The following is a 72,089-nucleotide window of genomic DNA, read 5'->3' as shown; positions in this document are numbered from 1 at the left end:
TTACTTCCCACCCTATTCCACTGTAAACTCACAACCTACTAAGGAACTAAGAGACGCAAACTTTTATGAAATTAAATGTAATAACTACTAGAAATTGTACACATATATTAAAAAACATAAACAATACTTATACAAAAAAATTACATGACATACATTTAAAATATATACTAAAATACATAACACTAATTAAAAAATCGATACTTTAAACATCTATATTTTTGCAAACCATATTAATGACGTCTATATTTTTTAATCAATATTATTTACCTTCAAATCAATATTCTTGACAATGATATTCTTGCACTCGATACTTCTATTCCACAATGTTTCCAACTCGATACTAATCTAGTGCGAATTTTTTCGACTCAATATTCTGTCTCATTACCCTCTGTTGGGCAGTTATGAAGTAAAGAATAAGAGACAAACACATAATCTAATCAGGCATGAACATTATGTGGTATACAGAAAAAGTATATTCTGGATCTGACGGCTTTTGCTAATTCCATATATGAACCAAAGCATGATTTTTACATAAAGCCCTCAGAGCACGGAGTACCTTAGGTTTCCTCCCGGTACAGACCCAGTCAGCTTCCGAGTTCGTCGGCCAATTAGCCGGTATATTCATGTTAAAGTCCCCACAGAGAACAACTGGGAAAGGCCAAGCTAAGAGTTCACCGGTCACTTGCTCAAACACTCCTGGTTCATCTAAAATGCTGCCATAAATTGAGCATATTGTAAATGTTTCCCTGGTACATACCAGGCATTCAGCTATGACCTATCAACCAAATTTATCGACTAACATACAAGTGAATTGTAGGCTAATCTTGCTCACCAAAATAGCCACCCTGTGTGTACGGGTGTTCTTTGTTGACCCCCAACCAGCCTATATCACACTGAATGCAGAAGATGGAATTGGGCATCTTCAATATGAGTCTCCTGGATACATACAATATAGGTGGTTAGGAATTGTAATCCTACCGCAGTATTCTCCCTTTCCTGATATTAATAGTGGCTATACTGATTCCTTGGTAAAAAAAATCGTAATGCTTCTAGGGCCATATATACTGCAAAAGAAAAGAGCTGTACAACAAAATCACTCCCACCAGCATGCATACCCTCTCACCCAACTAACCCCCTCACCCCTCCCATCCACCCCCAAATACCCACCCACCACCAATAACAAAGGCAACCGGGTTGAACCTGAGCCAGGTTGAATTGCGATTGCTTCATAATGCACCACAGCCAATTCACTGACATTCTGAACGTAATATCTCACGTTCCGGCTTAAGAATGAAGTTGTGCACTTTGAACAACATGAGTGAATAGTAAACTCTGTACATTTACAGGTGATTTGATCTGCTGCCGCTCGGTGCTAAGGTAACGCGATATGGCGTGATAGTTATAGCGTGTTAGTAACGTCTTAAAGACTTAGGGGCCCATTAGGATGGCGAGCAGACTTTGTCCGCCCGCCATCGTAATAGACCCCCATAGTGTGCAATTGTGGCAAAGTTTGACGCGCATGCGTGCAGTTAAAGAATGACGTAATACGGTGTGATGGTGGTGTCTTAAAGAGAACGAGTGAAGCAGTGTTAAAATGCTGAATACAAATAAAGATATATCTGGAAATATAAAAAACCCGGAAAAACTACAGAAATATCCCGATTTCATGCAATGATTAACCATATGGGGGCCGATTCTGATGGCCGGTCGGACAGCTGTCCGTAGCCTTACTGTGCGACCGACACGTACCCGGAGCCGGTCAGTCCTGTCGAGCAAGTACGATGTGTATAACTGCCAAAAACACGACCGACACGTAGGCTGTGAATCAAGTCCCATTCTCCGTCCGAGCCGTAACTCCTAAAGATGAACCGAGTCGCCCGGAAGCAGTATCCATAGCAGTTTCTGGCATGACAAGTACGATGCATACTTTCTACGCGCCGAACGGGTTGTCACGCATGGGACGTTACAGCATCCAGAAAACAAGCATATCAGCTACGATTCGCGCCACAAATCAATACACGGCTACGAGACGGACCAGCTTGCAGCGGGTACGAGACGGAGCAACAAGCAGCGTGAACGACACAAACACATCAAGAATCTCATCGCGCAGGTCATACCAGTACTCTACATCTATGACTGGATCAGGGACCGACGCCCACGGCGCAGACAGTAAGTCAGACACCTACAACACAAACAAAAGACACGTACCCGCAAAATGGCACACACACACAGGGGATCCACATCCTGGCCACTAACAACAGCCCACCATAGGGGTTGCATGGCCAGCACCACGAACACCCCCACCCATAGTGGATCTGTTGCCCATCACCCCTGCCACACCCACTCACAGGGGACCTGTTGCCCATCAACCCTGCCACCCCCAGCCATAGGGGACCTGTTGCCCAGCATCCCTGCCACCCCCAGCCATAGGGCTTATGTTGCCCATCACCTCTGCCACCCCCACTCACAGGGAACCTGTTGCCCATCACCCCTGCCACCCCCACCCATAGGGGACCTGTTGCCCAGCACCCCTGCCACCCCCACCCATAGTGCTTATGTTGCCCAGCACCCCTGCCACCCCCAGCCATAGGGGACCTGTTGCGCAGCACCCCTGCCACCCCCAGCCATAGGGCTCATGTTGCCCATCACCCCTGCCACCCCCACTCACAGGGGACATGTTGCCCATCACCCCTGCCACCCCCAGCCATAGGGGACCTGTTGCCCAGCACCCCTGCCACCCCCAGCCATAGGGCTTATGTTGCCCATCACCCCTGCCACCCCCACTCACAGGGGACCTATTGCCTATCACCCCTGCCACCCCCACCCATAGGGGACCTGTTGCCCAGCACCCCTGCCACCCCCAGCCATAGGGGACCTGCTGCCCAGCACCCCTGCCACCCCCAGCCATAGGATGGGTGATGCGCAACACATCCAACATTCTCCAACATCAGGTATGTCGGCAAAATACATCCCCCATAACATCATGATAACAGTGTGTAGTCTGTGACAAATGCCCACAACAGTGATTATGGCTATGAGCATACAATGTAAGTAACAGCACATGTGTGCCCAACACATGAGTGTGACATACACAAGGCAAGCATCACAATAGCACTGTGGCAATGTAAAAAAACACCCCCTCACTGTGTAGAACAGAAGTTAATTGGGGGCTCACAAAATGCAGAAGATGTGGAGCATTGTGGTGATGGGGACCTAACCCCCCTCATCACAGTGACCAAAAGGTAAGTGTCATCATGGTAAAAGCTGCAAATAACAAACAGCATGTATGATTCCTGCTCCCAACACATCAAACACTTCTGGGGCAAACTAGTGGTTGTGTCCCATACACACAGAGATGTGGTGAGGCTAACAGTGCTGTGAAAATATAACACTCTCGGCCATCTGCAGACAAGCACCACACATGGGGGTTGACAATGCATACAGCGTACAATGACACACCAGCAGAAGTGACCATCACCAAGCATGCACACATCTCGAAAATAGACACACCAATCAAAACAACATGTGTAGACTGTAGGTGTCAGCTCACAAACTCACATTCCATGCCAGCAATGGCACCCAACAACCAGGATGAATGTGCACAATGATGTGAAATGACTCACAGGGACAGCATGCAAAATCACAGAAACAGCATCCAGACAAAGGCCCACAACAGCAATACCAATGCACTGGTACACACAAACAGGCAACCTCACACTGCACATCGGACACAACATGTGTGTGTGTGTGTGTCACAGTATCCACAGGCAACTACACAACACATGAGGGTGGCTGAACCACAGTGACACAGATGTGGACACAGTGCCATACAAAAGTAAACCATCATTGGGACACCCTCAGTGGGCAATCAGGCGTTTGGAGATGAGAGTGAGCAAAACAGACACATGAGACACAAGCTGGAATGAACACCAACTAACACAGCAAGAGACTGACACACAACACCACTACCCCCAGGGACCAGACAGTGGGGTGACACAAGCACGCATGACACCTCCACTGTGATGACAAAGGCAGATGTTGTACAAACTGGGAAACCCAGACATGTGTCCTGTGCCACAAACGTACATCACACATACACAAGCACAAATCACTCAGCATGGCCTCTAATCCATGGACAAACGGGAGCTAGGGGACCATCCATGCAAACATTTACATCAGTCCACCCTCAACACCACACACCCTGAACGGCAACAATGTGTATCTGTGGAGCCCACATGGACAGGTTGTGGAAATTTAGCGTGCAAACTGAACATTATCTGCGCCATCTTGCCTCTCCCCAGCGCCACGCATAGCAAATGCACGGCCGCCGTTTTAGGCACCCCACTCTCTCTCCCCGCTCACTCTCGATCGCCAGCGCTTTCCCCCAGCGCTGCGAGCATCCCCCGCGCGCCGGCCACCCCCGCTCTCTCATACAGGCCATAAACCCTCTCCTTCTGCGCGACCCTGCTACAGAACCACTTCCGACCGACAACCCATACATGGTCATGCCTCTCCTTTGATAACCCCCTTCCTCTGCGCCCCATTGTCTGAACTGGTCCCAGGCCATCACCTAGCCCTGCGGATGCAGTTTATTGCCCCTACTGTAAGGGAAACACCCCACATCAGAGGGATTACAGTAGAATCAAAGCCCCTACCCCCTGAGACCCGGCCGGTTGCCCACACCCCCGGGAATTAGCGGAATTCCCTGCTGCGCGATAGCCATCTCCCACTGCGGGTAGGGTGGGAACCTCTACTGTAACCATGTGTGGGATCGGATCTGAGCCGGGGCTTCAGGGGATATTTCCCCGCACATCAAGGGAATCTCAAGAATGTACTATGTATAATAAAGCAATAAACCAGTGTATAAGAGACCAGGTCTCAGAGATGCAGTTAGAGCACCTCGTGACGATACCTTGCTGTCTGATCTGATGTGTTCTGCTCCGACGGAATAAAACTTTGTTTCCTGCCTTCCAGTCTCCGGCGCCTGCCTCTTTTATTGGTAAATTATCGAGTGGTATGAGAGGCGATTACCGCCGGGCAAATACTTGAAAGGTTATCGACTGAAACTGCCGCTACCATTTAACAATTGGCGTCCCAAACGTGGGGCCCATCAGCGACACATGGATCCAGTGGGAGAGGTCCCGACGACAGAGTGAACGACTGCAACGATCGGGAGAGCTCCTGCCCAATAGACCCTCGTCTGGCAGCCGATCATCCGAACTTCACTGGTTCCGAGCAGACCTCTCTCGAGTGATCTACGGTCCTGACTGGGAACCATCAGGAGTGCCGCGGCAAATACGGAGAGTAGAGGACGATCGGGCGCTGGAGGCGGAAGACGAGAAACTGTCCACGCGGTCCGGGTAAGGTCGTGAAATACGACAAAAGTGCGAAATAATTGATTGATTGTTTGAATACTAGTATTGCTCATTGATTGTTCTCTTTGAGATATTCGCTGTCTACAAACGGGGAGGAGTAGAAATACTCTCTCTCTCCCTTTGCAGATAGTGAAGGGTAGGTAACGCAGACTTTTGTCCCCGTTGAAACCCGTCGTGCCTATCTTTATCTCCCCATTGATTGATTGTCCGAACATTGATTGTTTTGAAGAATAGTGCTTTTTGAGATATTCTCTGTTTGCAAATAACGTAGAATAGGAATATTCTGTCTAGTCTTTGCAAATAGTGAAGGGTAGGTAACGCAGACTTTTGTCCCCGTTGAAACCCGTCGTGCCTATCTTTATCTCCCCATTGATTGATTGATTGATTGTCCGAACACTAGTTGTTCGATATTGGTTCTTTGGAGGTATTCTCTGCTTACAAATAACGAAGAATAGAGATATTCTGTCTAGTCTTTGCAAGCAGTGAAAAGATAGGTAGTGCTGACTTTTGTCCCCGTTGAAACCCGTCATGCCTATCTTCTCCCCACTGATTGGTAGTTGGTTCTGCCCGGACCGCTTATTAGAGGTGAACCACCCGGCTCCACTGGAAGGCACCCCTAATAAGGACATGTTCACTAAATATGGACTAGTCGCCGTAGTTTATAGCAAGCTGTGGCATAAATATACCAAGAAGGACCCCGAAAGTCAGTGGCCACTGATGGGATCCTTCGACGACCACAAGATAGAAGCGCTAGAAGTAGCTCTGCGTAGCAATAAGACGACGCCTACTATGCTTGACAGTATTGGCATGTAGCGCAAAGAAGCGACGCAACGGAAAAAGAGGGAAGAAGTAAAAGCAGAAAAGGAATTACGAAAGGCAGCTCACCTTGCCGCTAGAAAGTTAGAAGAAGACATAAAGGAGAGAAGGGAAACTAAACTAAGACAGGAGCCCGAAACCTCAGGCCAGTACGCTGTTAGGACCCCTTCTTTGCTCTACCCTGAGTTGTCCTCCAAGCAGCGAACGAATGACGAATTACTGTTAGGTCCCCCGATCATTTACATGCCCCCTCCGTATGCACCCTCCCAATCAGTAGTGCAACACCCACAACCCCCGAACACGAGCGAAAGCAGTACAGGGGCCTCGGCCCTCACGGCCTCCGCGCCGGCTGAGCCTCTTGTACTGAACCCAATGTCGACTACAACGCTAGATGACCATGAGATGGGAACGAAAGAGTCCACCAGAATGAATCGATTAACTAAGGATGAACGAGCAGGAATCGATAGGATAGTAGGGACGCTGGTGGAGCGAAAAGAAAGTGAGGAGTATATAACAGACGTGTATAGCTCGTATGCCGACAGCCGCAGACGACACTTCGTCGTACGGCTCTGTTATCACGCCCTGAATGCATATGAGGACAGATACCACGATAAAGGTCCCGAAGGCTTAGCGGCCCTATATAGGAAGGTAGACATTGGGGAAGAAGGAGAGGGCGATGTAACGAACCTCTTCACTCGTACACTCGAGGTCTACCGACACCTTAAAGAACATGGACAGACCACCAAAACAGAAACCCCCATAGCAACTAAGCCCCAGGGAGGAAGGGCCGATGCCATGATGCCCATTAAAGAGGCTGCCCCCTACTGGGTCCCCCCACGGGGTCAGGGAACACACGACGACATCAACCACCAAGATGCGAAGGGAAGGGTTGTATATAACTGGGTCTACCAGCCGTGGGCCCGGCAAGATATTTTGACTTTTAGAAAGACTCTACCCGACTTAAGAAAGAACCCGACTGCCTTCTACATGGAATTGGGTACAGCCTTAGGCTCAACGATAATGACGTTAGCAGATATCGACTTGTTCTTTGGGCTATGTCTGCCGGCTGATGTGTGGAAACAAATCCGGAAAGTTGACCACGCTGAGCCGTTCGGATATACCTGGGTACAACTCGATACCATAGATAAACAGCGAGAGCCAGGACAGAAACCCCCGAAAGCCATCTTAGAGCTCCCAGACAAGATTGTACAGAAGCTGAAGACTCTAATCCCAGAAAGAAAGGTAGACTGGTCGATAGTGACGGCTTGCCGCCAGAAACCCCAGGAAGATGTGTCTGAATACTTCTCCCGATTCGAGACTGTGTTTTCCGATTACAGTGGCCAAGACATGACCACCGCAACCGGACACCACCTCTTTGTCCAGAATTATGTAAAGGGTCTGTCACAGGAAGTTTCCCAGAAGCTACAGACCAGCGAGAGTAGTTGGGCAGCCTCCAAACCCGCAGCGATTCTCCAGATGGCCCAATACTACGAAAATCAGAAAAACGAGAACGATAGAGCGTCAGAGAAGAAGAAAAAGGAACTGAAGGAGAGAGTAATGATAGCACAGTTGCAAGGGGTGACCATAGGAAGGGAACCCCCGAAAGAGAATTACCAACCAACCGCCCCTAGAAAGCTACCCCCTAGAGACCATACACCTGCACCCTACAACGGACGGAGAGACTTGGATGGGAATCAATGCGCGTTCTGTAGAGGGTTCGGACACTGGAAATCCCAGTGCCCGGTCCTTCTGGAAATGAACAAGAATAGGGACCCCAGAGACACAACATATGACCCCAGAAACAGAGGACAGGGACGAGGGCACACGAACAACACCATCAACGACAGGCCAGGCAGACCAAACACCTTTGATCGCCCCCGCCAAAACCAGTGTCAGCAGTCCGACTATGAGAGCACTCATGACTTTGCATAGGACCGCCAGGGGCAAGGGAGGGATCCAGTCGAACTCCGTGTTGACCAGCAAGGTCCTTACGTCACCGCTAAGGTCTTGGGCACAAAATCTCCATTCCTGGTAGATACTGGGGCGACACGTAGTGCGTTATCTAAACGACTGATTCCTAGGGCACCCTTGTCTGGCTCACACGTAACCTCAATAGGCTTTGACGGAACGCCCTCCACTAACCCCTTATCAGCACCAATCTCCTTTGACTTAGAAGATAACACCACTGACACGACCTTTCTGCTCTCCTCCAACACCCCCGATGCTATTATGGGACTTGATTTGCTAAAGCATTTTCGAGCCACCATCAGATGCTCCCCAGACGGAGTTCGAGTCATCCTACACGATAACCCAGATCTGTCCAGACCCTGTCACACACGGCGTATGCTCTCTATAACCGATGCTGATATGTCCCTACTCGACACATTACCTTCACATCTATGGGCTAAAACCGACTCAGATGTAGGGCGCATGGTTATCGACCCGGTACACATAACCGTCCGACCGGACGCAGTGCTCCCAAAGCTTCCACAGTATCGGATATCACCCGAAGGCGAGAAGGCATTGGTGGAAATCATCGAGTCCCTGGTCGAGGCAGCAGTGGTAGAAGAAGTAGTCAGTAATGTTTGCAACAGCCCTATCCTACCCATTGTAAAGAAGCAAGGCGAGGGGGATGAGAAAGCCTACCGTTTCATTGTTGACTTGCGAGAGGTTAACAAAGTAGTCATACCCCAGTACCCCGTAGTCTCAGACATCACCACCATCCTCACCCTGATTCCATCCACTGCCACCATCTTTACTGTTATTGACCTCAAGAACGCATTCTTTTCCATCCCCATCCACCCAGACAGCCGCTACCTGTTCGGCTTCACTTTAAAAGCCCGTTCGTACAGATTCTGCAGGGCACCCCAAGGCTACACTGAGAGTCCCAGTATTTACAGCAAAGCCCTCAAGAGGCAACTAGATGCAGTCCAACTACCCGATGGAGTGGTGTTGATACAGTACGTCGATGACATTCTTTTAGCGGCCGACACCACTCCTCTTGCCGTCACAGCCACCATTCACCTCCTCCGCTTCCTTGCGGAGAACGGTCACAAGGTCTCCAGAAAGAAATTGCAATTCTGCCAGCCCCAGGTAACTTATCTAGGCCACCTACTATCCAAAGACGGGAGGAAACTTACCCCTGACCGAATTCAAACCATCCTAGAAACCCCTGTCCCCAAAACTCAGAAGCAAGTACGATCCCTGGTGGGCCTCACCTCCTTTTGTCGACAGTGGTTGCCAAACTTCAGTCTCACCATAAAGCCTCTGCTTTCCCTGCTGGCTAAGGATGTCCCCTTCCCCCTCCCCTGGACGCCCGAATGCCAATCCTCCTTCAAAGAATTACGAGACGCCCTCTGCTCGGCCCCAGTCCTAGGAACCCCAGACTACACTAAACCTTTCTCCCTCTACACCCACGAAAGGGAGGGATGTGCGTTGTCTGTCCTAACCCAGTCCATAGGCCCTAAGCAACGCCCTTGTGCCTACTTCTCTGCCACTCTCGACCCCGTAGCCAGAGCCTTGCCCGCCTGCCTTCGAGCAGTAGCCGCCGCTGCTGTCTCTATCCGACAAAGTGAGGGGATCGTGCTCTCGAACCCCCTCACAGTATTGGTACCCCATGCTGTTGATACCCTCCTGAACCAAACCAAGACTCAACACCTGACTAGCGCACGACTGACTGGGTATGAACTGACTCTGCTTGCACCCCATATCACATTGAAACAATGCACCACTCTGAATCCAGCTACTCTACTACCTCTCCCTGACGCTGACCCCAATGCATCCCCTATACATGACTGCGTGACCCTCACCGACGAACAAACCAAGAGTAGGGTTGACCTCCGGGATACTGCCTTCCCGGACCCTGACGGAGAACTGTGGGTGGATGGCTCATGCATCAAGCTCCCTGATGGCACCACCTCAGCTGCCTATGCAGTCACCACAGCTCGAACAGTTGTTGAGACAGCCCGCATCACACAGCGATCCGCACAGGCGGCTGAACTAATTGCCCTCACACGAGCCTGCATCCTGGCAGCAGGGACAACCGCAAACATTTACACAGACAGTCAGTACGCCTTTGGGGTAGTTCACCACTTCGGGCTCTTATGGAAAGAGAGGGGATTCTTGACTTCTCATGGCACACCCATCCTGCATGGAGATCTAGTCTCTGCCCTGACCGAAGCAGTCCTCCTCCCCACACGGATAGCTGTGATCAAATGCCAGGCACACAAGAAGGTGACAGACATTATAGGTCAGGGAAATGCACTAGCTGACATTACTGCCCGAACCACAGCCGAGAATAGGTCCACGACCCGCATGTACGTGACCAGGTCACAAACTGAGAAATGGAAGGATGCTAGGGAAACGATTAGGGATATCCAACTAGCCAGCACACCACACGAATTAACTGAATGGGCCCGGGTAGGATTGAAGGACGATGACGGTTGTTGGCAAACTAAAGACTCGAACAAATGGTTGCTACCCGACTCATACTTGATCCCCATGCTGACCATGGCACACTCCCCCGCACACATAGGGTCTGCCCCCATGATCGAACTCATCTCCAAAGTCTGGCACAACGACAGAATACCAGACTCAGCCAAACGTCTGGTCCAACAATGCCTAGTATGCCTCCAACACAACCCTGGGAAAGGAACTGCTGTACCCCGGGGAGGGTTTGGGGTCCCCAATCACCCCTTTGAAGTCCTACAAATGGACTATGTCCAGCTAGAAAGGTGCCAAGGTTTAAAGTATGTGCTTGTCGTTGTGTGTGCCTTCAGAAAGTGGGTGGAAGCCTACCCGACCCATGACAACACCGCTATGACTACTGCAAAAGTACTACTGAAGGAATTCTTCCCCCGATACGGCCTTTGTCGAATTTTGTGGAGCGACAATGGCCCCCACTTCGTAGCCGAAGTTATCTAACTCATCTTAAAAGGGTTGGGTGTAAAACAGAAGTTCCATGCGGTCTTCCATCCCCAATCTGCAGGCCTGGTTGAGCGACACAATGCCACATTGAAGCTTAAGATAGCAAAAATAGTCGCCACCACAGGACTAAGATGGCCAGACGCTCTCCCACTAGCATTGCTATCAATGCGTTCCACCCCCACCAAACACCACTTAACCCCCTACGAGGTCGTCTTTGGGCGGCCCATGAACCTTTGGACTGCACCAAAACCATCATCCATCCACGACGTCCCGGACGTCCTCATGTCTGACTATTTGTATAACCTAACTAAGACGTTGTCTGTTATCCATCAGCAGGTGCTGCACGCCATTCCCGATGTTTCCAGGGGCCCGGGACACGACATCCAACCCGGTGACTTCGTCTTAGTGCGTAACTTCCAGCGCACCAAGAGTCTGGAGCCCCGGTGGACGGGCCCCCTGCAAGTCCTGATCACCACCCGAACAGCTCTTCGAGTGGAGGGGAAACGCAATTGGCTGCATGCACACCACTGCAAGAAGGTATCACCGACCCTGACAACCACGGACAACATCACCGCCCAAGAGGAACTTCTGGACAAAGACCGACCATCCCTGAGCCGCTGCCCGGATACAGAGACACTTGAGTGTATTGAATATCCCGATCCCACTGTGCCATCCAAAGAAGGGTATAACTTGCGACGAAAGGAGAGAACTTCGGCTAAGCAGACCACAGGCTAAGTGGAAATCTCAGAACGGTAGCCTAGTCACCTCAAAGGCCACCAGGAGAGAAACTAAAACAAAGTCTGTGGTTCTGCCCGCTACCGAGTCTCTTGAAGGTGATGGAAGCGCCCGACATGAAGATGATGGAAGCAACCGGACGTCCGAAGATCCACTTCAAAAACCCAAAGACTGACCGAATGCACAGCTTTAAGACAATAGCACTTTTCATTTCCCTTCTCTTTTGCCTTCTCCTCGTGGTTACCTTCTGGATCATGGAGGAGAGCACACCCGCTCATAAGACATTGCTGACTACCGTTCAACCTACCACCACGAAAGAACACCATCTGATCTCACTTTCACCCCAACTCCGAGAAAGGCGTAAGGAGTTCTGGAATAACTCTTTTGTGCAGTTACTCCACCAACACAATCTTGCCACCAACGCCACTAACTGCTGGATCTGTGGATTGCTGCCCCATGCCACTGGGCACTCAATCCCCTTCATCCCTTCACCTTTTTCCGTCCATGGTTCCTGCCTCGCCTGGCTGATCCTCCTGCAGGAGAGCTACAAGGACAATGCCACTTCCGGCAGAACCATGTCACACTTCTACCATGGGTTCTGGCTGAACAAAACTGGTAGAACCTCCGCCCTCTTCTGCCCTCTGAGATCGAACACTTCCTTTCACATGGACATCCCCGCCAAAGAACGAATTGAAATGCAAGTGTTCAACAATCCAGCCAGACCCACCTTCTCTTACCTCCGAAAACGGACAGCCGCCACCCTAACAGTGGCCCTGTCCGTCATCAACATCACTGGATCTGTATGCCTCGAAGGCCTGGGGGCACAGCTGGTGGGCCACAGCTCCTGCCTCATCACCCGAACATTGGACTCAGTTGACCCACCTTCCTTTGTTGCCTCCCCGAATATGTACTTCGTGTGTGGTATTAAGGCCTACACCTGGCTCCCGAAAGGTTGGGGAGGCACCTGCTACATCGCCTTTGTCCTTCCTCCGACGTATGTGGCTCCAGCAAACCATCACCGACAGAAACGTGCCAAAGACATTGTACAAACCGACTCCACCAGAGCACAGTTCATGGACGCAGTAAAGGGTCTTGTTCCGCTCTGGGGTCCGATGGCAAACAGCCGTGCCATCCGCCACTTAACCCAGGCAGTCGAAACAGCAATGAACATTACAGCTGGCGCCCTCGCCAACAACACCGCTGAGCTTCAGGCCGTCCGCCTGGTGGCTCTCCAGAACCGCCTTGTTCTAGATGTGGTTCTGGCTGACCGCGGAGGAGCATGCCGCATCATTGGGTCCAGCTGTTGTACCTACGTACCGGATAACTCACCCTCAGTCTACAAAGCAATTGAACACCTCCACAGACTGTCCACAGAGGTCCATCAAGAACAAGAGGAATGGTCACTGGGGAGTTGGTTTTGGGACGCTATTAAAGGTTGGGGATGGAGGCTGTTTTCATTTATCCTCATACCAATCATGATACTATGTGGATGTTGCTTGGGGATTCAGTGTCTGCCACCTTTATGTTTGCTTTTTATGAACTGCATCTGCCCTAAGACTTTGGACTTTGAAACTGAGCGGATGAAAGCTCTGAATGAGGTGGAGGTACGGGGTATTATGGGGATAGATCCAAACTAGGCAAGCTGGCGAGACATGTTAAAAGGGAGGACTGTGGAAATTTAGCGTGCAAACTGAACATTATCTGCGCCATCTTGCCTCTCCCCAGCGCCACGCATAGCAAATGCACGGCCGCCGTTTTAGGCACCCCACTCTCTCTCCCCGCTCACTCTCGATCGCCAGCGCTTTCCCCCAGCGCTGCGAGCATCCCCCGCGCGCCGGCCACCCCCGCTCTCTCATACAGGCCATAAACCCTCTCCTTCTGCGCGACCCTGCTACGGAACCACTTCCGACCGACAACCCATACATGGTCATGCCTCTCCTTTGATAACCCCCTTCCTCTGCGCCCCATTGTCTGAACTGGTCCCAGGCCATCACCTAGCCCTGCGGATGCAGTTTATTGCCCCTACTGTAAGGGAAACACCCCACATCAGAGGGATTACAGTAGAATCAAAGCCCCTACCCCCTGAGACCCGGCCGGTTGCCCACACCCCCGGGAATTAGCGGAATTCCCTGCTGCGCGATAGCCATCTCCCACGCGGGTAGGGTGGGAACCTCTACTGTAACCATGTGTGGGATCGGATCTGAGCCGGGGCTTCAGGGGATATTTCCCCGCACATCAAGGGAATCTCAAGAATGTACTATGTATAATAAAGCAATAAACCAGTGTATAAGAGACCAGGTCTCAGAGATGCAGTTAGAGCACCTCGTGACGATACCTTGCTGTCTGATCTGATGTGTTCTGCTCCGACGGAATAAAACTTTGTTTCCTGCCTTCCAGTCTCCGGCGCCTGCCTCTTTTATTGGTAAATTATCGAGTGGTATGAGAGGCGATTACCGCCGGGCAAATACTTGAAAGGTTATCGACTGAAACTGCCGCTACCATTTAACAATGTGACATTGCACATGCACCCATGACAAACACAGGAATGTTGGGATGAACTAAGGTGCACAGACACATCACACAAGGACTGTTTACAACCCTGGGGAATGACAGACATACTGCACAGTATGCGGTACATGGCCATGACCTCAAAGCTCATGTAACCTTCAGAATCCCTGCCATAGTCCCAGGACAATGCAGATGCCAAGGAGAAACACAAGGCACCCATGCTGACACCTGCCAGCATCGCAGCCATGAACCTGACAAGTGGGAGCAGTCACACACACATACAAACGTCTCAATCACTGAAAACTACCACCTAGGAACAACTACATGATATTGCGAACAAACAAGTGCCTTGAGGAACCCTGACTGTGTCCCATCTGTGTCTGACAACATCATCACCACTCAGAACTGACAAATCACAATGATGATGCACCAATTAACAGTAATGTGTCATGCACCCACACATCTGGTAGCCCATTGGAAAAGTAGTGGGATGAACCCAGTCCCACTCAGCAAGCATCAACAACAGGAACATATCAAGGGAACACTGACTGTGTATGAACAGGGATGTGGACACACACACATGCTCTTACAACACACACCATGGGCCCAGGCCATGTCACTGGACAACACACTAACTTGAGGGAACACAACTCCTGTGGGAGCCCAGCTCTGCCAAACATATTCACCGCAAGTCCCACTCATGTCTGCAGAACACTTGGTCAGTCAGCCATCAGTTACCACACAATGAAGGCTCTGGTCACAACAGCCTGGGGACGCGAGTCTCTCCTAAGTCATCTGCACATACCCAAAACATATGTCTAGCAAGTTACAATGATGCCCACACCTGTAGGTCCAGTCTTGATGAGAACAAAGTATGTGGAAGTTACACATTGGACAATGGGAAGCACATCATATGTGCAGCGGTGCAAGCCACAGATGTGACCATGCCAATGAAATGCTCACAGAGACATGTACACAAATAGTTGATCCTGACACACCCAGGCAGCTGCAAAGGATGACATGGATACCCACCAGAATAGGATACATATCTCATGGACCACAGGGAGTACCTCACATCAACACATCAGTATTCAACATTGTAAACCAAGCATTACAGGTGCAAGGGCATGTAAAGCAACATCAACATGATGTACAGCTCAATCAAGTTCACAGGGACAAAGAAAAAAGCTTTATTCAGCATATTAAAAGTGAAACGTCTGTTCTAACAAAAGGCCAATGGCCAGTCCATGTCCAAATGCCAAGGAGTGAACTAGAGTGACAACTGTCACACCTTGCTTGCCTGCACTGCTAAGGACCGGGGTCATCCCCTCGGAGGGGCATACACGGGGGCAGGCCAGACACCACAGGGACAGGATCAGGGCGCAGCAGAAGAAGGCAGTGAAGAGGTGGTGGATGCAGGCGAGACACTTGCAACTGCAGTGGAGCTGACTGAAGTGGTGGGTGCTGTCACAACTGTGGGACACAAGTCAGATGGGGTGGGTGCCGGCACAACTCCAGAGGGCAGGTCAGATGGAGTGGATTGGCTCACCACTGCAGTGCCCAAGTCAGACGGGGTGGTCGTGGACTCCAAAGCAGTGCCTACATCCATGGGAGCGGAATGGGGGACAGGTGAGGTCGGCAGGGCAGGGGGGGACACAGTCTCCACATCAGTGGCACCAACTGTCTGACCAGGTGTGGAGGTGCAAGTGCTAGGGGGGATGGCCTTAGCATTTTGGGGGTGGTGTATCTGTGTGTGGGGGAACCCGGGGCAGGCAGTAGCGGTGGAACCTTCGCCGGGGGGACTTGCGGGTGGGCGTCTCGGTCTGAGTGCGTCTGGGGGGGGGGTGTCTGGGTGTGAGGGGCCCTCCCTTCTGTGTGTGGGGACTTCCTCTTCCCCTTGTAATCAGGATCTGCAGGGTCGGTGGGGAAGAGGCCAAGGTCATAGAGGAAGAGCTTCTGGGGGGATGGGGTTGCAGATGAGGCAAGGGAAGGGGGATGGGAGGGAGAGGTCTTGGAGGACCGTGGAGAGGTTGTGGATGACTGTGTGTGTGTCAGCAAACCAGCCCCTGTGAGTGTGGAATCAGTCCCCTGCGCTTGCTTTTGTGCAGATCTAGACCTTGGTTTGGGGGTTTCTGTGCTTGGGACAGGTAGGGTGCTAGGAATCATGGGTGGTGCAGGGGTAGGAGGGATGCGGGACTGTTGGAGGATGGACAATGCTGCCATCAGGGAGGAGGCCAAGGACTGATTGGTCCTCTGTAGGGCAGACATGCACGAGGAAATGCCCGCCATGAATGACACCAGTTGTGTCAACAGACCTGTGTGTGCATGGAGGACATTCAGCATCAATGTCTGCTCTACATGGATCTATCTAAGTAAGTCCACAGACTCCTCACTCAGGACAGCAGGGGACACTGGGGCAGGGGGTGCGGTGCCTGGCACAAAGGAGACATGCTCACGAACACGGGAGCCCACAGGGACCTCTGGGATGGGAGCCGATGGGAGGGGGTGGTGGTGGTGACGGTGGCGAGGGAAGAGACAGCCTCACTAGCTGGGGTTTGGTGGCTGCTGACACCCGACTCCACAAGGGAGTCATCCTCAGAGCTGCTGTGGCCCTCAGCTGGGGGGGATTTCTGCTGATGACTCCTCTGTGTGGCTCAACTCGCCCTCCGTGCCACTGGGTCCACCCTACTCCTCTCCTTCTGTCCCTGTAAGGCTCTGTGGCTCCTCCTGGTATGTGGGGCTGTCCCCTCCTGTGGCCGTGGATGTATCTGGATAGGAATAGGAAGTAACAGAACTACATCAGCCACCTGCACCGACTGCACACACCAGAGTGAGTACATCACATCACAGGGCAAGCCCTGGCATCATCAGCTGAACCCAGCTCAAAGTGCCAACACTGTTTAGGATAAGACAATTGTCCTTCTCAATATCAACCATGGCACACATATCTCTCCTTGACTTCCACACATATGTCCGTTGCATGTTGGATGCTAACACCCCAATGTGCCAACATGCACCACCCACACATTAGTTGTACATGCAAGTGAACATGTAGGAGTATGCCACTATACACACAGCACATCTCTTGCTACTGACTCAGTACAGGTGTCCAGATGAAGGGATGGGCAGAGACTCATTTCACATGCTTGGGATAGATGCCAGCAACACACACTATGATGTACTCATGTCCTGATGGGCAATGCCACAATGGGGTGCATGGTGCACACTTGGACACAATGCAGGCTCTCTCATAGCAAGTTAAATGCCATGGCACTGGTATGCCCTGAAAGTCAGTCAACACTGACTCCTGTCACAGAGGCAGGGCATCCAGACAACAACAATATGCACTGACTCACAATCCTAGCTCAGGGCTAAAGCTAACTCTGCAGATGACCGGCGCACTTGCCCATCCCATGCAAACAACATAACCAGGACCCAGAAGACCCCACATCATGCAAATCATTCATATGAGTCTCAGCAAACACAAATCCCTGTACATTAACACATCACAGTCTGCCATGCATGTAACCCAAATGCATGAAGGACACAGTTGCATACACCATTGTGCGCTGTCAGATGATCACACACCTATATGTCACACAGGTCTTGTCTCTCACAGTCACATCACAGATGTCATGCTGACCCTCTGAATCATGGACACCCCAGTTGTACGTAGCAGCAAGCCACACCCTAATGACACAGAGGCAGGCACCTGAGGGCACATGTCACTAAGCACAACCTGCAATTTCATACACAGGAGTGGGATTACAGAGTGTTTCTGAATGCCCTTGAGGGGGCATGACTGGCCAGGACTAAGTGAAACAGTGTTTGGCCCCAGACAGTAGTCAGGTGGCTAAGCAAGTGTGACATACTTGATATACATACTCCTGATGCCTAAAAATTGGAGTCCCCTGCTGCATGGGTTTGTTTGGAATACCCCAGCCACATGCTGCGAGTCAGACCAGCAATTGGTACACATCTCAAGGGCACACACAGATCACGTGTCATATCTCAGGCATTGTGTAAACAATTGACCCACTCATGAAACACACAACAGATTCACGGGAACTGATGCTGACCGGTACCTGAAGCATAGCTGACTGCAGGGACACAGTGCCCTAGTGACACAAGCAACAGGCTGGAGGGGCCACACCTGTGGAACAGATGAGGAGGGTGCATCACACAAATGAGGGGCCTGAGTTTGGGACTACAAGACCTACGTAATGTGGAAGTGTGACCAGGACAAAAGACTGCTATTTGCATGTCAGACATAGTACACAGATCAGACATGGACTCACCCCCTTCCTGCCGCTGTCTGGCCTTCAGCTGCCTATCCAGGTCCGGGAAGACCACCGCCAGGATACGGAGCATGTGGGGAGTCAGGGTCCGGTGTCCACCCATCCTGCGTGGAGGTGACAGCTTCAGCTGTACTCTAGCTACCCTCCAGATCCAGCACCAAAGGTCCTGCCACCTCTTCTGGCAGTTGCGGATCCGGCGCTTGTAGACCCCCACAGAACGAACAGCCCCGGCGATGGTCAGCCAGATCTCCTGCTTCTGGTGGGCATCAACCTCTGAGGAGGATAAAGTGAAAAGTACATTAACACACATGCCCCAGATTTGTGCAGCACACATTTGGATATACATATCATCATCACAAAGGGAAATAAATTTCACAGGTAGTGCAACCATGGGGAATGAAAACTCACATGCATGTCTGACATGTTAACAATGCCTGGATAGTTCAAGCTTACAATAATGCACTTTAGCAGCAGGAAAACTATTCAATACATGTACCTACACACTTTAGGGGATGAAAGTAGTCCGTGAGAATGCTTGCCACTGGTGTACACGCTGCTAGTACTGCTAGTCAGACAACATGCATAATTAGGAAGGCAGTGGACTGCACACTCACCTGCTCCCCTGGTGTCCCATAGAGCTTTCTGTACCCTGGAAGGAGCCCGTCCAGCACGGCCTGGTTCTCCTCCTCAGTGAAGGCTGGGGCCCTCTCCAGAGAACGTGCCATAGCAGGAGCCAGAGGATGCATAGACAGCAGCAGTGGTAGCAGGAATGTGGTCCAGTAGCATGTAGTGCAGGCAAGTGAGCTCCCTGGGGTCCAGCCAGCCTTATATCTGTGCTGCAGAGGCAGACTCTGTGCCATGTGTCCCAAGTGATAGGTCAACACGGTTGCATTCTATGAATCTGGCCAATCCATTCAAAAGTACGACTCGCACACGCCTTCCACATCGTTCAAATCTTCGCCTTCATGGAACACTTGAAATTGCAAAATTGTTGTAGGCATCCAACTGAATTTCCAGTGCACAACTCGTACAAGTTTTGAATCCGCATCTGTCTCCATGACAGTCCCGAGCCAATGGGTGCGCCCGGCTCGTTCAACTGACTGTACAACGCGTATTTTGAATATACACATGCACCCGTCTCCATACGATTCAATGGCCAAGGCGTACGCCTGTCTCGGACTATGCCTGTCCAACGCGTATGCATGATAGACACCGGCGTCGGACCTCATTGCATTCAATGAAAAAGCGTACGCACGGCTCGGACATGACCCGTGCAATGCATACGCATTGTCACCCGCGTCGGACCTCAATGCATTCAATGCCAAATCGTACGCATGGCTCGGACATGACCCGTGCAATGCGTACGCATTGTCACCTGTGTCGGACCTCATTGCATTCAATGCCAAAGCGTATGCAAGGCTCGACCATGACCCGTGCAATGTGTACGCATTGATACCCGCGTCGAACCTCATTAGTGTGACTATTATACGGATGCAACACATATATACTGGCCATGGACACCTGCGCACACCTGCCACACTATAGCATTAGCCACACAGTGTCCCATGGCATGTAAGACTGCATTCCCTGGGTGTATGGGGGGGGGCACAGCTGCTTTTTTGGCTGGCACTTTGTTCAGCCGCTCCCAGGCTGTGTACGTGTACATGGGGGCAGAATCCTTTGTGTGTTGTGCACATTACCACTGTGATGTGCAATTGGACAGTAATGGGCATGAGTCAAGGCCACAGTGTCAGGTTGGATATGTTTAAGACATGTCACATACACCCTGAGTCCTGGGGATGATGGCATGTACGTCACAGTGAGACCTGTAGCCCCAATACTGATGTTCACCCACAGTCTGTGTGCATGTTGTGTCTCAGATGTGTCTGATCACATGTTACCAATGGGTGACAGTCTCCACATCCATGTGGTATATGCATCAACATTGATGGGGTGTGTGTCTAAGAACGTACATATAGGGCCGGCAGGAACAACAGTGGCCACTACCTGTGGGACTTACGCTTGCCTTGTGGTGTGTACGTGCTACGCCATGTCCATTGCTGTGTTGATGTGGCAATGCAGGGAGACTGGGTTTCTGCATGGCAAAGATCTGTGATGCCTGGGAGACATGAGGCCTCAATTGTCACTGGGGTGTGTTTTTTGTAACGTTGCAGCAGCACATAGGTTGGGTGACACAGCCAGATGATTGGCCATTTGCACTACATGGGACTCATGTGGACATGTGGAATTGAGATGTGAGGTGGTGGTCTTGTAGGTGACATATGTGTCCATGCCCAACAGCACACACCTCAGTACATTGTGTAATGTCATGAACTAGCATGTGATAGTGATCGTGGTCATGGCCACATGGGTGGATGTACTGACAATCTTGCTTTGTGCATCTCTGTACTGCAGGGCACCAGCTGTCCAACGTTTGTTCCCAGACCTTGCAACCATGCAGGAACGCGACTGCATCAGACGGTACCGCTTCACCAGGCCACTGATTGTAGAGTTGGCGGAGCAGTTGGCACCACATCTGCTACCTGGCCGGACATACCCTACAGCACTGACCCCAGAGGTGAAGGTGATGGCAGCCCTGCACTTCTTTGCTACCGGTACCTTCCAGTACACTGTGGCTACCGCTGGTGGTATGTCACAAATGATGTTTAGTCGGGTGCTACGCAATGTCTTGGAGGGGATGTTGCAATTCCTTGACCTGTATATCAAGTTCCCGAGCCTAGATGAACTCCCTGAAATTAAGGATACCTTTTCTACACTGGGGAGCATGCCGAACGTCATTGGATCTATTGATGGGACACATGTTGCCCTGATACCACCACAGGCACATGAGCAGGCATACCGGAACAGGAAGCACTACCATTCGATCAATGCTCTGGTGGTCTGTCTTGCTGACATGTAGATCACATGTGTGTGCACGGTACCCTGGTTCGGCGCACGATGCCTACATTATGAGGAGTCGCATTGCAACACTGATGTCACAGATGCCATCTCAGCGTGCCTGGCTTGTCGGTGTGTACTGACTGTTTCTCATTGTGTGTGTTTGTCACTGTTGTATTCCGCACTCCTACAAAACTCAGCTACTTGTTCATTTTTGTGGGTGTAGGTGACTCCGGATACCCCAACATGCCGTGGTTGCTGACACCCCTCAGGAACCCTGTGACACCAGCCTAGATGCGCTACAATGAGGCACATGGTCGGAGCAGGAGGGTGATTGAGCGGACATTTGGCATCCTGAAAAGCCGCTTTCGCTGCCTGGACAAGATCGGAGGGGCCATCCCATATGAGCCTGCAAAGGTGTGCAAAATAATCCTTGTCTGCTGCATGCTACACAACATGGCGGTGCGGAAGGAGGTGCCTCTCATCCAGGTTGACGAGACGATGAAGACGACCAGCCTCCGGCACCTGTGGAGGATCCCGGCCTGGGCCAAGATGCCAGTGATGATGAAGATGATGGTGACGTCCGCTCCCAGCTCATCAACAACTTCTTCACCTGAATGTGAGTTTCCAGGGTTGTTATGTGAATGTATGGAGGTAGCCTGGAATGTGTTGAGCCAGCTCTGTTGCTGTCTGAGTGTGTCCGTGTGCCACTTGACTGGATGCGTGCTGTGATGTGTCCATTCAGCTGGTGTGTACTCCACAATAGGGTAGTACTGCTAACTAGTGTTTGTGTAGGTGTTTTGCAACATGTTTTGTGCATGTGTATTGTATTTCTCTCCTGTTCTTCTGTGCTTTTGACTGTATCTTGTCTGTCCTTCCCAGGGTACTTTGCCTGTTGTGTGGTCAACACTGACCCCCAACACCCAGAAGCCAACACCAGTGTGGAAGTTGACAATTCCCATCAACTGATGTACCCCACATCCCTGGACTTCCATTCTCCAACACATTGTGAGCGTGTGTCCACTGTTACGTAGAATTAGCGTGCAACTAGTGTAGAATAAACGTGTTGCTGATGTGTAATGAACCTGTGCTACGCTTTGTTATGTGCTTTGTCTGTCTTCCCACATCTGAGTGACATCTGCTTACCTCACCTGTGGACTTGTTACCGCTGACTGGGCTTGGTGTTGTGTCTGTGCATGCCAATATGTTTCAGGTCAACATCATTGTGTGTGATGAGTAACATGGCCATGGTGAGTATGTTTTGTGTTGCCATAGTGGTGTGTCTCCCTCACATGTGTCACATCCCCATGACTCACCTTACGTTGGTCACATTGTTGCAGTATTTGGCATCCACTGTGTTGTGTAGCAGATCGACAGCTCCCTGAACATGACAAGTTGGAATCACAACAGAGGCAAGTATGGTGTACTGGTGAGTTTATTTACAAACATGTGTGAGGGAAGTGCACAGGATGGTGGGTGCTGTACTGTGGTTTGGGAATCCAAAGTTCACATTGGAGTTGGAAGTGGTGGTAGATGAAATGTCCAGAGTAAAGTCCACAATCATGTGATACATTGGCCCACCATGAACCCTCCATGTCATGTGGGCGATTGGACAAGGTGAACGGGTTGCGCACAAGGAACATTGTCCAGAACAGGTTTGGAGGCCCTGGGGGATGTGCTGGGACATCTGCCTCTCACATGTCCTTCTTCGGACAACCCCTCTTCTTCCGGGGGGGGGATCCTCATGTGCAGGCCTCTGTGGTGCAGGGGACTCGCCACCAGAGTCCTCCTCCCTCCCTGTGCCGCTGGCAGATGGTGTTGCGACAGATGTTGTGGGCACACAGGAGGGTGTGGACAGGTTGGTGTTGATCTAGCGGAGGCAGTGTAGTATGTCCCGTTGCACTGCAGTGATGTCATCCCACTTGGCCTCTATGCGGGCATGGTGGGCGACCTGCTTGTGTTGCATGTCCTTGAGGATCCCCACTACCTGGCCAAATCCTCCGGTGCTGAGATGCATGCCAGTTGGGGCTCATCCTGCAGTCCAGACCCCTCTGCAAGGCGTGCCTTGTGCCTCCCACCCCTCCCAGCACCCCTCTCCACACGGGCAGGACCAGCGGCGGTACGCACATATGACACTGGGACCCCTTGGGTTGTGTTGCTGGTGGTGTTGGCTGTAGCTTCCGGGGGGTCCTGTGTCCCTGTGCTGTGGGTGTTGATTGTCCTTGGTCTGTCTGTGTTGGCGGGGGTGCCCTGTCGGTGTCCAGATGCTGGAGGCGTGGGTACAGGGGGGCAGATGTTGATGCTGCTGGTGCTGAATGATGGCTCACACCAGAGGGGCCAGGTTGGTCGTCGTGATCCGAAGACAGTGAGAGAGTCAGACCAGAGAGCTCGGTGTCCACCAGAGTCTGGGACTGGGTATCCTCGTCATTTGGTGCTGGGTGCCCAGCACCACCTGTGTTTGGAAGAGACACACAATGTGATTTAAGTTTCTACATGCATCGTTGGTTCACAAACATGACATTTTCTACTTTTCAAACAGATGCCTGCCTGTACACTGCTTTTTCCCAGCTTGTCACGGACAGAGTTTGATACTGTTGTTGGCCATTTCCCAGAATGGCCTTGTGCTCCCCACAACAGAACCCAGTGTCAGACATCTTGTCAGTCCCTTCCCACTCCCTGTGAGGCGAGTATGTTTCAGTTTGATCTTGCTGGGCCATGTGGGTGGGTGTAGGTTGTCTGTGACTGTGACTCCCATCATACTCTTGGCTACACCACCCTTCCCAGCATGCCCATACTTCCTCCCTCTTGACTCTGCTTCCCTTTGAGTGGGTGTGACAGCAATGGCAAGATGGCTGACTGTAAAATCCTGGTGTTTGTTTGGCTACAAGTCCCAACTGAGCCCCTGTGCTTCACACAGCAGCACCCAGTATGGGGTATCCTTTGCTGATATTTCAATGAGGTGTGTGTCAATGCATTGTAACTGGTGAGTTGTGTGGAGTTTGTGTTGAGGGGGGATGTCTCCCCATGCTGAGTAGTCTGGTCAGGGCTGTCAGTTCTCCTTCCCATCATGAAACGTGCTTCCATTGTAGGGCGTGCAAGTTGTCTTTCAGGATGTCAGTCAGTGGTGTCCTGCTTCTGATTTGCACACAAGCCCTAGCAGGGCCTTGTGCTCCCCACAGCAGGACCCAGTGTCAGCCATCTTGTCAGTCATTTTCCACTCCCTGTGATGTTGGCATGTTTCAGAGAGGTCTTGATGGGCCAATCAGGAGGGTGTGCATTATCTGTGACTACAGGCCCCATCATGCTTTTGGCTACACTCACTTCACCTGCATCCCCACTATTCCTTCCTGACAGTCAGCTGCACTGTGAGGTGGTGTGTTTGCGGTGGCAAACTGTCTTGCAGGGTCTATTTGTTTGTAGGTTGGTGCATGTCATGACACAGTCCCCAGTCACTATGAGATGGCAGGTATTGTGTGTGTCTGACTGGCATACACATCTTGGGCTGATTATCTATTGGTTAGTGTGGGCTTTGCTTGGGGTGCATGATTTCACTATCCCCTTGCCACAAAATCTTGGGTATGTTGTTTGTGTACTCACCAGGCTCTGGGATGTCTGTTAGGCCATGGACGCTCTCTGGTGGTAGGATGTCCCGCACCTTCTCCTCCCAGGTCCTGAAGTAGACTGGTTTGGCAGGAGGGCCACCGCCGGTGCACTGACTCAGGGCGTGATCTTTTTTGATGAGTTTCTTGACCCTCCTGCGCACGTCATACCACTTGTTCTGGATGTTGTCCTTTGTGCGTCTTGCTGGTGCTTGTGCGTTCACCTTGTCCACAATCCTCACCCACATCTTGGTTTTCTGTGAGATGGGGGTCCTTCGAACCAATGTACCAAACAAATGTGGCTCTACTCTGATGATCTCGTCTACCAGCACTTCTAACTCACTATCTATGAACTTTGGATTCTTCTTTGGAGGCATGGGGATGGGTGGTGGTGGTGAGGGATGTGTGTGTGAGGGTGCAAGTGATGGTGGGTTGGTGTTGGTTTTGCTGTGTGTATGTGTGTGTGCTTTTGTATGAGGTGCTGATGGTGTGTGAGTTGTGTGATGGGTGAGTTGTGAGTGTGTCTGTGGTTGCTGTGTACTGATGTTTGCTGCTGGCTGTGTCTCCTGTTTGCAAAGGATGATGTTAGTGATTGTAGTCCTTTATATAGTTGGAGTTGTGGGTGTGTCTTTGTCCCATGTTTTTTTTTGGTATTTATTGGCTTTGTCACTGCTTGTTTGGTCCTTCTTTTGTCTTTTTTCCTTTGTGTTTTGTAGGCATGAAGGAGACGTTCATGTGGTGGAAACGGATGCTGCTGTTGTCTTGTGCAGTCTTCTCCGCCTCACGCTGCCTGTCTTCTGTGTTTGGTACGCATCGTTCGCGGCGGTCTCTACTGCTTATGTGCCCGGTTGTCTGTGCGTGTCGGCCGTGCGGCTTGGACTCCGTGCGAGTCGGTCTGGTTTTGCACACGCATTGCATCGTACTGCGCTAATCGTACATCGCGGGTACGGGTCGGTCGGGTTCATTCCGGGTTCGTGTCGGTCGGTGAAATTCACGCCGGTTTTCCGTCCGGATCATTATTTTCTCTGCGGCTCGGTCGTACGGCTTGTATTTCGTACGTGTCGGTTGTAATTCACACGCGTTGCATCGTATTGCACGGGTCGTACGCCGCTGGTCCGTGTCGGTCGATATTCGGTCCGGGTCCGTGTCGGTCGGTTCGTTTTGCGTCCGGAATCAGAATCGGCCCCATAGTGGTGAATTTCCAGATGGAGTAGACATTATAACGGACGAATGCAATAATGATCGCAATGTAAGCACAAAGGTTTATGCAATTGATGTGTATGGACCCCCTACATTGCGGATGATTGAAAAACTCAAAAATTCTCTTAATGTGTGAGATGAACAGAAAAACTTCACAACATGGTACAGCCAAATAACTAATGCAATAATTATCGCGATCTAGGCACAATGATAATGCAATGAATGTGTATGGAACCCCTAACATGCGGATGATTGAAAAACTCAAAAATTCTCTTAATGTGTGAGATAATCCGAAAAACGTCACAACATGGTACTACCAAATAACGGATTTACAAAAAACTGTTATATTCAATTCTATCATTCATCCCTACGGGTTGTAATGATTGCAACTTTTTAGTCCAATAGAATTCAGATCTAGCTAGTGCTTTTTGGGAGTTTAAATCTTGTCTTGGTTTTTGCATCTCTAGAACTGTGAAGCATAATTGTGCTAAGTTATGTCTGGCTTCCATCCAATGCATTGCAACCGTAGATTTCTCATTCTTGTTACGTATGTTACTTTTAAGTTCTCCTATGCGCAGTTTGATTTTTCTCTCTCTTCTCCCCACATAAATCTTCCCACAGGGACATTTAAGAGCATAAATAACATTGGTAGTGTCACAAGTTCTGGAATGTTTAATTATATGTTATGGCCTTTTGTGGGATGAATAAACCGATCAGCAACAATAACAGTGTTACAGTGCACGCAGTTCATGCATTTTTGCATGCCTTTAAAAGTAGATGAGGTTGGTGCTGGCTTTTTTGCCCAGTAACTCTTTGATGTTATTTGATCGCATTATTGCGGAGGTCGGTTGTTCAGAAAATAGAGATTTTAGATTAGGTTCTGTGCGTATGATTGTCCAAAGCTTCATGATTATGGATTTTATCACATGAGATTGTGTTGAGTGTTTTAGAACACAAACTAAAGGGTGAGACTGTTTAGGAGTCGTGCGTTGTAGTAAACTCGCCCTGTCTAGAGTTGCAATTATTTAACTGGCTTGATCTAAAATAGATTGAGGATATCTGCGTTGTTGAAACTTATCCATAAATTTGTGTGTAACAACCTTTCTTTCTTCAGGATCAGATGTAATTCTTTTTAATCTGATAAATTGTGAGTATGGCAAATGTTGTTTGAGTGCATTTTGATGGAAACTTTGAAAATGAAGAGAGTTATTTCTGTCCGTTTGTTTTGTATAAACACTTGTCTTTATAGTACCAGAATCTATTTGGATTAAAAATCCAGAAAGTTGGTCTGAGTTTTCTCAATTTGGTGGGTGAATTTGATCCGATTGTGGATTTGATTTAAGGCACAGATGTTATGTTCCAGCTGTTCTAGGTTCCCTTTCCAAATTATCAGTATATCATCAATGTACCATTTGAACAAAACCCGGTTATGGATCCAACCCGGATTTTGGAGTATGTGTTCTGATTCGATTTAGCCATGAAAATATTGGCATACGATGGGGCTCCAGCAAAGCCCATTGAAGTTCCGTTGTTCTGAGCGTAAAACTCTCCATTCCATTCAAAATAGCTATGGTACAATGCAAATTGAAAAAGTTCTAATAACAATACCTTTTCTGCCCTAATTTCATTTTGTTGTAATAGAGCCCATTCTATTGCGTCAATACCATCAGCATGTGGCATGAAAGTATAGAGCGAGGTGACGTCTATTGTGCACAAGGGCCAATTTTCTTGTAACGTATTCAAGAGAGATGTGGTGTCTTTAATGTGTTCCATGTACAATAGGCTGTAGAAAGTAGTAGAGATACTTTCCTATAGGTTCAGACAATGATCCACATGCAGAGACTATTGGACGAAAAGGTGGTTTTTGCAAGTCTTTGTGGATTTTAGGAAGCATATAGAGTTTCGGATGTCTTGGATATGAGTTGTATAGAAAGTTTTTGGTGTTGTTGTTAATTCAACCCATTTCTAGGGCTCTTGTGAGAATCTCACCCAAACGGTTTTGAGAAGCCTTGGTAGGATCTTGTTCAAGTTTGGAGTAAGTATCACTGTCACTGATGTGCAGCATGACACTTGATTCATAGAATTCTGTATCAAGTACAACAAGTGCTCAACACCTGTCGGCTTTTTAGAAAGTGAGTCGTTGGTCATTTTCCAGCTGTTTCAATGTGCTCCATTCTTTAGCTGTAAAATTCACTTGTTTCTGTTTGCAAAAATCAATTTTCATGAATTCTGATTTCACTAATCTTTCAAACGCATTGATCGCTTTGTGTGAGATCGGTGAACAGAAAGAGCTTTTGGGTTTGAACTCTTTGAATTCGGTTTCTTCTCAGGAAGAAGCAGTAGATTCCAGAGTGCTGAAAAAGTACTTCAATATAAGAATTCTAGTAAATTTGAAAAAAGCGATTTCTGTCTGCCAAATTGCTGAGAAAAGTCGATGCATATGAAGTGCTTTTGTTCAACACTGCAGTTTGAGCCTTCGATAACTGCACTTTTGAAATGTTGATGACCACGTTATTCTCGTTTTGCTGCGAAGAGATCTCTTGTCTGACACGATGTCTGTTTCTTTTACCCCTCCTTGTTTCTGGACAGACTTGGTGGTTTGAAGCTGGATTCGTGGATAAAAAAGAAACTTTTGGTGCCTGAGCTCCTCCTATCGTAGTCGTTGTTTGCATGCTTGTACCACCATTTTTACTCAATGGTAGATGATTTTGAGCTATATCTGAGTCAGAGACTACACTCTCCTGCGATGAGCCTGAGGTGGGTTGTTTTTGCCATTTCCGTTGATTATAGACTTCGGCCCACATATAGACCTTCGTCGAGTTTGTAGTCAAGTCAAGTCAAGTTGATCTTTATTCGGTTATTAAAACAAAATAACCATAAAAGTACAAAGAAATAATTATACACATATTAAAATGACAATTATAGGAACCAAACATATGAAAAACCGAGTCAGTTCAGATCTCAATTGTTTTCCGCAATTTAAAAACATTTTTGAGGAATGAGGAAATAAATACGACTGTTAAAATATTATCCAATTTCTGTACAGCTAAAAAAGCAGGGCGACACCGATTAATTTCCATCATTTTTAGCAAAGGAACAACAAACATTTGTCTAGGTCTGGTATAAAATTTACAAAAGAAAAGTATATGCATATCAGACTGCACTGATAGATCATCACAGGGACATTTGTTCAAACTTTTTGACCAATTATTCATAGATGGAAAGCTGAGTGATCTAAATAATAAATTAAGTCTAAAACGTATCAATAAAAACCTTTCATAATCACTCGTTTGTAGCTTTAAATATGGCTGTAGACTGTTGCAAATTACAATTTGCTCATGGGCTACTACCGTAGTTTTCTTAAACTCTATTCTAACTCTGGTCTCTTGCAAATAGGTCATACATCTATCTTTTAAACATTTCCTAGATATATTACAAAGAGAGGGCGGGTCTGTATAATAGTCCCCCAGCCCTAATAGCGTGAGAAAATTATTAATATAGTTCAACCATCTGATTTTCCCACACTTCTCTAGACCCATCGCATTTTCCATAATCATTCGATTTAGACCAGATTCATCTGCGGTCCATATTCTATGCCATAATAGAACTGGTGCCGTTTTTATTATATCTTCCAAATATGGTTCCCCAAGTTCTATATGGCAAACATATGTTGAAACACTCTGTGGGACACCTAGGAGATATTTCATGAAATTGTTTTCAACCACTTGTAATGTACTGGCATTTGCATATCCCCATAGGCCTGCCCCATAAGTGACAATAGCTACACAAGTTGCTTTATAAACAGTCAACATTTCCTTAATTTGTTTCCTCCCTATTTTTCGGCTAAAATTTTTTAAAGCCATGATAGATTTACAGTACAACAGTTTCCTTGTCTTAATAGTATTGTTCCATAGCCCGGAGCTATCTATTAAGACCCCTAAATAGGGAAATGTTAAGGTGTCCTCTACTGGGGTGCTTCCAATATAAATTACTTTTTTCTTCCTCTGTGCACCCGGTCCACAGTGCATGGTGACTTAGAACAGTTTATGCTTAAATCAAGCTGATTCATAAAATCAGAAAAGGATGTGACTACTCTTTGCATGGCCTGCGGTTTTCTAGCCATCAGGACCGCGTCATCTGCATATAACAAAATTGGGATTGATCTTTTTCCTACCATTGGTACGTCCCTGCACTCAGTTATCAGTGTCTTTTCCACGTTGTTAATATAGAGTGTAAAAAGGAACGGCGCCAGGACACAGCCCTGTCTTACACCCCTTTTGATTGCAAAAGATCTAGTGCATTCACCATTTTTTCCATATCTTACTCTGGCCGATGCTCCTGCGTAAAGATCTCTCAGGAAGTCAATAATCTGTTTATCCACACCCAGTTTATCCATTACTACCCAAAGTTTACAGTGTGTTACTGAGTCGAATGCTGAGGTTAGATCCACAAAAGTTAAAAACATTCGTCCCTCTTTCACTTTGGTGTATTTTTCAATTAAAATATGCAAATTCAAACACTGTTCAATAGTACCAAGACCTTTCCTAAAGCCATACTGCAAGTCGCTTAAAATATTAGCTTCATTAGCCCATACATGTAACCTATCTAAGATTACCCTTCCTAGAATTTTAATAGTAGAATCCAGGAGTGATATTGGGCGGTAACACTTGCAGTTTTCACGATCACCCTTTTTAAAAATTGGGACTATCAGGGATTCACACCACGATGGGAGGAGGCCTCTTTTCAGAGTTGCGTTAAACAAGCGTGTAAGAATCGGAGCCCATAGTTCCTTGTTGTTTTTAAATAAATCAACAGAGACTCCATCGGGGCCAGGTGCTTTTCCCGCTAGACTTGCATCTATACATTTCTGCACCTCTGTTATTGTTATTTCAGGTTCAAGTTGGATACTACTCTGTATATGATCTCTCAATTGGATATTATCATTAATACTTTCCATATTATCCTGTACAGTGGAATACAACTTAGCAAAATATTCAGCCCACTCACTCTCAGTAATTGCCACTTCTAGTGGGTCCGTGTCGCTGAAATTTAGAAAAGGGGCATTAACAACTTTCCAGAATGAGGCAGAGTCTTTACTTAACGAGGCGTCACATAAAGCATCCCATGCTTCCAACTTTAAAGCATTTTTCCTATTTTTAAGGGTCTGCTTATAGACACTCCTACAATTCCTGATTAAATCAGTATCCTTCTCTGTAGCATGTATAGCATGCTTTAGCCTTCTGTAAGCCTTAGTACATTCTGTATCAAACCACCTCTTCTGCCTTGTATTCCCACCATTAGTACCAACCCACAATAACTTCCTTATTTGGGCAATAATCAATAAAAAATTATTAATAAAATCAGAATCATTGGCATTCACATCTGTACATACATAAAATTGGAGCAGCATACTTTTTATTAGTTTCTCCTGGAAATCTTCGGGGCAAATTTTTGTCCACTTTAAAGCATAACCATTTTTACGGGCCATAATAATGTTATCTATTATCACTTTAGATTTGGCCCTACCACAATGTTTCTTAACTCTCATGGTTATTTTAAAGCTTAAAGGAAAATGATCACTAAGTGGGCAATCCAGGATTCTATAGTTCCGTATCATATCCCTATGTCTAGAAGTCATTAGGACATAATCAATAGTTGTATTTGCCCCTCTGCCATTAAACGTTGGTAAGAAGGGGATTTCTGGACTAATCAACCTATTTACAAAGTCCAAATCATTTTCAAATATTAATTCATTTAAATAATCCCCTTTTCCAGAATGTTCGAAATGACTAAAGCCAATGTCTCTGTTTAGTTGTGTTCCACATAACCCATTCTCAGAGCTCCTGTATGATTGGCGATTAAAATCTCCTACCCAAATAATGCAGGTATCCTCTGTCCTCCGCCCTATCGCTGAGGTGGTGTTACTACCTAATAATCTAAAAACATCCATTGGGTCTTCTCCTTGGATGTTATCATAAAAATTAATCAGAATTACGGAAAACCCCTTGTTAACTGTGATCCTTATAATATGATAATACACATTGTTAAAAACTAACTCAGTTTTAACTCCTACTAGCAGGTTCGAAACATAAGTACACAAACCTCCTTTAGCCCTACCATGAGTTGAACTAACTGCTGGAGAAAAGAATGTTTTAAATCCATTAATATGTATAGGTTCAGTTGTCCATGTTTCCTGGTGGCTAATAACATCAAAATTGCCTACCAGTTTTTCCCAGTTTTTATTGCCCAATTTAGACCTCAGTCCTGCAATATTCCAGCTCAAAAGGGACCAAACCTCCCCACTGAATTGATCATCCACTAGATCATTATTACTATCAAGAGGTGCTTCCTCGCCACAAAGTACCTCAATTTGTGGTCTCTCTCTAATAAGGACCACCTTAGCTGACTCTGTTTCGGTGATGGTATTCCGAAGCCCTTGGTCCTTTAACTTGTTAATTTTGGTAATATTCGAATTAGTGAGTCTAATGTCTCCCTTGAGTCAGTCAATATCTTCTAGCCCCTGCAGGATATGAAATCTATTTGCTAAAGGGATATTAAAATTTGGGCTAACATTACCTCTATGTCTGAACCTATGTTCCCCGGAATACCAGGTATCATCTCTCCTTAAATCCATTACCGGGTAAAAGTAGGTTAGGTCTAGAGTTTGAATTCTGCCAGTATTATAGTTAGGTTCCCATTGACAAATAAAACTCACTGCTCTTCTATCCCTCAAGTTCACGATAATACAATCTCCTTGTATATCTTTATGCCTCTGTCCAATCCAGTGTACCCTCCTAACATTTAGAATTTCTACACGAGTTTGTCCAGGCAATGGCCTATTGTGATTCAGCCAATGAATTACCTTATTCTTGAGTTCCTGATAATTTTCTGCCTTTCCGTTACTCAACTCTGGTACCCCTGTCAACACCACGGTATAGGGAATTGACTGTGGAGGGAGGTCAATATATATTCTTTTATCCTTGTCATTTCGATTATAGTTTCTTAGGTCTGCCATTCCCTCCTTCTCATCATATCCCCTACCATTCTCTTTTTCAATTCTTTTACCACCAGAATCTATTTTATTTGACATATTAGCCCCCGTAGGTAGGATGGGGGGTGCATCATTCTTCTCGCACCTTTCAGGTAGAATTGCAGGTGCTAATATATGAGGAACATTAATAACAGCATCATCTGTTTTATTGGTATTCAATACTACTTTAGATCTAATTAGTGTACTAAAATGTTCCAATGTTTCTAGAGTACCTGCCCCTTGCTTTTCTAAGCCCTCAATTTTATCAACAAGGGTCTTTAGTCTTCCTACCACTAACAATATCAAAGACTGCTCAATTTTTATCATGAAGTCTACCAAATCACTCAATGTAATTCCTTGTTGTATGGTGGAATTATCTTCTTGATTAGAGGGTTCAGTACTATTTGATGACTTTCTTTTGGCCCCATTCTCTTGACGGTGGGGTAATACAAATTTCTTATTTTTGCCTTTTGGTTTCCCTTTCTTGCGTGCATTCTGCACAGTTTTTGTTTTTGAACTACTCCCTTGTATCTCCTGCAGGGAGATAGCACCATTTGGCAAACCCACAGTGTTTATATCTTCATTTTCGCAAACAATTATCTCCTCCCTGTGATCGGGGACATTGTTTGTATTTGACTGACCCTCACTTAATCCTAATCTAGGAGCTAAAGACAACCTATTTTCCTGAATCATAAAAGTATCAGGAGGTGTAGTTTGCGGAATTACAACACAGTTCGAGTCCTTGGCCGGAAAGTCCGCATATGAGGCCATTAGAATAGATTCTTGTGATAATTGCATACTCAGCATGGCATTAGAGTGTTCCTCTGTGTCCTGTTGCTGTTGCGCTAACAAACATAGACTAGGGGGTAGTGATAGTCGCCTCTCAGTGCTCTCAATAGCATTGGCGACTACCCCAATTGTTTTTTGCAACATCCTATCTATTGCTGTCAGACTTGGAAGTGGGGTCTTAGTTGGGGCTTTAGTTTTAACAGATGAACGAGTGGCCATCCGTGTAGTTTTCCCCATTCTTCACGTTCACCGTGCGTTCGATTAATCCAAAGAACCCCCTTTTGATAGGAATAGCAGCAAAATACCTGTGTTGAAAATCAAGGGAAGTGGCCCAGCCCAGCCACGGTCAGCCCCGGACGGCCACAGACGACCCGCCCTTTGCCCGGGCTTCGCCCGGCGCCCACCCGCGAGCGTCCCGCGACGTGGAGGGAGCGCCGATGTTAAATGCGCGTAGGTAACGTCAAATAGCGCCGGGGCACCTGGGATATGTAGTTGTGGCCGCTTCCAGGCCGCGCGTGAGGTAGCGGCAGCGGCAGCCCCGAGTGCTACGTGGGGGGCCGAGGGAGCACCAGCAGTGCCAGCAGCAGGAAAGAAGAACAAAGTGCCCACAAAGCAGGTAACACCCTGTCTGAAGGGATTTAGATTTTCGGACTTCCCGCTCCACCGAGGGAGCGCCGATGTTAAATGCGCCTCCGGGCGCGTAGGTAACGTCAAACAGCGCCGGGGCACCTGGGATATGTAGTTGTGGCCGCTTCCAGGCCGCGCATGAGGTAGCGGCAGCGGCAGCCCCGAGTGCTACGTGGGGGGCCGAGGGAGCACCAGCAGTGCCAGCAGCAGGAAAGAAGAACAAAGCGTCCACAAAGCAGGTAACACCCTGTCTGAAGGGATTTAGATTTTCGGACTTCCCGCTCCACCGAGGGAGCGCCGATGTTAAATGCGCCTCCGGGCGCGTAGGTAACGTCAAACAGCGCCGGGGCACCTGGGATATGTAGTTGTGGCTGCTTCCAGGCCGCGCGTGAGGTAGCGGCAGCGGCAGCCCCGAGTGCTACGTGGGGGGCCGAGGGAGCACCAGCAGTGCCAGCAGCAGGAAAGAAGAACAAAGCGTCCACAAAGCAGGTAACACCCTGTCTGAAGGGATTTAGATTTTCGGACTTCCCGCTCCACCGAGGGAGCGCCGATGTTAAATGCGCCTCCGGGCGCGTAGGTAACGTCAAACAGCGCCGGGGCACCTGGGATATGTAGTTGTGGCCGCTTCCAGGCCGCGCGTGAGGTAGCGGCAGCCCCGAGTACTACGTGGGGGGCCGAGGGAGCACCAGCAGTGCCAGCAGCAGGAAAGAAGAACAAAGCGTCCACAAAGCAGGTAACACCCTGTCTGAAGGGATTTAGATTTTCGGACTTCCCGCTCCACCGAGGGAGCGCCGATGTTAAATGCGCCTCCGGGCGCGTAGGTAACGTCAAACAGCGCCGGGGCACCTGGGATATGTAGTTGTGGCCGCTTCCAGGCCGCGCGTGAGGTAGCGGCAGCGGCAGCCCCGAGTGCTACGTGGGGGGCCGAGGGAGCACCAGCAGTGCCAGCAGCAGGAAAGAAGAACAAAGCGTCCACAAAGCAGGTAACACCCTGTCTGAAGGGATTTAGATTTTCGAACTTCCCCTTCCCCTTTGTAGTCAATTGTATCACGACAGAATTTTTTTATTTTTAATTCATGAATTTCATTAGCATATTTATCGAGTTTATCATTGAGGTCCTGTAAAAGTTCATCCCAATTATCCGGAGTCTTTTTTGACAATTATTCTTTTAGAGAAATTATCTCTTCTTCCAAAGATTTTAATATGTTTCATAGTTCTTCCACAATTAACAGAATAAGATCCAATGAACTTTTGTTTAGAATCTGATGCTATCTTTCTATAAAATTTCTTATTTGATGTGCAGAGCATAGGTTTGCAAGTGCATAGTGCAATCCGCAGTCCCCTATGGATACTTTTTGCCTTATGGTAATGTATAAAGGTCATAGCATGTAATCTCTGATTTATCGCTTTTCGACTGAGATACTCTAGTTGTTTTAGTAGTTGTGTGGTTGTAGATACTTGTGGTCTGTAGAGTCTGGCCTCCTGTACCAAATCATATATTTCTGATGCTGCTTCAGAGGAAAACGCTAAGGTGTCAGCAATAGCGGTTTTAGTTTCTCCGTTTCAATTTTCACATATCGGGTTTTCCCGTGATGGTCAAAGTGATTGTAGACTTAATAAGCCCATTATTTTAAGGTCAGACCTCTATTAATCAATACACTTGTAATATCAAGCACATTTCAGTCCGTTTTCATTTTTCTCGTGCACTGCACTTTTTCGTGTTAACGTCCGATTAGAGCCATCACGCACATTGCAGTTTTCTTTTGCTTTTTTATTCATTTGCGCAGACTAACGCATTGATCACTTTTGAATTGATCATTATCTAACACCGAACTGGCACTAATACCGAGTATGTGTTAGAAAATCGTGGTACACATTGAGCACATTTTAAGGACTTAAACTCTTGGACTGGACTGTTAAACTCTTGGACTGTATGATGAATCGCCTCATGTTTATATTTATTTTTAATTGTAGCATCGCATTTGATGACCCGTGATGAAGGGTCAAGGAATGAGCCGAAATGCATTTGGGTTTTTGAAATATTGATGTATTGAGTCATATACAGGATTGAATCTTGTATCGTCACTAATAATGAGAATGCATGCTGTTTAAACGCATCAAATTGACTTAGTAAATTTTCGAACTTTTGAACCAAACCTGCAATCAAGAGTCTTATTTGTTGAAATAATGAACTAAAAATCATGATTAACACATGGATGTTTATGTAATTGTGCTCCCACCAGCAAGAAGGATTTTCCAGCTTGCAAACTAGCTTGGACATTCTCTCAGCACTGTTAGAGCAGGTTCTGCCCACTTTCCAAACGGTGCCCCACAATTTTTCAACAGCAACTCGAGCTCTACAGTTATCAGTTTTGACTTCCTCCTGAAAGCAAGATGGCATCCAAGTGAATCCACCACTCTAACCTCTCCCGCAGCCGGACCTCCAGGCCTCGAGTTAGCTGACCAAATGGCGTAGTAACATGCATTTTAATCTGTCTCTGCACTAAGACCCTGGAGGCGGTGCTGTGGGAGGATTTTCGGAGCAAGTTGTGCTCGGTAGTGTGTTTTGGGTCAGCTACTGCTCCCGGCTGCCTCAGCGGATCTGCGGTGCTCGGTTATTGTTCGGAGGCAAGTTGTTTTGCCTCCAGTCTCTCAGCAGGGTCGTCCTTTGACGTCAATGGTAGGAGGTGGTGGTAAAGGGGCTAAACAATGGCTGCCCTCCCTGCTCCTTCTTCATCAAAGATAGCTGCCCAGCATCCCCCATGGCATTAGACAGTGCCAGAGAGTTGGACTGGGGGCAAGAAGGGTGATGGTCGAACCGGTAAGGGGGATAAGTTGGAGACTGTGAAAAAAGCACCACAGAGGCCCTCCCAGGATGTGGAAGGGTGCCAACCCCATATCACTAAACTATTTTGTGGTTCTGGAGTTGGTTCTTTGCTTCCTGATGGGTAGGAGAGGGGGCCTGGAACTCAACTTGCTAACAAGCCTAATGCAGTCAGTGAGAAGCTTATCACCTTGCTGGCAGATCCCTTATCAGATGGGTACAAGGATTTAGGGGATGTTGTGGAAACTGAATCTGGCCTATCATTACAAACCAATGTAGAGTTCATTTTAGAAACTTGATTTATGGGAGAAGAGCCAGTCCTCCATCCTGGCCCTTCGAAGGGGGACAACACTGTCGAGACAAGCGAAGCAGTAACACCCAGGGCTGTGTTGCCTCTGGTTGACATAACCACCAAGAGCAAAATAGTAATTACTGCTCAAAGTCGAGCTGTGTCCCCCAATGGTGACTTCCAGCATAGAGAAGGGAGCTAACTGGAACAGCAGCTCCGGGCCAGAAGATCTGGTGAACTCACAGTGGCAAAGAAAATATCTCTCTAAAAGAAGGAGAAAGAAAGAGAAGAGCCTACTTGAACCGTCCGAGGGAGGCAGTACGGGGATCTGAAGTGGGATTACTCCACCATACTGTTTACTTCCCCGGAGGAAGGAGAGGGTAAACGCGGAAGACACTCGGCGGAGTCTGCTATGGCAAATGCTGGTGTACATCAGTGACTGGAAATCTGAGACATCCCTCTCTCACAATAGTTCTGCAATCTATTAGGAGAGGAATCTTGGTTTCGAAGCAGTTGACGTAAAGCTGAGCATTTCCTGTGGCTTTCTTCCACAGTGGATTTATGTGTGTGGTTCTTGGATTGAGCTTGTCTGCGTCTGCTACATTCAGGATGGGTAAGTGAAGTGTGGGGTGTGCATGCTCTTCCCGGGAGTCTTTCAATCCTAGGACCTATCTCGTCTCCTTCATAGTGCAAACCATGTGCGTTTCCCTGTTCCAGACAATGGTCAAATGGAAAGGATATTCCCACTTGTATTTGGCTTCTTTCTCTCATAGGTAGGTAGGTTGTGGTATCCTTAAGAGATCGGTGGCACTGTAATGTGATGGTAGACGAGTCCTGGTACAGCCACACTTTTATCCTTTCAAACATGATCAAGCTTTGGTCCCACCGCCATGATTGCCACCTGCCGATAATGATGGATGCATCTTACGGTGTCTTGTGGCTTGCCTGGCTTGGACAATAGTCTGCCAGCTCTGTGCATGCGGTTAAGGATGATGTCTTTTTCCACAAGATCTGGTAGGATGTGACAAAAAAGATGAGTCACATAGCTTCTTAAGTTGAGGGGAACTCCTCTAATTCTGATGTTGGAGTGGTGCTATCTATCTTCAAGGTCTTGTTTTTAATAACTAAATTTTATTAGTTTTGACATTTATTAGCAGTATCCACCAACAATCAATGAACATTATCACAGCTTGTGTTGGATGATGGAACAAAGTACCAACAACAGTAAGTAACAACAGCATTACACACGTCGTCCAAGAGATGTTCACCACCCACCCCATATCTTGTCATGCTTTTGGGGGCATCCTCTTGCTTCATACTTCAACTTCTCCTGCTGGACATACCAGTCCACTCCCTTTCTCAAGACTTCCAATGAAGGGGGTTCTGACAGTCTCCAAGGGCGGACAATGCCTTGTTTGACCACCAAAGAGTCCATGCCTATGAAAGTCCTTTCCGATCCCGGTCTCCCAGCTTTCTCCTGGAGACCCATTAGTGCTGTCAGAGGATCAATATGATGACCCAGTACCCCAGTGATCTCTCGTACCACCCCTACCCAAAAATCAAACAGAGCAGGGCAAGACCAAACCACATGGCAAAAGCCAATGACAGGGATGGCCATCTTGCACTTGAGGCCCAGGCAGCTAAGCCCATCCACTGCAATTGAGGAGTCAAGTAAGTCGCACAGGGCTAATTGATTTGGACCATCCGAAGGCATATGGAAATTGCCAATTCTCTTGGGACCAAGCACGCCTCCCTCCAGTCATCATCATCCAAGTCTCCAACCCAACCCTCCCACTTGTGCCTCAGGAGGAGGAAGCAATCAGGTGTGTTGATCAGGAAACAGGAAAGGGTAGAAATAGCTCCCTTACCCAATCATCCATCAGTAGTTTAGTCTCAAGGAGATTATATTCGGCGATCTGTTCATCTACCGAGATGTGGACAAGTATGGTATGACATAACTGAAAGTAACAAAAGAATTGTGTGTGGGAGAGACAATAATGGTCATGCAGTTCCTGAAATGTCCCACCTCAGCGAACATCCTCCAGGTAAGAAATCTCTTTTCTATCCCACTGTGTGATCCCTTGAAGACCCCCCACCTTCTGAAGCTATGTAACCTGCCACAGCAGCATCATTCTGGTGAGGCAATGAGCCCAATGGATGTAACGAAGGTCCGCTTTCCAGCTAAGCAATGTTACTTGGGTACAGAATTGAAGATCATGTGGTAGTGTGCTACCATATAGCAGGGCGAGAAGACTATTAAGACCCATGAGATGTAATTCGATACGGTATGCGGGGTCGCCCCAATCTCCAGTGAACCACTCATTAATCGGCACCAAGTGTGCAGCCAGGTAGTACCCATTTATTTCAGTCATGCCGAGGCCGCCATCATACGAGGACTTTCTCACAGAAGAGAAGGCCACACGGTGTCGCCCCCTGCCCAAAAGAAGGCCGTCATCCTGGAGGTAAGGGATTGGAACCATTTCAGGGGGACTGGGTGAGGGAAGTTGGCTAGAACATAGAAATAGCAAGGGAGGCACATCATTTTCAAGAGGGCTATGCATCCTATCGGTTTAAGTGACAGGCGACTCCACTGCTGTAAAGCCCCATCCAAGGCTGACGTAAGAGGCTGGAAATTGAGGGTCCATTCCAGTTCTGGGAGATAAGAGACATAAACCCCAAGAGAAAAACCATACCGGTACGGCAGGGCATCAGGTATGTCCAGCAGCATCTCCAGCAGCCAGCACAAGTAGCGACTTGCACATGCTATTCCACAGTCCAGAGGCTTCCTCATATTGATGGAGGATTTCAAGGCATCTTGGGCCCGAAGACTGAGGATCGATAAGAAAGAGCAAAACCCGCATATAGGGCGATACAGTCCTTAACACCCCCCTGCCACTGCCAACCCTGAACTTGTGCATCACATTTAATCAGCCAGGGGCATAATTGTGTGAGCAAACAATAAGGGGAACTAAGGGCATCCCTGATGAGTGTCCTCGCAGATTGGGATGGACTGGGATAGGACTCCATTCACATGGACCTGGCCAGTGGGGACATTATACAGTAGATCTACAAACCAACAGAAGGAGGACCCAAAGCCAGCCCGCTGCAGTACAGCCTCCAGAAATGTCCACGCAACCATGTCGAATGCCTTTTGGAAATCAATGAGAAGGAGAGCCAAGGAGCCTACCAGGTGGTTCGACTAAAAGAGGGCCAGCTGCACTCTCCTTATGAAATGATGGGTGCTCCTATCAGGCACTAGTCTGGATGGATTAGTTAATTCAATAATTGACCCAATCTAATTGTGATGACCTCCACAAATATCCTGTTATCAACATTGATGAGGGAAATCAGTCTGTATGAGGAGCAGCAATCTGTAGGTTGGTCCACCTAAGATATATATAGAAACCAACGGGAGAGGAAGGGAGAAATAACTAAGGAACACTCTTACTCCCCTCGGTAAATATGAACAAATCAACAGAAGAGTGTTCCTTATTATAGACGAAGAACAAGCATGTAGACAAAACCATTAGGTTTGTAGAAATCTAGTAAGACCCATTAGGTTCCTAACAGAGCCCTCACTCACCAACCTAGTTGGTGACATGCTTCATCATCGGGCCCCACCAGGAGAGGCCGAGTGCCAACCTGCCAAACCTGCCAAGCCCTTCCGTCCGATTCGGATCATGTCGGCCGGATTCCTTTCCGACCGAGCCATTCTGATGGGCTCGGTCGGAAAGGAATTCGACACGGATTTCCGGATTGCGGACGACAGGCTCAGAAAGCCCGTCCGCCATCCGGAAATCCCTCTGTACTCCCCTGGCCACCTCTTTGCGACCGAGGGAGTACGATGGCAGTTTTTCACTGCCTTTTCGTGCCGGTTTTTCCGGCACGAAAAGGCAGTCGGAAACTGTCTTTGGGGGCCCCCAGTAGGGCCCCCATGGGTGCGAGGCCGCCGTATGGCGGCCTGGGGGCACTAATGGTGCCCCTCTGTGGATCCCTGCACCCGGTGGCAGGCATCTTGGGGTGCCGCCCACAGGGTGCAGGGATGAACTGCACCCCTGCTTTCCACGATGCAAGCATGCATTCCGCTCGGAATGCATGCTTGCATTGTGTTGTGTACGAGTGCGACCAAACCCTGTTCGGTCGCATCGTACTAGCAGGGCCGTAACCGACGAGAGTATGTCGGTCGGTTACGGCTCCTGACCGATGTCGTCCGACATCGGAATCGGCCCCACAATGATAAGAGATCCTCTTTAATTGGCGAGATTCCTCTCCAATTAAAGAGGATCTCTTATCATTTAGTGTTTTTAAAATAACATCTGGTCAGGGTGGGCCTTAGTGCGCCCATACCGCCGAGGTTCACTACACACTGGTCCTGATGAAAGCCTGATTAACAATCACACATAGGCAGAAACATGTTGACCACCCTTTTAGGGATAAAACTGAACAATTAATTTGGTTCTTTTTCCCACACTGTATTTTTATTCATGTCTGATTGGCAAAACTGATCAAATACTTTTTTGACACAGTCTAGGCATTTTTAAATTCACTCTTCACCTTTCACAAATCACTTGTTACCAGCTCCGCAGTAATTCTGGCGTCCCAGCACACCAGGGTGGCACTCGGCCTCTCCTGGTGGGGCCCGATGATGAAGCATGTCACCAACTAGGTTGGTGAGTGAGGGCTTTCTTAGGAACGTAATGGGTCCACCTAAGGTATATCCACAATAGTGGCATTATCGAGGTCAGTAAAGAGGGCTAACAGGTGGGGTACCAGACGTCTTGCACGACTGGAGATCAGATAGAGGCAGGCCTATTTCGTCTGCTGTAAATGGTTGGTCGAGTTCCTGAGCCAAGGAACTGGGAATGAAAGGCAAAGAGATATCTTGAATTAGTGGAAAAACTACCTCCTGCAGCGTTGCGGGGAACACCATGTAGAGGTTTTGATAGTATGCCACAAACCTGTGCATTTATGGGAAAATCCTCACAAAGGACTCAAGCAGAGTGCTGAATGGCTATTACCATCCTGTTGGATACATCATAGGTCGCCAGCCAATAAAGTAGTTTACTGGACATAGCCCCATATTCATGAACCTGTTGGGTCGATGCTCTCCAGCACTGCTTCGCCTCTTCCAGAGAGACCTGTCGCAGCTTGGATCTCACCAGCTGGTCCTCGGAGGCTCCAGGGGCTGTGCCCCGAACTCACCACTCCAAGGCTAGGGCCTTAACCTGACCAGCTGACTCAGCTCCTTTCTCCAGATGTATCTCTTAAGCAGACCCCTCAAGGTAGTCTTGCTCAGTGCCCACAGGGTCCCAGCCAGGACACTGAGCCACCATTGATTTTAAAGAAGGCCTGAAGTTCCTCTTCCACCTAGTCAGCACAGTCTTGGTCTGTCAAGTGGCATACATTGCAACTCCACATTGGATGAAGGGAGCCCAGTTGGGGTGCCCAGTCCAGGAGGAGTGGCGCATGATCAGACATGCCATGCGGCAGAATTAGTATGGATTGCAGCAGGCTGGGAGACAGAGCAAATCAACACAAGATTCTGTTTTGTAAGCCACAGATGCTTGGGTGTAGGACCGTTGTGTGGTGTCCCATGAATGTCACACATTGCAGAGACCAATGGAATCCACCCAGGAAACTAATTGCGCCGAGCATGTCATTCAACCTGGGTGGGGGTGTGTGTGGGAAATGTCCCATGTTGGGTCACGGACTGCATTGAAGTCCCCACCTATTAGTGTTGTCCCGAGGGAAGAGGCACCACTAAAGATTGGAACGTGTGTAGGGTCCAATGTATTAGATACTGGGGGGCGTAGGATGAAACAAAATGATAGTGTTTGGCCTCCAGGCGACTCTCAATCACCACATATCTCCTCTGAGGATCAACTCGAGAAGTAGACACCGCCAAAAGATATGAAGTATGCATAAGAATTGTGACCCCTCTGGAACCTCTGGAGAAGCAAAGGTAAAACATTCTGGCGTATCCAAACCGACAGAGAAAAGGGCAGTCGCAACCCAGGAAGTGCGTCTCCTGTAGCAGGGCCATGTGCGACCTGTACTGCTTGATACAGCACAGTACTGCCGAACTCTTGGTATAGTCCAAAAGACCATTTACATTCCAAGAGACAACCCTAAGCATCAGGGAGCTGGGCTACAAAATAGAGGGTCCATCCCAGGTCCCACAAATGCAGTGAGAGGATGGTAAGCGCTACCATGGAGCCTACCTTGTAAATGGGAACATATGTGGTGAATGATGCTTGTGATGAGTGCTTAAAAAGAAAACCCATAACAACATTCCAAAATAAAACAAAAATCCCTCCCCCCAACTACCGCCCACCCTATGCTTCCAACCTTGAGGCATCTGTTACTCAATTAGTAAACAGAACTCAACTGAGTAAGGGGTGATCAAGGGTCCCAATCACCCATAAAGAGGCTGTTAAAGCCTGACAGCAACATATGAAAGATGAAAGCAATAAATATAATAGCACATAGAAAATCAGAGCGTCATACTGTGCGCCCCCAACCCTCACCCCAGCGACAGAGCATCAAGAAACACAGCACCTCCCAGGAGCAGCATATCTGCCAGGGATGGCAGCGCACCATGACCAGTACAGTGTAAAATATAGTGCTCACCAGGGCTCAAGTCAGTGAGTCTGCCATACTCTCCTGAGTCTGAAAAAGAGTTAGGGTGTCATAGAGGGAAGACTCTGTGTCTGCAGCACACTGGGCACCCTTCACATGAGACCGGCTTGGCGAGACCTGTCATCTATGCTGACTTGGCCGGCCCCTTTTTTACCAACTCCAGGGTACCCGAGCGGGGTAGAGGCACTTCTCCGCCCCCTACTCCACCAGTCCCACTGTCAGCCAGAAAGGACACTTTTCCATTGTCCATTCCCAAGCCTGATAAGGAATGTTATTTCATTTCATTTCAATATCTTTATTCTACTATCAAAAGGTAGTCACAAAAGTACAATCATATTACATTTAAAACATATTAGAACAAATAAAATCTGAATTATTAAAATTCCATTTCTTGAGTTATGACCATACACAATCTCATATTAGGACGTCAAAAAAAAAGAGACATAAGATTATTGTTACATATCAAAAAATCAGCTATAGATGTGATAGAATCATATCAGTTAAATTCTACAATATTTAATTATTGCCTCAAGTTAATTGCTTTCAAGATGAAGAGGGCAGCACTATAACAAGTCAGGGGGTCAACTAGAGTCACCAAACATTTCATAGCAGCTTTATGTGACCTGATATTGTGGGTGACAAACAATGGTTTTAAATAAAAACATCAAAAATTCTGATAAAAGTTACAAAACAACATAAAGTGCAATGTGCTTTGTTTGCTTTTGGTATTACACAGGCATAAAAACTCTTCCGTCGGATGAGACCTCATTTTAGGGAAGGCTACAAGATGGTGAACTATGCCACATCTCAGTCTAATTAGCACGTAGCGGTGTGGGCATAAGACACATATGTCAAATAGTTACTAGTACTCGCATCTAAGCTGTATGATATATACAGGGCGGCAGTAGATTTATCCTTCTCAGCCTTAGATCTCAAATCCAACCTATGTTGTGAAAAAGTATCCCTAATCTCCTTCTCGGGATAGGACAAGGTTTTTGATGTTTCTGACCATACTGATGCTCTATAGAGATTTTCCAGGTCAGAATTAATATGTAGCAACCATGGGATTTTAAGTGCATTGTGTAATTTATGACAGTCTAAAATAATCGATTTAGTAAAATCAGTTTCTTCCCTTTTCCAAATAGAGTCCCACAGTAGCAGTGGTCTGGCCAGTAGGTCTTCTAAAAACTGGAGAACCACCTCATAATGTCCAATTGTATTCGAAGCAGATGGTGGCAAGTATAACAGGCGTTCCAGGAAAAGATTTTCAAGTGTTTGCAGGTCCTTGCTTTTTACATGGCCCCAAAGCCCTGCCCCATAAAGGGCTAGACTTACTCCTTTGGCTTTGTATAGGGCCACCATCTCATTCGTTGGCCTGTTCCCCAATTTGGAAGAAAATTAAAGAATTCCCTGAGTTGTCCTGCTCATTTTTGCTCTAGTATTTGAAATGTGTTGTGTCCAAGACCCATTATCCGTGAAAGAAATACCAAGATAGCAAAAGGAATTAACAGTCTTAATAGGGCTTTTTTCAATAAGGAAAGTTTTAAGAGGTTTTGGTTTGGGCCCACAAATCATATTTTGGATTTGTTTATAACCATTTTCTTTTGTATCATAAAAGCTGAGAATGCATCCCTCAATCTCTGAAGACCTATTGGGGTTCTTGTTAAAAGTACGGCGTCGTCTGCGTATAATAAAACAGTTATCGGTTGTCCTGCCATCATAGGGGCATCAGCCTGTATCTTCTGCAGATAATCATCAATCCCAATAATAAATAGGGATAATAATATTGGTGCTAGGACGCATCCTTGCCGTATCCCCCGTCCCAATTTAAATTTACATGTACATTCCCCCCTGTGGGCTGAAGCGAACTTGACTACATACATTCTCATACAGACGGGAGAGAAACCCAATAATAGCCTTTGGTGCTCCCATCGAGATTAAGGTTGACCAGAGCAATTTATGGTCCACCAGATCAAGAGCACTAATTAAATCAGCAAAGCATAAATATAGAGAGCCTGCCTTTGCCCTGGTATACTTGCCGATAAGTAGTGGTAAATTTGTGCATTGCTCAACGGTCCCGATTCGCTTTCTGAACCAATACTGCACCAGTGTTAAAACAGAGTATTCAGTTGCCCATTCCTCCAGTCTTAACAACAGGACCCTACTCATCACTTTCATGGCAGTATCTAAAAGCGAGATCGGACGATTATTTCTAGGGTCCTCTTTATCCCCCTTTTTGAATATTGGTATAATAATATAATCTCCCCATGTCTTCGGAATTATATCTGTGGCAGCTGTATTAAACACTCTAGTTAGGATAAGGAATGTCAAAAAAATATGTTGACCAACTAAAGATCACCTTGCGGCCAGCCGGGAAAAGAAGCATATACTGTACCTTAAGTGCCTGGAGTTTCTGCTTAACTTCCTCAAAGGAACGCCGTCACTGCGGGACAGCCCAAGTGTAGTACGGAAAAGATCAAGATTTTAGCATTTCGATGCTAACCAATCTATAATATGGCCCCCAAGCCAAGCTGGTGTTTGATTCCAGGGTAGCAGGCCTAATTAAGATTAAAAGAGGCACACGACAGGGGTGCCCCCATTCCCCGCTTTATTTACTTTCTTTATAAAACCACTTGCAATACAAATTCGTAGTAGGGTAAGTTTAAAATCTCCAATGTTGGAGATGGTAAAATTTAAATTATTTGTAAATGATATGATTCCATAGCTCAACCCTGATAGGACAATATAGAACAAGCCTTCCAGATAATTGCAGATTTTACTAAGATGGGAGGGTATAAGATCAACCAGACAAAAACGGAACTATTGATTTTCAACATAGCAGTAGACGATCTCCTGCTATCACTACAATCTCGTGCTAAGGCAGGGTTTCCAATCAGATACCTTGGTATATCTGTTACAAATAACTTTTTGAGCCTTTTCAGTTGAATTACACCAAAATGTTAAATAAAATCAAGGGTCTGCTTAACAGGTAGTCTCTTCTCCTCTTGACGATAATAGGCCGTATATCAATGCTCAAAATGTCGATTCTACCTTTATAATTTTTTTTATTTTCTTAATAGTTTTTTCCAGGAACTAGATTCAGTTGTGAGGAGCTTTATAAGGAAAAATTATCAGTGCGCCTTAGGCAGTTGATCCTACAACTCGAAAAATTACAAGGTGGTTTGGCATCTCCCAATATCCGTATTTATTATCAGGCAGCACTACTTGATGCACTTTCATGCTATTTAGATCGGGTTATTGAAGCAGATAAATATGTTTTAGAGAAAATGAAACAAGAATCAGTTATGAGCTTACCAGTTATGGTAAAAACAGCAAAACTACCAAAAAAAACAGGATACAAATGTCTTCGAGACATGTCTGAGCATATGAATGCATTGGGAAAAGTCTTTGAAACTTCTTTTAAATTGTCCCCGCCCAGCTTCAGAAGAGTAAATATATGGGTTTGCCCCAGCGAGAGAAGGAAATTAGATATTGAAATTCTGTAGGATTCAAAACATTTGCTGACTTTTTTAGACAAGCTAAAATTATATTATGGCACGTATTACGGGAACAGGTTGGCCCACAATGTGTACAACATTTTTTAAGCTTTAACCCCTTAGCTGCTAGGCTTGTCCTCCTCCCCCCGTGCTAAGCCTTATTTTTGGCTATTTGGGGTAGTTCATGCTTAGGCCCCTGTAACTTTTTGACCACGTAAGGTACCCATGCCAAATTTGCGTCCTTTTCTTCCAACATCATGGAAATTCTAAAGGTACGCAGGGTTTCTGGTTTCCCTTGGAGGGGACCCAGAAATTAGCCAAAATACAGCTAAAGTTTGTCTTGTTTTTGAAAAAATGGGAAAATAGTGCTGCAAATGTAAGTGTCTGTTTTTTCCCTGTAAATGGTATCGACAAAGGGTTTGTGGGGCTGAAATCACCATTTTCCCAGATTTTAAGGACTGATAGACTTTTGTCAGAAAACCAACATTTTTTACACAGTTTTAGCATTTTAATGGGATATAGCCTGTTTTTGCTATTTTTGTGCTTTCAACCTTCTTCCTGTTAATGGTAGAAATGGGTATGAAAGCAATAATGGATCCTGAAAAGCTAGAAAAGTAGACAACATTCTGAATTCAGCAGGGGGTTATTTGTGTAGATCCTTCAAGGTTTCTTTATAGAAACTAAAAGTTGAATATAGGAAAAATTGAAAATTAGTTGAAAAAAACTGCCATTTGTGCCAACGTTTTCACCTGTAACTTCTTCTAATTGTGACAGCTGTTTGAAAGCAATATACTGTTACATCCATTGGATCTTTCTGGTTGTGGGGATATATAGGATTTGTAGGTTCACCAAGAACCTGACGAACCCAGAGCCAATAACTGAGCAGTGTCTTGCAATGGTTTTTTATTATGTACCGGGTATATAGCAAATAATTTTGGAAAATATATACATGGAAAAATTGATATGAAAGACACCTATGTATTTCTGAAATTGGAACAAAATATAGAGTTTAGAAACAGTCGATATATGCACATTCCCGAAATTGGGAGTACCCATACTAGCATGAGAATTATAGGTCATTTTTCGAAATTACGCCTTTTTTGCACATTGTCTATCATTTGGAACACGAAAATGCATCGAAAGTCAACAGGTAATAACAGATGTTCTACAATTCCGTGTTACCCTAAGTCTCCCGATAAAAATGATACCTCACTTGTGTGGGTAGGCCTAGTGCCCGCGACAGGAAACGGCTCAAAACGCAACGTGGACACACTTTATTTTTACAGTGAAAACTGACCCTTTTTTTGCAAAGTGCCTAGCTGTAGATTTTGAACCCTAGCTCTGCCGGCACCTAAGAAAACCAAGCAAACCTATAAATATTTTTAAACTAGACACCCAGGGGAATCCATCATGGGGTGATTAGACTGACTGTCTCTCAGCAGGTTCTGTTACCCGGAATTCCTTGCAAACCTAAAGATTTGTAAAAAAAAAAATACATTTTCCTCACAATTCTGTGGTGGAAAGTTCTGGAATCTGCGTAGATCTACAAAATTCCACCCACCCCGCGTTTGCCAAAAACTTCCGAGAAAAATGGTACCTCACTTGTTTGGGTAGGCCTAGTGCCCGCGACAGGAAATGTCCGAAAACTTAACGTGGACACACCACATTTCCACAGTGAAAACAGACCCTTTTTTTGCAAAGTGCTTAGCTGTAGATTTTCAACTCTAGCTCTGCCGGGACCTAGGGAAACCTAGCAAACCTATACATTTTTGAAAACTAGACACCCTTGGAAATCCAGGATGAGGTGACTTGACTGGCTCTCACCAGATTCTTTTACCCAGAATCCCTTGTAAACCTCAAAATCTGTTAAGAAAACATTATCCTCACATTTCTGTGGTGGAAAGTTCTGGAATATGCGTGGATCCACACAATTCCACCCACCTGGAGTTCCCCAAAGTCGTCTGAGAAAAATGGCACCTCACTTGTGTGGGTAGGCCTAGTGCCCGCCACAGAAAACGGCCCAAAACACAATGTGGACACACAACATTTTCACAGTGAAAACAGACCCTTTCTTTGCAAAGTGCCTAGCTGTAGATTTTGAACCCTAGCTCTGCCGGAACCTAGAGAAAACTAGTACACCTATACATTTTTTAAAACTAGACACCCAGGGAAATTTAGGAAGGGGCGATTTGACTGGCTCTCACCAGATTCTGTTGCCCACAATACCTTGCAAACCTTAAAATGTGTAAAAAAAACACATTCTCCTCACATTTTTGTGGTGGAAAGTTCTGGAATTGTGTGGATCTGCAAAATTCCACCCACCCTGTGGTCCCCAAAGTCTTCCGAGAAAAATGGTACTTCACTTGTGTCGGTAGGCCTAGTGCCCGCGACAGCAAACGGCCCAAGACGCAATGTGGACAAACCACATTTTCACAATGAAAACTGACCCTTTTTTTGAAAAGTGCCTAGCTGTAGATTTTGAACATTAGCTCAGCCAGCACCTAGGGAAACCAAGCAAACCTATACATTTGTGAAAACTAGACACCCAAGGCAATCCAGAATGGGGTGACTTGACTGGTTATCATCAGGTTCTGTTACCCAGAATCCCTTGCAAACCTCAAAAGGAGTCCACAAAGACAACTTTTCCTCACATTTCTGTGGTGGAAAGTTCTGGAATCTGCGTGGATCCACAAATTCCACCCACCCCACATTCCCCAAAGTCTTCTGAGAAAAATGGTACCTCACTTGTGTGGGTAGGCCTAGTGCCTGCGACAGGAAACGGCCCAAAATGCAATGTGGACACACCACATTTTCACAGTGAAAACTGACCCTTTTTTTTACAAAGTGCCTAGCTGTAGATTTTGAACCTTAGCTCTGCCAGAACCTAGGGAAACCTAACAAACCTATGCATTTTTGAAAACTAGACACCCAGGGAAATCCAGGATGTCTCAACAGGTTATGTTACCCAGAATCCCTTGCAATCCTAAAAAGTTGTCGAAATAAACCAATTTGTTCTCAAATTTCTGTGTAGGAAAGTTCTGGAATCTGTGTGGATTGTCAAATTTCCTCCCACCCAGTGTTCCCCCAGGTCTCCCGATAAAAATTGTACCTCACTCATGTGGGTGGGTAAAGTACCCGAGACAGGCAAGGGCCCAAAATCTATTGAGGCAACATCAAAATTACCTATCACAAAACAACCTGGTTTTGCAAGAGGTGTCCCATGAGTTTTTGGCCGCGGGCTTGGCGGCCATCTTGGGAAACCTACCAAACCCACACACTTCTGAAAAGTAGACACCCGGGGGAGTCCAGCAAGGTAGGACTCACTCAGTACCCACTGGTCCCTATCCGTGAAAAGAGAAAAAGTATTCTCACAATTAAAATGGGGCACCACTCACATGCAAAATATACTTTATTGAGTGATCGGGAAGGAGGAGATAATCCGAGGCCACCACACGACTCCGGTGGAAAATGACAACTGCAGTCTGGAAGGTGAAACGCAGCCATTTGGCGCGGGATCCTTTACTGAAGTGGTTGGCAGGTACGATGGACGACAGCAACCACTCAATTTGGTGTGATAAAGGGACGAGGTGAAGACTGGCTTCCTAGACAGCCCTGACGAAGTTACCGAAAAAGTTTGGCAACAAAACATGTTGGCCTTTTGTGGGTGAAAGTGGTCATATACATGCCTTTCTTTTAACCTGAGGAACTCACGGCACTCAATAAAGTATGTTTTGCATGTGAGTGGTACCCCATTTTAATTGTGAGAATAATTTTTCTCTTTTTACGGTTGGGGACCAGTGGGCACTGAGTGAGTCATGCATTCTCAGTGTTGTTAGTCACCTTTTCTTTATTCATTTCTTGTTTGATTTCTCACCTCTGAGGAAGTCTAAGCACACACACCCTTTTTTTCTTTTTAGCCACAAAAGCAACCGATGATGATAAAGTGGGCATACTGTGAGTACCATCCGGCAGCTCCTTGGGTTTGTGTACGTGAGGTGCTTTTTGGCCTTTTCTCGCACTTTTTTCTTCTTTTGTTGTTGTACACATTTATGTGATGGTTTGAAACCACTTTATTGTGTGTATGTGATGTGGTTATTGACGTTTTTCTTAAATAGAACAGTAAGGACCAGCAGGTTACGGGCAATAAGCTGGACCTGTGGGGGTTTCAGTGAAAACTCCCTGTGGGTTCCAAAATTATAAGGTTCTCTGTTCGACAGAGATCTGATCTGGCAGTGTTTACAATTGATTGAGTGGGGGACTTCTTAATCCCCCTTTGCTCCCATTGTGTACGAAACCAACACATTACAACATTCACAAAAAGGGACAAGGTACACCCTGTTTGAGAAAGACAGAAAAGACAAATATTTCGGCACAACCACCTATTCCTCAAGCACACATACATACTGGTTGGATTTGGCACGAGGGTGAATGATTGTTCCTTTTATACGGTTGTATTAACAAGAGATTTCCCAAAAATGAAATGCACTGTTAATAATTGAAAGGATGAGAAACTGAACCTTTTACTCACAGCTAGTGACCTGTAAAGCTACGACAAGGCACCAACATCTTACAGGCCATTCATACACCATTCATACGTGTGACACATACAAAACCATTCACACTGCCAGCCGCGGGCCCATCACATTACAACACTCACACCGGCAGACAGCGCCATTCAAGGGCCCATCACTTTCACACGCCCACATTCCTGACACAGCAACCATACCAGCTGACGGATTGCATGGAGTGGTGTTTGGCTAGCAGTGTGTGTAGTGACCAGCAGCAAGCCACTACTCACACACCACCAGCCAAGCGCCAGTCCACGCACACCACCAGCCAAGCACCAGTCCACGCACACCGCCAGCCGAGCACCAGTCCACGCACACTGCAAGCCGAGTGCCAGTCCAAGCACATCACCAGTCGAGCGTCAGTCAACGCACACCGCCAGCCAAGCGCAAGTCCACGAGCACCGCCAGTCATAGCACACCGCCAGCCAAGCGCCAGTCCACGCACACTGCCAGCCATTGCCAGTCCATGCACACCACCAGCCAAGCGCCAGTCCACGCACACCGCCAGCCAAGCGCCAGTCCACGCACACCACTAGACAAGCACCAGCCTACACATGCAACCATCACATTTATGAATTTTTTTTATACAAAAAAGAAAACAAAAAAATTGCAAATAGATACAAATCTACTAACACTAAATCTGAAACTAAATACATTGCACAAATGCCACCCTTGAAACTGAAGAAAAACATAAAACAATAGAGACCAGGCAGTTCACTTTACCACTCATGGATGCTCCCAAAAATTATTTTGCGTGTGGTACTTTCTAAAACAAGCAGGCACACACAGCGCAGGGTTAGAAGGACACTCGGGGCAGTACATACGAGTCCCCTTCCGTGTACATCTTCGCCAACAGACTCCACATCTCCTACTGGGAAAGTCTTTTGAGGATGTGGGAGAAATGTGATCAGGAAAGTGGAGATCTTTCAATCTAGCCATATCCTCCACCACTACAAGGAACACTTGCCTACTACTACAACAAGGCTGCCTATTACAGACTCCTGAAACTTAGCAAAAGTAATCTTTGACTCTGGACTACAATCCTTGAATACAACAAAAGCATTAAAGGTTGCCAAGTGGAAAAGATGAATAGCCAACTTCTTATATCAAATGTAAGCCTTACAAAGAGCAGTGTAAGGTTCTAACCTCTGATCTACTCTATCAACATCACTCATGTGCCTATTATAGTCTAAAATGCACACAGGCTTGCACGCTTCAGCAACCTGACCCCAAACAGTCCCAGCTGAAGTGCTTTCATTATGGATGGTAATCAGCATGTAGACATCTCTCATGTCTGAAAACTTCACAGCTAGAAGTTCCTCGCAATGCAATGCTTTGCACTGTCCCCGCACAAGCTTTTGACAAACAAGTTCTTTTGGGAAACCTTTACGGTTACAGCGGATTGTGCCACAAGCAACAGTGTCCACTTTGGCCAATTCCCTGAACAACTGCACACCATTGTAGAATTTATCTACATATAAATGGTGACCTTTGCTAAAAAGTCTTCTACCAAGTTCCCACACAATTTTCTCAGTCACTCCAAAAGTGGACAGACAACCAGGGGGGTTAATCCTTGAATCCTTACCGGTGTACACCCTGAAATTAGAGACATATCCAGTTCTACTGTCACACAGCATATACATCTTAATTCCATAGCGTGCCCCCTTACTAGGAATGTATTGCCGAAAAACCAAGCGGCCCTTGAACAAGACCAAAGACTCATCCACTGCTATTCCTTTCCATGGAGCATAGATCTCAGAAAATCGATCTACAAAGTGATCAATGACAGCCCGAATCTTAAAAGGATGGTCACAATCAGGGTGATCTTGTGACAATGCTAAACCATTATTGACAAAATGCAGCAACCGAAGCAGAAGCAAATACCTATCATGACTCATGACTACCGGAAATATAGCCGTTGCCATCAAGGAACTAGTAGACCAATATGAAGACAATGATGGCTTCCTTAGCAGGCCCATCAAAAAAGTTAAACCCAAGAACATCTTCATCTCTTCCAGATTTGTGGGAGTCCACCGGTTGGCTCTTGAGTGGGGCCTTAGGCTGGCACTGTTGTCCCTCAAAAACTGTTCGGCATACAAATTAGTCTGCTCAACAATCTCTGCCAAAAATACATCGTCCATAAACAACTGAAAAACATTTATCAGCAAAAAGTTTTCAGTATTCACTCTACACCCTGGAACACCAGTAATACCGGCTGCACCATGCAGCCCAGATGCCTCTTGCTACACTATCAGCACATCAATGACCTCCTCTAAAACAGGTACTTCATCTGCACAGGAGTAGCTTCATCTGCACTGAGAGTAGCTTCATCATCCGATGATTCCTCGTGGGCAGACAACTCACTGCCTGAATCTTCCACTCCCCCCTCTGCCTCAGATGCAGAGTCAGTCTCTGAACAACCCCAGAGGAAGACTCAAAAAGCATACCAACAACCTGCTGAGCAGTAATCCTGTGGTTAGCCGTTATCCTTACTAAGAAAGGAGACTGCACAGACAAGTCAACAACAACCAACAGTGTGCAAAATAAGTAAGTAACAAAAATGTGTGCCTTTATCACAAAGATCTATATACTCAAAAACTATACAATTCACTTGCAAGTGACAGCTACACTCAACAGCACCTACTCTGCAGAGACACAGCAAAAACCAACAATATCCCACTAGAAAGAAAAAACACAAAACCAATTACTCACAAGACAACAAAATACACATCAAGCACAAATGCATAAAGTGTTTGACACTTAAAAAACAGAAGCCAAACATTCTGCTATTATTACACCATTTGCAAAAAAAACATTCACGCAGGGAAATGAAACTCGTTTACATTGTACAAAAATAAAGTCTCTTACCAAACACATGCACCTACACAAACAGCAGAACCACCAGTAACGAAACCGCAACCTGGAACAGTCTAAAGAGCAAAAGCCTTAAACTAGAACAAAAAGGGAGAAATAAAGCATTACCATTGCAATTCACAAAAAATAAAACAATTAACATTATAATACTATATGTCGCTACCCAAAAGCTCAATCTGCCAGATGGGTCTTCAAATAGGGCTGAGAAAAATGGGGGGTGATCTTGTTTATGTTTATGGATTTGTAGAGCACGTAGCTGCCCATGGGCTTCCCAGCGCTAGGAGAAACATAACAAACAGCAATCCTGGCCTGACAATCATAAGGCGGGAGTTTAAGGAAAGACCAATGTTTTGAGTCTCTTCCTGAATGCTAGTTCGTTGGTTATCATGCGAACATCCCTGGGCAGGATGTTCCAAATTTTGGGAACCAGGTGCATGAAGGATCTTCTTCCCCATCTGGCTCTTTTTATTCTACCCTGTTGCATAAGTAGATCTGATGAGGATCTTAGGTGTCTACTTGGGATGTAGTGAGTGACCAATTTTTTTTTAAGGCAGGTCCTCTATCATTCTTGGCTCTGTGGGCGATACATATTGCCTTAAATTTGATACTAGCCTGGACTGGGAGCCAATGTAGTGTCTTCAGGGCTGCCCTGACTGATTGTTGTCTAGGGATTTGGAGCAATGTCCTTGCTGCGGCATTCTGTACTATTTGCAGCCGATTTCTGACATATTTGGGTGCGCCAAGATACAGAAAATTGCCTTAATCCAGCTGTGACATAATTAATGCTTGGACCACAGTTTTGCGGGAGTGTTCAGGTATGATAGGGAGGATTTTGTGGAGCATACAAAGTAATCCGAAGCATTTGCCTGAGAGTTTCCTTGCTTGTGTCTCCATATTTAGGCTTTTGTCTAGCCAGATTCCTAGGTTTTTAATAGTGGTCCTAGGGGTTGGGGGTTCTCCCAAATGGGTCGGCCAGCTGATGGTATTTCTTGGGACTGTTTTGTTTCCCAGGAACATAAGCTCCGTTTTATCCCCATTAAGTTTTAGGTAGCACTTGCACATCCAATCTGCTATTCATGTCATGCATGGTCCCAAGTTGTTGTGTAGGGAATGGGGTCGTCCGTCACTGATAGTACCAGCTGTGTGTCATCACCATAAATTACTATAGATGGTCAAAATTCTTGTACTATCTCTGCCAGTGGTTGCATGTACAGATTGAAAAGTGTCGGGCTTAGTGCGGAACCCTGTGGGACTCCGCGTGCTATTAGGAGAGTATCAGATAGATGCTCCCCTTCCAACAATTGGAAGGACCTGTCTTCCAAGAATGATGTCAGCCACTTTAGTGCCGTGCCTGTGATACCTGCTTCCTCTAACCTATGAATCAATGTACAATGATCCACCGTATCAAATGCGGCGCTGAGATCTTGGAGCAGGATGGCCACTGTGCAACCCTGGTCTAGAACCCCCTTTAGTTCCTCAGTCACCACCAGCAAGGCTGACTCCGTGCTATGTTGGGGTCGGAATCCCATTAGTGTGTTATGTAGTATTTGATTTTCTTCTAGGTCTGATTCACAGTTTTTTCAGCGATTTTGCCTAGCAGTGGTAAAACTGAGATGGGTCGATAATTTCCAGGCTCAGCTGGATCCAGCTGGGGTTTCTTTAGCAATGACCGAATAATCGCATGTTTCCATGATTTAGGGTCAAACCTTGGGAAAGCGAGAGTGAAACCAAATCTGCGGTGTTTGATTTTGTTCTTGTACCTGCCTGTAACAAAATATCTGGTGTAATCGGATCTTGGTGAGAGCCAGATTTAATCATTTGCAGAATTGGGGTCAGGTCCTCTCCATGTAGATTAGCAAATTGATCTAGCCCTACTCCTATTTTAAATCTCAAATTTTCGTTAATGTTAGGGTGTGTTTCAACATTCATGATGCTGCTGTGTTGCTGCAAGTTTCCATACAGTATTTCCACCTTGTTTTTAAAGAATTTCACAAGCTGATTACATCTTTCTTTGGATGAAGACTGGTTATTCATTTCATGATCAGTGAATGTTAAGGAGCGCACTATTTTGAATAGTTCTTTTGAGGAGTTATATGCTGAGTACATTTTTTCTTCAAAGTATATGCCATTCTTGCCCAAGGGATCGAGGTTGTCTGCGAGGCCGATCTGTCCCCCAGGTGGGGCAGAAAACATCAGACAGAAATGTGCCCCCCTTGCAAAATAAATAATTCTCTAGTGCCTTGTAGGGTTTTCTGCCTCCCCCTCCCGCCTAGGGCAGAAAGGCAAAAAAAGGGGTAGATCTGACATCATGAGGGGCAGAAAAAACATTAACCAAATGTTACCCCCTTGAAGCAACCATGTTGCTTCCATTACGCAGAAAACAAAAACCCTGGTGCCTAGTGGGGTTTTCTGCCCCCTCCCTGGGGGCAGAAAGGCCAAAAAATGGGCCGATCTGTCTGCCCCCAGGGGGGCAGAAAAAACATACACAAAATATCAGCCCCCTGGAAGCGACCCATGCCCAAGGGGTCGCTTCCAATTCAATTTTTTTTTTTAAACTTCCTGTTGGCTAGTGGGTTTTTCTGCCCCCAGGAAAACGGGCCAATCTGCCCCCGGGGGGGCAGAATAAACATACACAAAATATCTGCCTCCTGGAAACGACCCTTGCCCAAGGGGGTCACTTGCATTTTAATTTAAAAGAAATCCCCGTTGTCTAGTGGGGTTTTCTGCCCCCTCCCCGGGGGCAGAAAGGCCAACAAAATGGGCCGAATACACCTATAAAAAAAATAAGCCCCCTGGAAGCGACCCTTGCCCAAGGGGTCGCTTCCATTTAATCCCTGGCTCTTGTGGGTTTTTCTGCCCCCTCCTGGGCCAGAAACACCAGAAAGCTCAGCTGATCTGTCACCAGGGGGGCAGAAAAGTCTTTAAAAAATTGTGCCCCTCAAGGAAGAGACTATTGCCCAAGGGGTCGCTTCCTTTAAATTGAAAAGAAATCCCTGGTACCTAGTGGGGGCATTCCTTCTGCACGATCACGACGTCATGCGTGATCGTGCAGCAGGAATGCCCTGCATTGAGACATCAGGGGAGAGGAAAAACTCTTTCCTCTCCCCCGATGCCTCAATGCATCCCAATTTCTCCCCCCCCGCTTCACCGGAGCAAGGAAACGTACCTGTTTCCTGCTGGACGCACGGGAAGCAAATGGCTTCCACTATGTCCGGCTGCTCCTGATGACATTGGAGTGCGCTGTGCATGCTGATGTCATGGGGTTGCATGTGGGGGGTCGGGGGTGGCAGCGGAGAATCTTCTACTGCCATCCCCCTTTGTGGGGGCTAGATGGGCTGCCCATCGGGGGAGCGCCAGTGCTTCCCTCATGGGTGGGTGCCATGACAGAGCGGTTCCGTCATGAGCACACGCCCACCGTTGCTCATGAGGGAACCGCTCCGTCATGAGCATAGAAAGGGGTTAATAAGATCACACATTTCCTCCAGACTCAATGCAATGATGTAAACCCAGCGACTCAATCGATAAGCAGAGCACTTGCAATAAGCCCATTATTTAGAAATGGCAATTGGTACAGGTTTCTGCAGAATCTCACTGCAAAGTCGGATTTATCAGCTTTTCTATTGAAAGTATTTGTAAAAACGTAATGCAGTGTTTCATTAAGCAATTGGCAATTAATTTCCGAGCTAGGAAATAAATCCCTTCGGGTGGCTAATTTTAAAAGAATGGCATTCCTTTCGAGATGGCTAGCAGATTATACACCAGACCATCTTCAAAGATGTATCCTATGGTGTCAAATAACCCTTTTCGTTGCCATCAAGCAGGTCAAGGTTTTTCACTTGTACACACTTAACAAAATTATGGAGTCAAGTATTTACTGCTATCAGCAATGGCAATAATCAACTGATTACACCCAAGGTCACATAAGTTTTATTTGGTGCCTCCAAAGCTAGCCAATCATTAACAAAAGCCCAATAATATTTTGTTTCAGTAGCTATATCCATTGCTCGCGCCCTTATTCTTCAGAACTGGAGATCAGGAAAAACATTTTCGTTAGTAGAGTACAATGTCCCTCACTATGAATTTCAAAGAGGCCTATGCCAGACTCGTGGGGTCTTTGAAACAATGTAACAACGTTTGGCAATATTGGCACTAAGGAAGTAAGATTGGGGCAAGGATCACTGGGCTGTTACGTGATTTAGATCAATCCGTAACAGCTGGTAAAAAACTAGAGGATAACGTTCCCCCAGCCCTCTTCGTTCCATAATGTTATTTCATAAGCATGTTTGCGCGTTTTATATAAAAGACTATGCTCGTAGAGAATCCTATTTCTAAAAGTCTTAAATACTCTTTAGATAAAGTTTTTTTACTACCAGAAATAGACTATAATACGAGATCTGTATTTCCGTCTTCAACACACAAGTACAACACTTTGAGCCATATGTAGGTAGCTAAATACCGGTCGGTAACGGCCGAAATTCGGTAAATATCCCGTTACCGACCGGTATTTAGTCAATTGAGATGTAGGAGGCCAAAAAGAAGGTTTCGGTAAATAAGAATCGGTAAACACCGATTCATATTTACCGAATTCTAAATTACCGATTCATATTTACCGAATACATATTTTCCGATTCGGTAATTATGAAGTGGTAAAACGAGAAAAGAGATGTAGGTAAATTCGGTGTTTAAGAAATCCATGAAATTCGGTATTTAAGAGCCGGTAATTAACACAGATTGAAAGCAGGTGGTAATCAGCAATAGTGCATATAAGCAATTCCAAAATGCAACAGCGTGGACACCATGGCCGCTCTGTATGTAATTGCAAGGCGCCTACGTCTACAGGCAGCAGGTCTGAGGATTTGGAGACGGGAGGAATGCATTTACAGACAGCGCATCACACTCTTTCAACAGACTGAGGCTGAGATACATGAAAGGTACAGGCTACACCCACAAACCATCATGGACCTGATAAGGGACCTGCACCCACTCCTGGACCAGCCAACAAGAAGGGCGCATGCCATACCACCACATGTGCAGGTTCTCTGTAGCCTACATCTACGTGCATCTGGCAGTTACCAGGGGGTGATAGCTGCGGTAGGCGGTGTATCCCAGAGCTGCCTGTCCCGTTTCTTCAGGAAGTTCCTGGATGCCATGATGCAGAGAATGCAACACTACATCAGCTTCCCAAACACACAGGCTGAACTGCAGAAAACCAAGACAGACTTTTACCAGATGGCACAGTTCCCGCATGTCATAGGCTGTATTGATGGCACACACATTCCAATCTGCCCACCAGCAGCCACTGAGCACATCTACAGGAACAGAAAGTCCACCCACTCCATAAATGTGCAGGTAATCTGCGATGCAGGGAACATTATCACTGATATCATAGCAAAGTTTCCTGGGAGCACCCACGACTCCTTCATCTTCCAGAACAGTGGGATCTACACACAACTGCTTGCCGGAGAATTTGGAGAAGGATACCTGCTAGGTAAATCACTGTGACGCTCCCTAATACTTAGTGCAAATTATTGTGTATTGAGGCATGTGACTGATGGTTCTCTCTTACTCACCTAGGCGACAGTGCATATGCCGTGCGGTCATTCATCCTCACTCCCAACCTACACCCATCAACCCTGAGTGAGAGACGATATAATGTGGCACACAAATCAACACGCAATGTGGTGGAGTGCACGTTTGGACTATTGAAAAGCAGGTTCCGCTGCCTCCACAAAAGCGGAGGCGCATGCCAGTACACACCCATCATCTGCTGCAAGATCATTGCCACTTGTGCAATGCTGCACAACCTTGCCACGAAGAGAGGTACAGAGGTGGAGCTAACTGATTTTGAGGACAATGATGATGAGTCTGCACAGCCAGAGGCCAACGCAGCTGGAGTGGCAACAGCAACAGATGGGAGAGAGAGACGGGCAGAGATCACATGCAACTATTTCTGAGTAAATAAGGGGACACAGCCAGTAGTTGGATGGCATGACGTAGTTTAATTATGCGGCACTACGCCACAACACAAAGAAAAACCTGTCCTCTCAATATTGTGCAATCACTAGTTGCAAATCAAGGGTTACTTCACCCAATTGTCTCATGCTATACTGTGCAGCATTAGTGTCTGCGCCCACGCACTACAGTGCGGGATGCCATTGATTGTGCATCCTCGCTAGTGGCAGCCCCATGCCGCCTGCTGCTCCTCCGTGTATCTGGGACAGGGAGGGTATTGCTGCTCCTGCTGGTGGTTTCTACGCTGTCCACAGCATCCCCAACACCAGTTGTGGCCGACTGGCTTGTCAGTAGCACTTCCAGTGCACTGGTGACCCTCACTATCCCCCTTGAGACGTCATTGCTGCAGTGCGTCAGGCCCTCCTGCATTGCCACAGAGCGCCTGCAGAGCAGCGAAGTGGCAGTTGCCAGCCGGTTGACTGCCCTTGTATGATTGTCTCTTCTTTGCCGTTCCCGGCACCGTGCAGCTCTGTCCACATCAAACTTTCTGCACAGCAGCATGACGGACTGGGACATGTCCCGCATGCCCGCTGCCATCTCACTCATTCCCTCAGCCATAGCGCTGATGCCCCTGTCCATATTTACAAATGTATCTTGGAGTCCCCGCATTTGCCGCTGCACTGACATCATTGCCCTTGACTGTAGGTGCTGTATCTTTAACATGGTGGCCTCCAGCCCCGAGAACACTCCATGGCTCTCACCCTGTGGTGGTGGACTTTGCACCCGAGCCCTGCGGCGACGTCTGGCACCTGTGTGTGCTCCCTCAGAGGCGGAGGGCACACTGGCATGGCTACCATCCAGGGGCACAGTGGATGGTTCCGGCCCCCTGCAGTCTTCAGATGAGGACTCCGACACTTGCAACCTGGAAGCAGCACGCCTCCTCGACCTGAGCAATGCAGGCGTTGATGATGCCGGTGACTCCAGTATGAGTGGCGATGCTGGCTGTGGTGGTGATGCTGGCTGTGGTGGTGATGCTGGCTGTGGTGGTGAGGCTGGCTGTGCTGGTGAGGCTGCATGTGGTGCTGATCTCTGGCCAGAACTTGTGGTGGCCTTCCCTGAGCTGTCTTTCCGGTGTGCCCTCTCTCCCGTCTCATGTGCAGTCCTGCGCAATGTATCGTCTGTGGACAGAAATGCAACATCAGCTCAGTGTACCTGAAGCCCTGCATTGCTAGCATCACAATACATTTCTGAAACACTCTCACATTGTCCTCTGCCTGCTTTTCGCTAATGTGTGTAACATGCCTTGTTGTTCTGTGCTATTCAGTTCATGGTTGGGGTTTCCCGGACTACATCTCCCATAATGCATTGCTAGTATGCACTAACACATGGACTGGAGTGGGATACTCATTGCCCAATTGGGGAATTGGGATAGGGGTAGGGGGGGCCACATTGCTGTGCATGCGTCTTACCTTGTTTGGTGGCGGCTCTGGCAGAGCTGTCGGCATCCCCAATCCCCACGACACTCTCGGGCTCTATTGTGGATTCCACCAGCTCCTCCAGTTCTGTAAGGGCAGGTGCCCTGTTCCTTCCCCCTTCTGTCCGGCTGGCCTCCTTCTGCAGTTCCCCCATCTTCCTCTTCGTGACGATACGTAGGTCGTACCACCGCTTTTTCAGCACGTCTATGTCCCTGGGGGTCACTCCGATTGCATTCACCTGCGCCTGGATTCCCAGCCAGATTTTCCTCTTCTCCGACTCAGGCACTTGCAGGGACTGCTTTCCAAACAGCTTCTGGTGCTGCTTGACCACCTCCTCCACTAGTACCGGCAGTTCCTTTGGGCTAAATTTTTGTTTCCTCCTCCTTTCCCCTCCATCTCTCTCTGTCTCCTGGCTGTACATTGTCAGTTTGAGGTTCACAATCAGGCACTGGCTCCCTTGCTCTGCTCTGCACTCCCAGCCTCTCCTGAGTCTGTTGATTGTGTGCACATGCCTGGGTGTGGCCACTTCCTGGTTGGGTGGGGTTGGCCTTGCACTGGATTGGCTGATTCATCAAGTGATATATATTTTAATTACCGATTCGGTAAACTCCGATTCGGTATTTACCGATTCGGTAAATACCGAATCATGATTCCAGCCGGTATTTTGGATTCGGTATTCATTTACCGAATTTTACCGATTCGGTAATTTTTACCGAATGTTTACCTACATACTATTTACCGATTCATAATTACCGATTCAGTAAAATTCGGTATTTATGAATCGGTAAATTGTATGTTACCTACATATGGCCCTTTATGTTTTCCTCAGGAATCTTGCAGGATAAGATTAGCACTTTGATTTCTTTTAACTTGAGGACTGGTTGAGGACTGGTTGTAACTCTCAAAACTCTCCTCCTGGTTACCTTTGGGGGTGAGGGAGAGAAAGTTAGAAATATGAGTGAAACCCTAGTTCATTTAATTAAATTACTAAGCTAGGGGTAAGGAAAGGAGAAAGAGGGAAGAAAGAGGGAGGGAGAGGAAGAGAGGTAAAGTAAGGCGAGATGGAGGGGAAGGGGGAGAAAGAGAAAAGCATCAAAGCACTTTAGCACTGTTTTTTTCGTTTGTTTTTCTTTCTTCTTCTTTTCTCTTTCAGGCGAGCAGAAATCTATAGCACTTTAGAATCGCTACACTTAATATTGATCAAGAGCACTTTGATTATTCATAAGTTTTGAAATTCTAGACAAATGTAGGATAACCCATGCAATCCTTTAAATTCAATTTAATAAGAGAAAAGAATGCATCTACTTATTTGTTCATTTATTAACTCATTTTATCCTCTTCTGTCAACCACGCTTTAGCACACTTGCACTTTAGAACATAGAAATTATCGTACATTGTAAAATTAAATTCACAGTGTATTGTCAGATGTGAAGTCTTAGAAAAATTTATTAATTGGATTCTCTGCCCTCCCTTGCGTTTTTTTTCCATGTCTTTTTCTCTCTTCTATGTTTGATTACCTGCTAGTCTCCAAGTTAATGTATAACATCTCGTTTGTTTTGAACATAATCTGGTGTTGTATCCTTTGTTGCTTTGTCTGCTCAATGAAAAAATAAAAAAAAGATTCTAGCATTGAGGTAGCACAGGTCCTGCTGTTGATTCTGGGCCACATGAAGCATAACATTTCGGTCCCGGTGGTTGAGGATACGAGCTATCACCGGTCGAGGGGGGGAAGGGTGTAGGTCTTTTAGTTAGGACAGCTTGCCCAGCAGGACCCAGGTCCGGAACCACTCCTCTAGGAAGCTGTCCATCCTGGCAGCCTCCACCCCCTCTGGAAAGCCAATGAGATGCAGATTGTTTTTTCTTGACAGGTTTTCCGCCTCCTCCACCCGGTCCCCCAGTACGGCTGCTGTAGAAATCAGTTTAGAGACCTGGCATTTGAGGGTCACCACCTCACTTTCCACTGTCAAGACCTGGGTCTCAGCTTCCCTTGCCCTGTCCCCCCCCTTGTGAAGGTCCTGGTGCAGTAGGGAGACATCAATCTGGACACCATCCACTTTAGATCTCAAAGCCTCTCTAGAATACTGGATAGCTTTGAGGATGGCTGTCAGGTCAGCGCAGGGTTGGCTAGGCATGGTAGGAGGGTGCACCCCTCCAGTGCCTTGAGTATCCATCTCAGTATTGGTGTACTGGTCCATTTTGGTGTGAGCTGGTATTTGCATGGTGCTTATCATGTCCCATCACTAATCATAAAGTGGCGGTTGCTCTGGAGAACAGAGTCACAGTTCAGCTAGCCTGCTTGTCTTGGGGCAGCAGAAGCAGCAAGCATAAATGGATGCAATTTTCATGCCGAGGAGGCGCCACCACAACTTAGGAGCCCAGCGAGAGACAGATGAAGGTTCATATGGGAGTCTGCCGGGAAAGCCACACACCCACCAGCCAGCTTGCCCCAAAGTAGCATTAGCCACCAGTGATCATAGTCCTGGGGCTACCCCCAAGAAGAGCTCCACTACAGTGCCAGAGGGTGACAGGGGGCAAAGGGGAGTCCAAGTAGGTGGCGTGGGTCCCTGAAAAACATGGCCAGTGTCTCTGGCTGCTTTGGTGGGAATCTGAAACCACTGGTAAGCAATAGTACAGGAGATCACAGTGTCTTTCCGGTGCAACATTTCCCCCTGGTCTCACCAATGCTGGAACTGCTGTCAACCCCATAAAGCAGACCCCACTAATGGTCCAGGCAGTGGGTCTGCAGGATATCCTGGATCCTCCAGGGCACAATCACAGCACCTCCCAGTCAGGGGTGTAACAAAAGCCCCCGTGGTACAGAGGGCCCCACCTCAGCACAGTACCCTGGCCTGAGAGCTCCTGAGTGAGTATGGAGGGGTGCCCTTCTTGTACTTTGCAGGGTGTCCTCAAGTTTTATTAGGCCTGTGCTCCCAGTCCACAGCATAGGGCTCCCCATAGCACAGCAGTTAATCACATCAATTCCTGCGTGCTTACTTCGCCACAGGTCAGCAGTGTGGGGCATAGCCAGATGAAGCACCCCAGTGTGGTCCAAGGAGTACTAGCCTACCCCGTCCCCTGACACAGAGCTACCAAGGCCCCACAAAACAAACCCACCCTGGAATCCCCAGGCAGCCTCACTCAGGGTCTGCTGCAGCAGGGTCTTAGTCCTGAAGCAGCACAACAGCAAGGTATAGAGGCGCTACCTCTGAGTCTAGGTGGTGCTCGGCTGCAATTGCAGGAAGGGGACGACCGCTACAGCGAACGCGGCTCCCCCCGCCATCCCAGGCCATGTCAACCCCGACCCCGGGAACCCCAGGCCAGCCTCACTTGGGATCTGTACTGCCCTAGTCCTTCGATCAGCAGAACAGCAATGTCCGAGAGTGCCGGCTCTAAAGACATGCTGCACGGGGCTCTGGCATCGGGAGGGGGACAGATGCCAGTAGGAATGTGGCTCCCTCCTGCCATTCTGATCCCAACCATAGGCCCAAGAGGACCCACCTGCCAACACTGCAGGGGCATGACAGGTGCCAGTCCATCCCTCCACAAGGGAGACAGCAGCCCCCAGTGGGAGCACCACAGGCAAGATAGCAAGCAGTGGATATAGTTTGATTAGGCTGCCATCTTGTGTCAGGCCCCTCGCTTGTGCAGGTCTCTCTACAAGGCCACAGCAGCCCCATTGCTGCCTCCCGAAGGTCAACTTTATGACAAAAGGTGTGCCCAGTGTCCGAGGGCCCGGGGGTAACTTTTGGAAGTGCTATCAGACAGGATAAAGGTGGATTACAGTCAAGTGACAGGAGCCGATTTAAAGCTCAACCACCTGGCCTCCCTGGTCAAGCTCCCTCATTTTCAAGGTCTTTTATGTGGAGTTGTAGGTTCATGTTCCGATCCCGCAGCTCCAGTATCTCCCGTCTGTGGTTATCTAGTTCCTCCTCCCTGTCATCTTTGGTTCAATCCAGTGTGTCCACCCGCTGTCTAATTGTCTACCATGCTCCATTTAAGTACTTTTATGTCTCTGGCAACTTCTTCTCACAGGGCTGCTATGTTGGTTTGAAGTGGGCCGAAGAGGGACTCCATAAAGGACCAGGTGATTGGGGCCTCTGCTTCAGTGCGCCCAGTCTCCACGCTTTATGTCTTCAGGGATGATTGTGTTGTGATGTCCCAAGTATGTTTGGGCTTTTTTGCGGGCGCCATGGTAAGCATGCTCTTCAATGTTGTGTCCTTCTTGGCCCTGTGTGTCTCCATTGTGTTGGCAGAGGCTGGGATTGCTGCACAGTGATGGCTGCTATTTAAGGCAGGGGGAACCTCTATCGTTTTCCCCTTCCCTTGGATTGAACTGTGACCCCAGCATGAATCCAGCACTCTAACGTAGGTACACAGTCTAGGCCCTGGTCACTGTGCATGCCCTGTGCATGCACTGTGGGGAGGGGGTTATGCTGCTTTTCTGGTTACTTGGATGGATTGTCATCTGCGCAGTTTATAATTGCCCCTCAAACATGGAGGGGAGCTGTGTGTTATATGCAGTGCCAAGTTATGTAATCTTTCACCAAGAGGGGCACACGTGTGGCTGCTTCCCAGTCCACTCCTTCCTTGGTCCCAATCTGTGTCCTGTGGGGCCCACATCCCTGAGGTTCTCTCCTAGTTTTCTCTACCCCTCAAACGTGAGGGCCCAGATCAGTGGGAAGGTTATAGCTGAGGTGGGCGAGATCAGTGGGAAGGTTATAGCTGAGGTGGGCGCACCCAACACTCACTGCACCACATGGCTGTGAAGTTATCTCTAGTGTACAGTAAGGAGTTCCTCTCTGAGGGCCTGATTCACAAAGGTAAAGTTAGTCCAAAAGTGTAAGTTTAGACCAAAAGTCTAACTTAATGATGTTTCAGTATTAACAAAGGGACTTAAAATCAGTATCTTTATAACTGTTGAGTCTCTGCACTTGGGGTGGAGTTTCTGCACTCTAGGCATTATCTCTGCACTCAGGGCAGAATCACTGCACTCAGGGTGGAATCTCTGTACTTGGTACGGAGTAAGTATAAATTCATACACCTGCAGACAATTAACACCACCTGCAACCTCTGCACTACAAACCACAGCTAAAATTCAAGGCTCTGGTATTTCCACAACGACACTTCACCTGCCTGCTCTATGCCTTGCCTTGTCATCAGCATGCTGAATTTGAGAAGGAAGAAGAACTACACGGAAGAGGAGACTAATATGGGTACAACATTTGTAGGGGGGAACGGAAAAAAAACTGCATGGGCTACCTCCACACCTCAGCAGTGCAATACAGAAGGCAGCCCTATGGTAGGAGGTGGCAACTGCAGTCGGTGCATTGAGAGAGAATGCCCGGACCATCACAGACGTCAAAAAGAAGTGCTAAGATCAGAAGAGGCAAGGGAAGAACAGGCCAGGGCTCTACCTGCTAGACAAACTGGAACAGGTCTCTGTCCCATCCCATTTGAGAATAATGTCCTCTCCACTATGCACCCCCACCTGCTGCATGGGCTGCCTGTGAATGGTGTCCTTAATGTGGTGCCAGATAATATGTGCTGATTTAAAGAATACTTACAATGATACATGTGTACGATACACTGCAAATGTGGCTATGGAAGCCACTTCAAGTTTGTGCTAATCTTCATGGTGAGTTAGACTCTCATGTATCGCCTTTTGTACATTGCACTACATGTCCCAGAATCCTTTGCAAGCAAAAATGGTAACTTCTAATTTCTCATTCACAAACAGTCATCCATCACTGATGGTGATTTCATTTACACTGGTATATGGCACTGTAAAATGTGCTTGAGGTAGTAACCATCACAGTTGTCTTTTAAATGCAATTGAGAGAATATGTGAAAGGTTGTACATAATCATAATTTGTTGGCATTGTCTGTTGACTTCTTCTTTGTATTGCCAGATACAGCCAGAGTAGCTTCACCAACTGGAGCTGAAGTTTCTGCACTTGCAGGGAGGCAAAGTCATGTGGCACATCAACCCATACCACCAGCACAAACTGGCACGTAAATATGGCCAGAAGAGGATCCGCAGACACTCAGATATGGCTCATAAAAGTATACTACTTCATAACAAGTTGACTAATGAAAGATGACTCTACATTTATGATAAATAAAAACAGTATTGTATCAAATTGCTTATATTGTCTCATCTAAAGAGGAGTTGCCACAACTGGGTTGAAAGTATATATGTATGACATATACATGTTAAGTGATTCCCAACATCCTTTTTATTGAAATATGGATATTGATGGTACATTACAACTGCAGTCAGGACTTCCTCTGTGATCCAGCGTACAACTTGCAGGAATTTGGGAGTCAGTGTTATTGCAGCAGTCGGACCCACTACCTTCCGTCCGTCAGGTAAGTGTGCCATATGGTGTTGTAAACAATTGATTCAAAAATAGTGCACACTAACCAAATGCTTGTGAAAGGATATTAAAAGACACACAATTGATGGACGGAATGCAGAACAAATCAAAACATTCACCCCCAGTCAAGAAATCTGGGTTAAATCCATCATTCTTTTGCTCACCATGCCACTCCAGTTTAGACCTGGCTATATGCAAATCAGTCTTGACCCTGTGCCTCATGGGAACAGTCCAGCCAGAACTGCCAAGCCAGGTGCTACCTGGACCGGAAACAAGCATCCTAGGACCGGTTTCGGGGTTTCACCCCTTTTCAGCCAGGATAGCTTGATTCCAGTGGCACAGTGAGCCCAAGACTCACGTCTGAGCATACCTTGCGCACTTAGGGGGAGAAAGCAAAAGACACACAATTGATGGACGGAATGCAGAACAAATCAAAACATTCACCCCCAGTCAAGAGATCTGGGTTAAATCCATCATTCTTTTTTTTTTTTTTTTCGACCGGTCCCAGGATGCTTGTTTCCGGTCTAGGGAAGACATGGCTTGGCAGTTCGGGCTGGACTGTTCCCATGAGGCACATGGTCAGACTGATTTGCATATGGCCATGTCTGAACTGGGGTGGTGGAGTGAGCTAAAGAATGATGATAGATTAAACCCAGATCAGTTGACTGGGGGTGAGTGTTTGATTTGCTCAAACGCTCCGTCCATCATCCCTTTTGGTATCGCTTTGTTCGCCCTAAGTTGGCAGGGTATGCCCCGATGTGGGTCCCTTGCGCACTTTGCCACTGGATTCAAGATAGCCTGGCTGATGAGGGTTAAGAACCCGAAACCGGTCCCAGGATACTTGTTTCTGGTCCAGGGAAGTCATGGCTTGGCAGTTCGGGCTGAACTGTTCCCATGAGGCACATGGTCAGACTGATTTGCATATGACCATGTCTGAACTGGGGTGGTGGAGTGAGCTAAAGAATGATGGTGGATTAAACCCAGTTCATTTGACTGGGGGTGAGTGTTTGATTTGCTCAAACGCTCCGTCCATCATCCCCTTTGGTATCGCTTTGCTCACCCTAAGTTGGCAGGGTATGCCCAGACGTGGGTCCCTTGCTCACTTTGCCACTGGATTCAAGATAGCCTGGCTGATGAGGGTTATGAACCCGAAACCGGTCCCAGGATGCTTGTTTCCGGTCCAGGGAAGACATGGCTTGGCAGTTCGGGCTGGACTGTTCCCATGAGGCACAGGGTCAGACTGATTTGCATATGGCCATGTCTGAACTGGGGTGGTGGAGTGAGCTAAAGAAAGAGGATAGATTAAACCCAGATCAGTTGACTGGGGGTGAGTGTTTGATTTGCTCAAACGCTCCGTCCATCATCCCCTTTGGTATCGCTGTGAAAGGATATTAGCATATGTTGCCACTTTTTGTAGCATCTGAAGCTGGTGTGTAATATGTTCCCAACAGAATCAGTGATGTCTGTGTTCATTTTGCATATTCTAATATAATTCATGCTGGTTTTTAATCAGGGTGTCACTTAATCGGAAGCTACTGGATCGAGGACCACATCTTCGGCCACACACTCAAGGAGCCAGGTTTCACAGCTGATTACAAGGGGAGATGTCAATACCACACAGAGCTGGAACTGGTGAATTTGAATTTGCAGTTCACATCTGCATTGAACACCTCAATACTACAATGTGAGCTGTCATGTATAGGTTTACATAAACCAGGTCACATTTGGAACATCAGATAGATGCAAAGATTATTTAACCCAACCCATGTGCTGTAGCACATGATGCACTATGGCAAATACTTATCCTGTTGCAACCTCTGTCTTTAAGGTGCTGAGGACAATGAGTCACTTGATGAAGCTGAGCCATCCACCAATGGAGTGTGGCGGGCAATCCAAGGAGAGAATCCAATCCTTCTCCACTTTGTCAGTGGCCAGCAATGCTCAAGGAGAGGAGGATGAGGAGGAAGATGATCAGGTGCTGGTCATGGAGGAGGACCTGGATTATCATGAGTACATTGTTGGCCCACTGGGCAAAACAGTGAAGCCTACATCAGGTCTGGCCAGCATTGTGCCTCCGACTCCACCTCTGAGGATTGCCCGTTCCCAGCAGCCAGTCAACCAGCCACAGCATTCCCCTACCCCAAAACAACCATCAAATCTTCACAGCCCTCACATTTAGGGTAGACGTGTTGCTTCTCCTACACACTCCTCCCATGACAGTGCATCCAAGACCTTCTCTCAAGCATCTGAGAGACCTAACGCCCCTGGTGAGGAGCAGATATGTCCTAGGCACCAATCTACTCCCACAGCCTCCCAAGTGCCACCCCTCCCCGTGCTGGTGGGCCCGACGGTCAAATCAGAGGCCGTCCCACATGGAGGGGGTTGGCAGATGGTCATGGTGACCAGTGGGAGGATGAATTTTTTCAACAGGCTGATGTGAGGCTGGGCATTTATGGCATAGGAGCTACTCTGCCTGACATTTCAGACTTACTACAGGAAATACAGCAAATCTCTCTGATGGTTTACGGACACACCAGTGTCTTGGACAGGATTGAAAAATCTTGCCAAGATATTGTAAAGAGGCAAAATGACATCATAGCAATATATATGGAATAGAGTGCGAGACACCATGCGTTGGCCATAAAGATGATGGAAGGCATGTTTTAAAGTCTTGCTTCATGGTCAACACATTGAGGGAACCCAATACAGCTACCTGCACCACACCTCACCTAGCCACCTCTACCACAACCTGCACAGGCACCCCCATACATACACAGGCACCACTTCCCCTGC

The sequence above is a fragment of the Triturus cristatus genome, chromosome 4_1, assembly GCF_964204655.1.
Source record: "Triturus cristatus chromosome 4_1, aTriCri1.1, whole genome shotgun sequence".
Classification (NCBI taxonomy): domain Eukaryota; kingdom Metazoa; phylum Chordata; class Amphibia; order Caudata; family Salamandridae; genus Triturus; species Triturus cristatus.
This window is presented reverse-complemented; position numbering follows the sequence as displayed.